At 39.4% G+C, this 72,089-nt stretch overlaps 1 protein-coding gene and 1 non-coding gene across 5 annotated transcripts; both read left to right on the forward strand.

Moving 5' to 3' along the window:
• Positions 1-17,950: 17,950 nt before the first annotated feature.
• TRNAS-AGA (transfer RNA serine (anticodon AGA)) lies at positions 17,951-18,032 on the forward strand. The gene has a single exon. It is a non-coding gene; the product is annotated as a tRNA-Ser (tRNA).
• A 127-nt stretch (positions 18,033-18,159) lies between these two features.
• Positions 18,160-46,824, forward strand: CFAP418 (cilia and flagella associated protein 418). Of its 4 annotated transcripts, XR_005653636.1 has the most exons (7): positions 18,160-18,649; positions 22,959-23,046; positions 25,827-25,891; positions 26,427-26,492; positions 32,677-32,772; positions 44,118-44,367; positions 46,610-46,824. XR_005653636.1 is itself a non-coding variant. In XM_039866354.1 (6 exons), exons 1-6 carry the CDS (start codon positions 18,495-18,497, stop codon positions 44,290-44,292), a joined length of 645 nt encoding a protein of 214 aa, XP_039722288.1. In that variant the 5' UTR covers positions 18,161-18,494; the 3' UTR covers positions 44,293-44,537. The 4 variants fall into 4 exon arrangements, 3 of the variants coding, with proteins under 3 accessions (XP_039722288.1, XP_039722289.1, XP_039722287.1); XM_039866354.1 differs by lacking the exon at positions 46,610-46,824 and having other exon boundaries at positions 18,161-18,649; positions 44,118-44,537; XM_039866355.1 differs by lacking the exon at positions 44,118-44,367 and having other exon boundaries at positions 18,206-18,649; positions 46,610-46,820.
• Positions 46,825-72,089: the final 25,265 nt, after the last annotated feature.

Consider the following 72,089-nt stretch of genomic DNA (forward strand, 5'->3'; position numbering starts at 1 on the left):
CCATTTGGCCACCCACTTATCTGTGAGATCTTGGACAGCGATTTAACTTCCATAAGCCTTGGGTTTTCCTCTATAAATTAGCATCAGATACTTAGAGTAAACCCTGTTGGGTGCTACCAGCATCCATTCCCCTCTTCTTATTTCCTAACAGAGCCCAGACTTTGTTTTTTCATCTACCCGCTCCATGTGACCCAGAGGGACTAGACTAGCTCCATGCCTGGCTCCAGGAGGGGATCTCAATTGGTCTATGCCAATCACAGTAATCACACCCTTCCTTGCTAGTAATTGGTTCAGGAACCCAAGCCAGTCACTGTAAGGTCACCATCCCACCCCTACGGGGTTGATACATTACCTAAAATGACGAATCAGGAGAAGTGAAAGACTTCTCTTCCATGGTTGGAGCTAGATGGGTAGCCCCAATGCTACTGACAGAATTCTTACTACCATGAGGGAATGTAGCCTTGGCTGGAGCTGATGTCCTAAATGAGAGAGTAGAAAGAGAAGGAGAACGACCTGAGTCCTCACTAACCTGCTGGACTAATAACCCCAAGACCAATACACTTCAGGGTTTAGAGTTAAGACAATTATAACTTCCCCTTGTTGTTGAATGCAGTTCGAGCCAGTTTTTCTCTTGCTTGCTGCTGACTAAATGACAACACAGCAAGGCTAAAGTAAGGATTAAATTAGATAATCTCTGTAAAAACATTCTGTAAACTGCAGAAGTTTTATAAAAATTATAGCTTTTTACAAAATCATAAAGTTTAAACTAATTTAGACAGAAGGGGTTTTGAAGAAAAATCTTCAGTTATTATGAAAGCCTCACCTTCTTCCTTTTGGTATATATTTGCCCTCTCCCTTGACCTCTGAACAGGGATTGTATTCTCTACAACACCCATGCATTATCAGCACTTAATAAATGCAAAATAATATTGTGCTAACTACAAATTGTCACCAGATGTTCTTAAGGCTTTAGAACCTTCAGGTAAAACTGATTGCACAAAATACTAGTTTAATTATTACATCATCCATCTCAGTAATGGTGAGTGTCTGTCTGTCTTAGGGCTAAAACCTCAACCTAGGCTGCTGCTGCAGTGTTTAAATTTTAAATGCTCAATATGTAGTCCCTAAAAGCAGATTTTTGGAAGAGCCAACAATCAGCTTCTCTACATCACCATCTTGAATTATTTTGTTCAAAGTTCAGCATTCAAAAGATGTCAAACAAGAGGATGTCAAAAAAGAAGTTTCTGGCTGAAATGAAGTTTGGGAAGACAAGTACTCCCAGCAGTTGCAGACAAGCAACCAGAAACGTTATTCATAAGTGGTTAATTAGAAGATAAGATGATAAGCCTATTTGAAAGGGCTAGAAGGAATTGTCCTTTCCTCTGAAGGTCACCAGAAAAGGAAATGGACTCCTGTATCCTCAGACAATGTTCCTCCCATCCAGATGAGAGTGTAGGAATATAAAAATTAAGTTAGATTCTGCAAAACATGGCGGAGTGAGAGACGTCCTCAGATCTCTCCCCCTGAAATAACAATAAGCCAAACATCTAAAAGTTAACAAAAAACACCCAAACTGCACACCAGCACGTCTGAGCATGGGATCTGCACATAAGAGCCCCAGGTGTCGAGTGGTCCACTGGGAGAAATAAAGAAGCTGCCTCTCGCAGCGCAGCCGCAGGAGCTCCCTGTAGGAGGAGGGGAAGGAGAGAAGGAGTGGAGAGTTCACTGAACAGCCCTGCCTGGGAAAGCCATGAGCTCCCCGCAGTCAGCCGACTGCAAGGCCCACTCATCAGGACAGAAGGCAAAGAAGCAGGATGGCAGAAAAACAACAGTTGACTTTTACCAGCCACGGTTGCAAAACCGAGGCTGAACCCCAGGCCCCAACCCCGAACCCAGAGGGCCCCTCCCCCTATACCCTCCAAGACTGAACACTACGGAGCCCCAAGGGAATCTGAGCAAACACTGCTGAGACTGAAGCTACCTCTCACAGCCTCTGGAGCTCCCTGCAGGAGGGGTGAGAGGGGAGAAGCTACAGCAAATTCCCTGAACAGCCCTACCTTGAAGGGCTGTGAGTTCCACACAGTCAACAGCAGGGCCCAGTCATCAGGGCAGAAAGCGGAGAAGTGAGATGGGACTGCAGAGCAGCAACAGCTGATTTTTACTGGCCCCGGTTGCAAAACCAAGGCTGAGGCACAGCCTCCAACCCTAACCCAGAGGGCTTCTCACCCCATACCCTCCGAGACTGATCACCACAGAACCCCAGGTGCCGAGACTGTCGCTGACACTGACAGGGACTGAAACTGAGTGTAGCAAGCATGATTAAATATCTACAAGAAAATTAAAAAGGCAATATTTAAGCTTTATATAAAGCAGGGATCTAAGAGGCTTGGACACCACCTACTGGAAACCACGGGAAACAGGCACAACCACTGGGCTGGCCTCTACAGGCGACTCGAGTGGGACGGCTTCTTCAGCACGACTGTCAGGCGACTCGAGTGAGACGGCTTCTTCAGCACGACTGTCACCAACCATGAGCCCATGGGCAAGCAGGGTCTTGTGCTCCACCCCAAACAGCACCACATTGTGAGCGTTCGTGAGTGCGTCTGCTCCCAGGGCTTCCCAGACACCTACAGGCTGTTTGGCAACATCCTGGACAAGATCCAGCAGGTGGGCAACGCTGTGCCGCCCCAGCTAGCCAAAGCCATTGGCTTGGAGATCAAGCACTGTATGCTGGCCAAAGCCCGAGAGAGTGCCTCAGTTAAAATCAAGGAGGATAAAGCTACCAAGGATTAGTTTCGCTCTCTCGTCGCCCTTGTTTCTAGCACCAGGGATCCCCAATGTGCACTGATGTTGTATTTTTAACATGTCAAAATCTGTCAGTTCAGTTGTGTTGTACACGGTGTCTGTGGCCTTGGCTGACATGAAGCGGTTTCGTGAGGTTTGCTTATCAACTAATGACTTAGTGATCAAATTGTGCAGTACTTTGTGCATTCTGGATTTTAAAAGTTTTTATTATGCATTATATCAAATCTACCACTGTATGAGTGGAAATTAAGACTTTATGTAGTTTTTATATGTTGTAATATTTCTTCAAATAAATCTCTCCTAAAAATCAAAAAAAAAAGTGTCTTCTTTGCAACAGGCTAAAGATACCTTTATATAATAAATCCTCTTTCTGGAAAAACAGCAGAATACACTTCCATTAATGCCCAAGCAGAGAAATAGTCCATTAAACACCATGAACAACCAAGATGACAAGGCAGCTCGGAAAGAAAAATCTCCAGAAAATAAGCTTACAGACATAGAAATCTGTGACTTAAACGACAGAGAATTCAGGATGGTACTTCTGAAAAAACTCAGTGAGTTCCAAAACAAGTCATATCAACAATTTCAGGAATTGAAAAAACAACTAGATAAGCAGAGCAAGGAGACTGAAACCCTCAAAAAGAACTGAATAGAGCTTCTGGAGACACACACACACACACACACACTGCAAGAGTTGAAAAATGAAATAGCAAGCTTGGGAAATAGAATTGACCAAATGGAGGAAAGGATCAGTGATATTGAAGACAGAAATCTAGAAATAACTCAGAAGGAAGGAGAGAGACCAAAGAATGAAAAATAATGAAGGAGAAATACAAGAACTAGCTGATATCATGAGAGGAAACATAACAATAGTGGGCATTATCAAAGGTGAGGAAAAGGAGCAGGGACTAGAAAGAATTTTCAGACAAATAGTGGACGAGAATTTCTCAAATCTAAGGAATGAGTTGGAGCTTGGAATTCAAGAAGTCAATAGAATACCCAATTATCTCAATCCAAAAAGGCCTTCACCAAGAAACATTGTATTAAAGTTGTCAAAAATCAATGACAAAGATAGAATTCTCAGGGCGGCCATGGAGACAAAAACGGTAACTTATAAAGGAAAACCCAACAGATTATCATCAGACTTCTCAGCACAAACCTTACAAGCCAGAAAGGAATGGAATCAAATATTTAACTATTAAGTGAAAGGAATTACCAGCCAAGAATAATGTTTCCAGCTAAGCTCTCCTTTAGATATGAAGGAGAAATTAAGACCTTTCCAGACATACAAAAATTGAGGGAATTCTGCACTACAAGGCCTGCATTACAGGAAATAATGAAAGGAGTCAGCTCATCTAAAACAAAATGGCAAAAAAAAAAAAAAAACATAATTAGGAGTAAAGTGACTATCAGGCAAATAGAAGCAGAGGAGTGCGATACTTACTAAGAACAAGGCATTATAAATTTAAATAATAAGAAGAGAATTGCTATAGCAAGATAGTAATGAACGTTCAGCATACATAGGGACAAATTGAGATAACAGTGACTGAAAAGGGGAAGATTCAAAGATCCAAACTTGCAAAGGGGAATGGAGATAAGGCACGTGCAGAAGAAAATAGACAACTCGTGTATGTGTGTGTGTGTGTGTGTGTGTGTGTGTGTGTGTGTGTGTGTAACTATCCTTTTCATATTCCTAATGGTAACCACACACTGAAGATTCAGAACTGAAGTATAAACATAAAACAAGAACCAGAGGGAAAACCCACAAAACCCAACCAAAATAAAGAAAACAGAAACACATAGACAAGGAAGCAATGAAAATACCGAGCTACCAGAAAGCAAAAGATAAAATGGCTATAAGAAGACCTCATATTTCAATAATCACCCTAATGTAAATGGACTAAACTCACCAATAAAAAGGCACAGAGTTGCAGATTGGATCGCAAAACAAAACCCAACTATATGCTACTTCCAGGAAACACATCTCAGCTCTAAAGACAAATATAGACTCAAAGTTAAAGAGTGGAAAATGATATTTCAAGCATAAGACATTCTGAGAAAATCTGGAATAGTGATACTAATATCAGATGAAATAGACTTCAAAATAAAAATGGTAAAGAAAGATACTGAGGGACTTCATAATGATAAAGGGAATCATACACCAAGAAGACATAACACTTATTAATATCTATGCTCCCTATCAGGGAGCCCCAAAATATGTAAAGCAATTACTAACAGAACTAAAGGGAGAAACAGACCAAAACATTATCGTAGTAGGAGACCTAAATATCCCACTGTCGGATATGGACAGATTATTCAAACAGAAATTCAATAAGGAAATAACATCCTTAAAACACATTATAACAACTGGACATAACTGACATTTACAGAGTGTTGCATCCCAAAACAGCTGCTCATATATATTCTTCTCTAGTACACATGGAACATTCTCAAGAATTGACCACATACTGGGACACAGAGATAGCCTCAACAGATATAAGAGGGTTGAAATCATACTAACCACATTCTCTGATCACAATGCTTTGAAACTAAAGATCAACTGTAAAAAGAAAGCAGGAAGAACCACAAATAAATGGAGATTAAACAACATGCTACTTAAGAATAACTGGGTCAGAGAAGAAATAAAAAGAGAGATCAAGGAATACATAGAAACAAATGATAATACAACATATCAAAACTTTTGGGACATGGCAAAAGTGGTCATAAGAGGAAAGTTCATATTCAAAAACAAGACCGAGCCCAAATAAGCAACCTAATGTTCATCTTAAAAAACTAGAAAAGGAAGAACAAATAAGGCCTAACACCATCAAAATTAAAACAGAAATAAATGAAATTGAAAATAAAAAAAAAAACAGAAAAAATAAATACAACAAAAAGCTGGTTCCTTGAGAAGATTAATAAAACTGACAAACCCCTGGCTAGACTCACTAAAGAAAAAAGTGAAAGGACAAAACAAACAAAATCAGGGATGAAAGAGGGGAAATTACGACTGACATCACAGAAATACAAAGGATCATGCAAGAATACTATGAAAAAGTATATAATACCAAATTTAATAACCTAGAAGAAATGGACCAGTACTTAGAAAAATACAACCTTCCTAGACTGAATCAAGAAGATCTGGAAAATCTAAATAGACCAATCACCAGTATGGAAATTGAAACAATTATCAAAAACCTACCAAAACGTAAAAGTCCAGGATCAGATGGCTTCACCAGTGAATTCTACCAAACATTCAAGGAAGATTTAATACCTATTCTCTTCAAACTCTTCTAAAAACTTGAAGTGGAGGCAATACTTTCCAACTCATTTTATGAAGCCTATATTACTCTGACACCATAACCTGGTACAGATAACACAAAAAAAGAAAACTACAGACCAATATCTTTCAGGAACACAAATGAGAAAATCCTAAATAAGATACTAGCGAACCGAATATAGCAACATATTAAAAAGATTATACACCATGATCAAGTGGGCTTCATCCCAGGGGCATAGGATGGTTCAACATATGCAAATCAATTAATGTGATACACCACATAAACAAATTAAAAAATAAGAATCATATGATCATATTGATAGATGCAGGAAAAGCCTTTGACAAGATACATCGTCCATTTATGATCAAAACACTTAACAAAATCAGTATAGAAGGAAAGTACCTTAACATAATAAAGACCGTCTATGACAAACCCTCAGTCGATATTACGCTTAATGGTGAAAAAGTAAAAACCTTCCCTCTAAGATCAGGAACAAGGCAAGGCTGTCTACTATCACCACTTTTATTCAATATAACATTGGAGGTCCTAGCAAGTGCAATAAGACAAGAGAAAGATATCAAAGGCATCCAAATAGGAAATGAAGAAGTCATACTGTCACTGTTTGTGGATGACATGATTCTCTATATAGAAAACCCTAAAGGCTCCACAAGAACACTACCAGAAACAATAAGCAAATGTAGTAAAGTTTCTGGATACAAAATCGATGTTCAAAAATCCATAGCGTACCTATACTCTAATAACGAAGTATCAGAAAAAGAAATGGAAAAAAATTATTCCTTTTGCAATTGCAACAAAAAGAATAAAATACCTAGGAATAAACCTAACGAAACATGTGGAGGACCGATACAATGAAAACTACAAGACCTATTAAAAGAAATCAAAGAAGATAAAGAGAAATGGAAAGATATTCTGTGTTCTTGGATTGGAAGAATCAACATAGTTAAAATGACCATATTACCTAAAGCATTATACAGATTTAATGCAATCCCCATCAAAATCTCATTGGCATTTTTTAAAGAAATTGAACAGAAAATAAGCAGATTTGTATGGAAGCACAAAAGACTCCAAATTGCCAAAGCCATCCTGAGAAATAAGAACAGGGCTGGTGGCATCACTCTGCCCAACTTCAACTTATACTACAAAGCAACAGTAATCAAATGGCATGGTATTGGCAGCAAAACAGACATACGGACCAGTGAAACAGAATTGAGAGTCCAGAAGTAAGCCTATATTTACATGAGCAAATAATTTTCAACAAAAAAGCCAAAAACATACAGTGGGGAAAGGAAAGCCTCTTCAATAAATGGTGCTGGGAAAACTGGAAGGCCATCTGCAGAAGAATGAAACTAGACTGTTGTCTATTACCACACACCAAAATTAATTCAAAATGGACTAAGGACCTAAATATAACACCTGAAACAATAAAATGCATAGAAGAAAACATAGGAACTAAACTCATGGACCTTGGACTTAAAGAGGATTTTATGAATGACATCAAAAGCAAGGGAAGTAAAAGCTAAAATAAATGAATGGGACTACATCAAACTAAAAAGCTTCTGCTCAGCAAAAGAAACCATCAACAAGGTAAAGAGACAACCATCCAAATAGGAAAATATATTTGCAAGCAATGCATCCGATAAGGTTCTAATATCCAAAATATACAAAGAATTCTAACGACTCAATAACAACAACAAAAAACAAACGATCCAATCAAAAAATGTGCAGAGGACCTAAACAGACATTTCTCCCTAGAGAACATACAAATGGCCAACAAATATATGAAAAGATGCTCAACATCCCTAGCTAGTAGGGAAATGCAAATCGAAACCACAATGAGATATCATCTCACACCTGTTAGAATAGCTATAATCAACAGGACAAGTAATAACAAATTTTGGAGAGGATACAGAGAAAAAGGAACCCTTATACATTGCTGGTGGAACTGGAAATTGGTACAGCTACTATGGAAAACAGTATAGATTTCCTCAAAAAACTAAGAATTGATCTACCATATGATCCAGCAATCCCTCTACTGGGTATTTACCTCAAAGACTTGAAAACCCATATCCGAAAAGATATTTGCACGCCGATGTTCCTAGCAGCATTATTCACAGTGGCCAGGACATGGATGCAACCAAAGTGTCCTATGATGGATGACTGGCTTAAGAATCTGTGGTACATATATACAATGGAATATTACTCAGCCATAAGAAGAGATGAAATACTGCCATTTGTGACAACACAGATGGACCTTGAGATAATCATGCTAAGTGAAATAAGCCAGACAGAAAAAGTTGAAAATCACATGATATCATTTATACATGGGATATAAACATAAAAGCAACAAATGAACAGGACAAACAGAGACTCATGGACATGGACAATGGGCTAGTGGTTACCAGAGAGTAGGGGGTGGGGGAGGAAGGTAGAGGTAGACAGGGTAAAGAGGGTCAAATATATGGGGTAGGGGGAGAGTGAAGTGGGTAAAGGGGATCAAATATATGGTATCTGAAGGAAACTGGACTTTGGGTGGTAAACACACAATATACAGATGCCAAATTATAATGTACACCTGAAAATTATATAATTGTATTAACCAATGTTACCCCAAAAAACTTAATTAAAAAAAAAATTAAGTTAGCTTTTCCAAGGCCATAACACGGGTAAGTGTCATAGACCAGCCCTCAGTTCTTGCCCCTCTAACTCCAAAGCCCCCACTACAGTCTGCTGCCTCCTGCCAGGGGTAATGGGAAAATGATCTGAGAGGGAATGAGGAGTCATCTGGCTAAGGAATTGGAACTTCATGTGGAACGCAATGTAAGGTCATCATAGATTTAGTAAGAAACTAAGGACATAATCAGATCAATGCTCTAAGAACAGTATACTTCAAACTATAGGTCACTTCTTCACCTACTCCTCCTGGAATCTATTGAAGTAAGTTTGACCAGAACTTTTTTCAAATAAAAGGATAGAATAGAATAAAATAGAAAATATCAGAATGCATCTCACATAGATTAAATTCAATTTATAAATTTTTGTCTCACTTTAGATAACATACAGGTAAGTAGATAGATGATAGATAGATAGATAGATAGATAGATAGATAGATAGATAGATAGATAGATAGATAGATAGATAGATAGACAGACAGACTAGAGAGACATATGTGTATACTGTCCTGTCTTCTAAAATGTATTTCTCACTGTGAGTCATGTTGAAAGCGTGAAAGCTTGAGCTCTAAGATTTCCAGGAGCGTATGTATACAGGAAGTATCTGGGGGCAGGGAAACCAGTTAGAAGATATTTGCAGATTTCCATAATAGACAAGAGTGTGAACTGGGGTGGTGGCAAGATTCAGCAGAAATGTTTGTGTGCAACAGATATGTTACCTCTGACTCAATCTACACTGGAACATCATTCACCTGTTCTCTCTCCCTCAAGAGGGATCACTTGAAGGCCCCTTCTAACTTGCTTACCTACTTTCTCACTACTAGGAGGCTTAACTTCCATCTTGCACCCATCCACAGGGCTCAAACAAAGTAGTTTTTGATGTGTAGGTTTGTTTTAAAGTAATGAAACAAACTGCTCTCTGCTTGGGCCACTAATCTGTCTGTTACAAAGCAGTGTCTTGTCTTTGGAGAGAAAACATTAGGCAAGCCCAATGAGGAGCGTGGCAGCGAGGACGGTCTTTTTCCTCTTGGGGTCATCGATAGAGGCCAGCCTGGCTCTCTCAGTAGCTCCATACTTCTATTGCCTCTAGCTGGGGCTCCCATTCAGCTCTCACAACATTCCTGTAAGGTAAGTACCGTATTACTCACCCCAGTTTTTAACAGATAAAGAGACTTGCGGTCAGAAAAGACAATGCCTTCTAGTACCCTCCCCCCCACCCTCAGCTAGTAAATGGGGGACGTGAGACTGAAACCTTGGCTCATGTGATTCTAAAGCCACTTGTTCGCCACCATTAGCGCACTGCCTTTCATAAATTGTTTCTTTTAGATTGAGAAACCTAACTTTTTAAAAATTTATTTTAGTTTGTTAAACCATAGAAAGCATAAGTATTAGTAGCCATGATTACACATAAAGAGACTGAAGAATGAGAAGGGTAAATGTCTCATCCAAGATCATAATATAGTAACAGAGCTAGAACTAAAACCAAAGTTAGCAAGGCCAAGAGACAGATAGCTGTTGGTTCTAAGAATTTTAGTCTAACTATACTTAGAAGCATGGATATGGGTTTATTTCAGTCAGAGGCCGATGTGTAAATTCATTGCACAACTTCTTTCTTGGAATATGGACTTTTAAACTTTTTCTGGCTGATTGAACTTAGCATTTCCCTTCACATGCGCATCTCATCTTTGTGATGCAGGATGGTTGCTGGAGAATGTTAAGAGAATACAGACAGATTCTACACACAGTGGGGAATTGCAATAACTGTAGAATAATATGAACTGGCAAGAGTAGTATAAACATATGTGCACTCAAAGACCCTAAGCTAGAAAGGTCCCCCACAGACAAGAATTTAAGAATTAAGTTATCTGGTTGAGTACATTTGTCTGCCAAGTCCTTATAAATAATTAGAAAATCAAATTAAAGCAAATTCCTACCCTCACCTGTTTTTTGTTTTTGTTTTTATTTTTGCTTATCTTTTTTTTTTTTAATAAGGAGGAGGAAAAGAGAAGATAGCCTTAAGACAAATAATGAAGCCATGTAAAATATAGTATGGCATGGTAAAATGAACATGAGTTTTATAGTTAGACCCAATTTCAAAACCCACATATAGGTCCTTACGCAAGTAACTTTACCTCTTTGCCCCTATTTCTTCAGCCATGACATTAAATAAGTTATATAAAGAGCTCAGAATATGGTAGATATCTAATAAATTATATTATAGACATGAGAACGCTATACTTGTCAACACAATCATTGCCATGAGGCTCACTGAGACCTCAATGCCAGGCTGACAAGAGGATGAAAACCATTCCAGTATGGCTCAGGCTAAGAGAATTGATCCAACTTTGGGTGGGAAAGGAGTCCATCAAGAAAAATCACTGTATTTAAAGGCAAGCTTGGAACTGATTCAGCCTGACACCTATACTCAAGTGGCTGGAACTGGAGGCCTGGAATGGCAGTAAGAATGTGTGAGCTATGAAGATACTCAGAGTCAAGTGGGTGACAGAATTTGATTACAGACAGACTCATCATGTTGAGACATATCCTTAGCTAGAACCAAGAGAGACAAGGGGCTGATCTCCCAGGAAGAGGGGCCAGTACAGGCCAGGAGTTTGTCAAGGCCTTTGTGATAAGCTAAGAAATCACCCCCAAGAAATGATATCCATGTCAAATCTCTGGACTATTACATCATTTGGGAAAAGGGCCTTTGCAGATGTGATTAAGTTAAGGATCTTGAAAGAAGAAGCTTATCTTGGATAATCTAGGTGGGTTCTAAAAGCAATTACCTGTATCCTTATAAAATAAACACACAAAGGAGAAGATATGCAAAGGAAAAGGCAATATGAAGACGGAGGCAGAGATTGGAGTGATGAGGCTACAAGCCAAGGAATGCTAATAGTCAACAGAAGCTGAAAGAAGCAAGGAATAGATTGTTCCTTGGAACCTTCAGAAGGAATGTGGTCTGCCTACATCTTCATTTTATACTTCAGAAGAGAGCAGTGTGGCACTTTGCTCACTGGATACCAGGCTTAGGCCATCTAGACCAATCCAGATCTAACCATGATAGAGAAGAACGAGGAAATCTTAGGTTGGCTCAGGGTCTGGAGGGGTTCATCCTGCAGGGAGGATATTTCATACCCACAGTCAAGAAGGGCAAATAGGAACTGATACAGCAATCCATGATGTTTGCCAATAAATGATAATGTCTTATAGAATTGCCACATATAGTCTGAAATGATGTTGATTTCAGAAGAAAAAAATAAAATGCTAGAAAATATTCTGCTTCTGCTGTGGAAAGAATCTGTCCCTTCATTCACAGACCAGGCACATGCCAGCACTGAGGGTACAGAGGTGAGCCCAGACCTTCCCCTCACAGAGCTCACGGTCAGCTCTAACCCTCCTCTATAGCCCCCAATCTCTCCTAGGACTTAGACCTCCCTGAATGCTCAAGGAGACTCATTCTCCTTCAGCCAAAAGCTTTGTTTGCTTGAACAGCCCATTCCGCACCCACATTTGTTAGAACTTACCATTTCTACAGGCTTCCAACTCACAAGTCATAGAATCAGCCTCCCTATTAGAACACAGTGGAGTTCCCTGGCCTCCAAAAGCAGTATCCTAATAGAATTTCAATGTAGATGTTCTCAAAAGATACACTTCTCCCTACCTTCCTAGGCACTGTAGGAGAAACAAAGATGCATCAAGTTATAGTTCCTATTCTCATATGTAATATGACTTGTGTCCTGTGTAATATGAGGTCTAGACATAACCACTAAACTATAAGAGCAATGGATATATTAGAGTGATATAGACAATCAGAGATTTTTACAAAACTTGAGGGGATAAGCTATCTTTTTATTGATATGTCAGTCCAGGCATGAAAGGATTCCAAAATCTGATATTAAATTTATATCACCAATTTATGGCCACTAGAAATAGTCTTATCCAGAATAACCAGCATGATAACAAAATAAGACAATGTAATGAATGGTTGCAATGAAAGTCTCTTAATAATCAAAGAATTTCTAAATTGTTTCACTTCTCTAGCCATGATTGCTTCACCTGTAAAATGAAAGAGATTTATATGTAATCACTAAAGTCCTTTCCAGCCTCCAGATATTCCTCGGGAAGTTCACTGTAAAGGAGATACCTCTCTTGGCTTTACCCTTTGGAACTTCCATCAGCTTTTTGTGTAGGTAGAGAATCTTTAGATTTCAAAAACCTACAGGTATCTTTTGTAAGACCATAAAGATTGGTTGATGTGTAGAAATATGCCTGAGGCAATACAGCGAACTTGTCTGCTTAAAACCCTGGATTCTTCTCTAAGAGGCAATATGGCCAGTCAGGGGAAATGGGAGACCAAGAGGCGCTACTAAGACCAAGCCCAGAGCTGTGAGACGTTTCCGATTGACTCCACCGATTTGGTCCTCACTTTGCTCTCATTATAACACCTAGCTAAATTCTTACAATCCCCTCTGTAGTCATCCAGCTGGTCCCTTATTTTTCATTGAATCAGGTTTAACTTTCTGAAGGTTGAAAATCATAAAGCAAAAAATAATATGAGACAAGGAGAAAGGAAGAGGGAGCTGTACTCATTGAACTGTAGAATTGAAAAGGACTTTTTAATGGTAAAGCCTCAAAAAAGGGCTGTATTACTGACTACTCAGAGGGTTGACTAGTTTGAGTGACATTCATTAGCACTTGCCTCCTCAAACTGATCTGTTTGTTGGTTGCTATGTGGATGGCGACAAAATATCCATTTGGGTGGGGTCAAAAATTATATTACACTCTTATAGCACATCTGTAAATACTATCCTTTTGAACAAATGACTGTAGTTCACTAGGCCGCTGCGCTGTCAGAGGCTGCTTCCCAAATACCAACTGAGAACCTAGCCCTAACATATGGACACATGGGGTCAATGAAAAATCATGTCCCCAAAGCACAAGAAGTTCTGACAAAAGTGACAAGTTTTATCCAGGCTGCTGAAGAGAAATGTACTGAGGCTACAAAGACTAAGGAGGTGCACGCCTTTGGAACGTGTTTGTGGATCAAAATACACCCTAACGGATTCTTGAGAGAGCCCCTGGTGGCCATGTTAACCTTGGCATTGCTATCATTAAAAGGCTATGCTCACTTCTGGCACCTAACGTTGGACACATTGACAGCAACGGGGTTGATGAAAGAGGAAAGAATCTGTTTTGCAGTTTAAAAAAAAAGAAAAAAAAAAACCAGTTCTCAGATTTCTCAGGCCACTTGAAACCGCACCAGAGAAATACTTGATTTCAGCATTCTTAAGCTCTCTGAGATGATGCCGCAAGTGGTGTCCCCCACGTGTGATGATGTATTTCAGGGCCAGAGTTTTCTCAAGATGTTCCAAGCCTGCAGGCTCCTGATCCTTTTTCAAATTACGAAGATGATAGTATCCCAGTGAGAGTTGTGATTAGTCTAAACTTTCCACAGCTGTGAGAGATGGATGTACAAATTCCAATAAAGATTCTGTGAGTTCTGGACTGAATTTACCTACATGACATCGGGGCCTAACTCAGGGACCACTTAAAAGAACTGGAGCTGCCTCAGTGCTATTCCTTTTCTTCCATAGCATCAGCTGCTGGGAGGTTGGCAACTGTTCTGGGAGGATGCCTCCCCTCACGCCGCTGTCACTGCTCAGGTGTGGGTGTTTATTTAGAAGGTCTGCGATGTGTGGGGAGAAAAGCAGGGCTGGGGAAATTTAACCCAAGTACATGAGAATTCAAAGAGGCCTTGCAGTTCATTATATGAAGAGCCAAGAGGATTATAAAACACCTAACAACTGAAGGAGTTGGCCTGGAGCTGTGTGGGACAACAGAACCAGCTGTATCGCCACTTCTAACTCATTTAGAATGGTACTAGCAAGGCGTGCTCAGAGCATTTTCCAGTTTCTTGGAAGAGCCAACAGGACTTTGTTTTCTTATTTTGAACAACTTTACCCCAAAAACACTTTCTTGGAATACTAAGTAAATGTAATAATACATGGCATGCCCCTTTTACCATGTTTAATAATTGTATCATCTGAAGACACCTGGCTAAAACTCTTTTATGAAACATTTGACACTCAGCATGCTTTCCAAAATGAGTAAAGACTGAGGACAAAGATTCACATCACGGTTTACACATATTAACAATTATAGAGGTAATAAATAAGATTCCTCACTTTGGAAAACAAAAAGAAAATATCAAGGGATTATATACAATAGTTTCCCCTTACCCAAGGTTTCACTTTCCATAGTTTCAATTACCTATGGTCAACAGTGGTCCAAAAATATTAAATGGAAAATTCCAGAAATAAGCAATTCATAAGGTTTAAATTGCATACCTTTCTGAGTAGTGTGATGAAATCTGCTCCATCCCATCCAGGCCGTGAATCATATCTTTATCCAGCATCTCCATGCTGTGCACACTACCTACCTGTCAGTCATTTAGTAGCCATCTCGGTTATCAGATGACTGTTGTGGTATTGCAGTGCTTGTGTTCAGGCAACCCTTATTGTGAGTAGTGGTGCTGGCAATTCTGATATACCAAAGAGAAGTGGTAAAGTGCTTCTTTTAAGCGAAAATGTGAAAGTTCTCAACTTAAGGCATTTTATTATCTCACAAAATCACAAGAAGGTTGAGTACAATAAGATATTTTGAGAGAGACCACATTCATATAACTTTTATTACAGTATATTGTTATAATTATTATTATAACTAATTTATTATTAGTTGCTATTGTTAATCTCTTGCTGTGCCTAATTTATAAATTAAACTTTATCATAGGTATGTATACATAGGAAAACACATAGTATAAATAGGGTTCAGTACTATCCGCGGTTTTGGGCACCAAATGGGGGTCTTGGAATGTATCCCCACAGACAAGAGGGGATTACTGTAATATGGTTTTTTAAGAATTATCTTATAATATGATTTTCATGAATGCAGAATCTTCCAAAGTCATGTATACATATCATGTACATACACTTCCACTGTTTAATAAGAGTCCACCAAAACACATCCGGTATCACTCCTGACATCTGGAGATTTTTTCATAGTTCACTATCTTTTTACAGTGCACCTATGTGATATATGGCATCTCTCCTTGTAGATGCAGATTTTTCTCTTTCTAAGGCACAGCAGAAAGACAACACTGCTAAAGTCAGGAGACCCGATGGAGAGCTGAATGAGCTATAAATGAAATTCTAAAAACACCAACCTCTGGATGGTCTATCTAAGCTTTTTATTAAAATGAAGGAAACAAGCTCCCATTTTTTTCTAATATTCTTACAAACAAAACACACAACTAGAAACTTTTCCTCTTTCATCTTTTCACAGTCCTTTATGCAAATCTACATGCTAATAGATTCTTTCAACTACAGTTGACCCTTGAACAACATGGGTTTGAACTCAACAGGCCCACTTAAGCAGGGATGCAGAGGGCCGACTGTTTGCATTAACCTACCTACACCATTTTATATTGGGAGACTTGAGTATGCATTGATTTGGGTATCTGTGGGTGGTTCTGGAACCAATCCCCTGCAGCTACCAAAAGACAACTAAGTTTTGGAAGAGTGAAAGATAGAGAATTTTCAACTGCACAGAGGGTCCGTACCCTTAAACTCCCATGTTGTTCAGCAGTCAACTATACTGGTATATACCACCGTATCTTTTCTAGAGAAAAATCAAATCATTAATTTAAGCCTGTTAAACTGGATGGCAACTATGCATTACTCCCCCTGGAACCATGTTGCAAAGGCAACTTCAGTATCAAGTGGCTTATTCCTGTCTTTCCGCTGGAGGAAAATTCCAAATACAATTACGCTGCAAGGCAACTTGACAAAAACTCCTCTCTCGCCCCTCCCTCCAAAAAACCTTCAAAAAATTGAGTGGGAAATTATACAATATGCCAGGATTCTAATCGCTAAAACAAAGCTGCAGGGAGAAAAACCAAAGCAGCCCTACAGATAAGGAGAGTGTTGCCTTGCTGGGAATATTCAAGGTTGATCTGATGGTAGGTAATATTAAGTGGTGTGCTGGTAAATGTTTCATAAGCAGCTCTTACAGAGAAAAAGCCATTATTTTGCAGCATTTGCAAATTCCCAGTTGAAGCTTTCCCCCGCCAAAGGCTGATTTTAAACTACCCAAGTGACATCACTAAATGAGAAATTAAGAAGAGATTCACAATAGCAACCCATTGTATAGTATTTCAGATACAATAGATGTAAATAATCTCGGCAGCATAAATTATAGTAAAATGTAGTGAAATAACTAGACCATGATGGTTATTGAGTGTTAGTTTGTTCTATATAGTTAATTTTTAATAATCGTTGCATTTACAACTGGCTCCCAAAATTCGTGAAAATTTAAAGGTAGGCACTAATGAGCAGGTACCATTCGCTCCAGCACGCCACTGTAGTGTGCTCTTCAAGGACATTAAAGATATTTTGAACAAAAACAAACCAAATAAATGAATTTACTAAGTCATCTGGATTGAACTATCTCCAGTTTCCTAGGGTGCCTACATCTTTGCTACCCCACTTTAAAAACACTCAAAGTTCAGGTTACATCGTGCATAGTATTTATAGGACTATCATTAAATGACAATTTCTTACATTTGTATCACGCATTACACATTTCGAAGTAGTGCTTTTATGGAACATTGGGACAGTCTGACTTTGCACAGTGAATTTTAATCTGTGGGTACTAGCATTCTAGTGCCTAGCAGGTAAAAGAGCCCTGTGAGCTGTTCTTTTAAGAGCTAAGCCAGGGAATGGAGCTGGGAGAAACACAAGGACGCCCAAAGTCTGCTCAGCAACCCCACGGTTCCAGATTCCCTCCTGAAAATAGCCCCATTACTGCCGCAAGCACGTGTACAGTAGTTCTGAGTTTTCCTCCCTCTCTCCTGTTTCTGACTCTAACTTTAGAGATTTGATTAGAACTCAGTTTTTTCTGATGGAAAAAGAAAAATAGGTTGGACACTATATGCTCTAAAACTATTTTGCATAATAATTTATGCAAAGAGCTAAAATTATTAGCGCCATAATATTCAAAAATTCTCTTATCTGACAAAATAGCTTTACAATGTTTTTCTCCCCATCTAAACATGTTACTATAGACACTTTTGCATAGACTATAGAGATTTCACTGCCAAAATTTACATCAACAGTAGTCGTGGCCGAGTGGTTAAGGCGATGGACTAGAAATCCATTGGGGTCTCCCCGCGCAGGTTCGAATCCTGCCGACTACGGGACGGTACTGTTTTGCTAATGTTTTCGTTTCCAAGAGTTCTCTATTTTCTTACACATTATTCGAGGAATTTTAAACAGCTGAACTACAAAAGGACCCTCAATGAAGCCAGAAAAGGAGTGGCTGAGGGAAGTAGGAAGTCGTGTGATTGTAATTACAATCTGGCCCCAGGAGGGGGAGATGGGACTGAAACGTGCCAAACCTGGAAGGAAAGGAGAGCGTCGCGATATGGCGCAAGAAGGGACATCTCCGATCTTCGGCCCTGCGAGGAGCGCTGCGCCGCCAGCGCTCGCGGACTCATAGCGTCCTTTTGCGCGAACGCATGAGAACCCAGGCCTCGCGGACACCACGGTCGCCTCGGGATAGCGCGCGCCTGCGCAGGGTTAGGCGCGGCTCCGGGCGCGCGCGGCGGGTCCTCGCGTTGCCCTTGGAAACCGGGGAGAGAAAAACGTAACGATTCAAGATGGCGGAGGACCTGGACGAGCTCTTGGATGAGGTCGAGTCCAAGTTTTGCAGACCAGACCCACTGAGCCTGAGCATGATCGAGCGGCCCAGAGGCTGCGGCGGCGGCATCCTCAGCAACGACCGGAACCGAGCGAAGGCGAAAGATAATCTCAGGTTAACGGGCGGGAGGGGTGGGCTGTCTGGTAAAGCCTGCTCCAAGCCCTAAAACCGCCCCTCCGCCCGCGACCTCCAGCTCTTCTCGCTGGTTGGACCCAGATCCTCAATTCCCCATACCCCGGCCTTGGCCGTGCACACCTCAACTCCGGGTCCACAAGGATTGTGGCCTCTTACTCAGGCCCGACTCCGCCTCCGGGCAAGTCCCAGAGAGCTGGCCCCGCCTTTGAGAGCCCACGGCCTCTACCAGACAGAGCCCAGGGGGTCCTGAAGGAGGTAAGGAGAGAGGGTGCCGCGTAGGCGCCCTCTTCTGAGCCATGAGAGCGGTTCTAGTACCCCTGTAAGGTGTCGGCACAGAGAACCTCAACCTCTGACCCCATTCTCGAATTAGAGTTATAGTTGGACCAATTGTTGGAGAAAACGATTCCGTTCTAGTTGTCATTAGCTGATTTTTGTTTATCTTTAGCTCAGAGAATTTGGGGAAATTTCTTAAGTCTTTTGGGTTTTGATCCGAAAAATTACCTTTCGAATTTGTCTGTTTTTTCTTCTGTGTAATCATTAAATAGTAGAATTTACTTCTTCGACTTGTTTACCCCCTCAATCCCAAAAACAAACAAAATTTTTCTGTCAGAATAAGAATTGTCCTTCAAAGTGACCTGCAATAATTGTTGCTACTATCAGTTGGAGACGCTTGTGGAATTACACAGAGGCAGCTTTGGAACAACCCAAGAAAGGCATTCTTGTTAATTTATGACTGCATCTGTGGTTTTTGTTTTGATGTGCATATGTGATTTCCCAGAAGTATTACTCAACTTCGTTTGTTACTCAATTTAGGAGACTTGCCTCTAATGACATATATTTGTTTACAAAAATTCACCCTCGGAAGATAAATACATTGAAAGGATTCTGAAGTTCAGAAACAGAAGTTCTAAAAGTTAATTGAGTGCTGGGCAGCATTCTAAAAAATAAATGTAGAGCCAACTGACTACTTTGAGTGGGCTGACGCTCCTTTGATTGGATGTGTATGCAAATATCACTCATTAATTTGTATATTATCTTACATGCTGGCTGGCCTTAGGTACTCATTCCCAGCACATCTATCATCCCTATCCCACAGCAATGTTACTTTGTAGTTTCTTTTATTGTTTTTATTCTTTACTTTACGGAATAGGGACAGATTATCAAAGAGTCTTCCAGACCTTGTTCATTTTAGGAGAACTAGCATACAGAGGGTAGGATCAGGCAGCTTAAAATAGAAAGGGCTGCTAATGTGGATCCTCTCCAAGCACAGATCCTTTTATGCCTCTTTCACGGGCCTGTTATTGTACTACTAAAATCCATCCATAATGCTTCTAGCACCCCATCCTACCTTACTACATCAGATTTTTCAGTAATACATTTATATAAGCTGTAGCAAACCAAGATTGTTGTCATGTGTTAAAACTTTTCATTTAGCAGTGTAGTTGCAAAGGTAAATTAATGCAAAAAAAAAAAAATCCAGCAACAAAGGCCCTAAACCTAGTACTAAATACAGTTCCTATCTGGTATATAATGTCAAACATTAAAATTTTGTCCTGAAGCAAAATTGATATTTAAAAGCTAGGAACCAATTTATGTTATGAATTCATTAGCAGGAGACTACCTGCCAATTGTATAGCGATGTAGTCTGTGTCTTTTCCTTATAAGACTTAAAATACCAAAATTGTCTCTTAAAATGATAGCTCTGCAATGATAAAATAAATGGCCATGCTACATCTGGATACCAGGAACAACCACTAATGTAAGTGGTCAAAACGTGCAAATTTTTGAAGTGTTCAAAATGATAAAGAGAAATATATGATTGGTTTTAAAAAAGAGGTTGAACTGCGATAGTAATAAAGTGGTTCAGGATGATACAGATAGTTCTATTTACAGGTAGTTTCATAACCTCCTAGATAATAGCTATGAAAATAGCCAACGTTTATCAAGTCCTTTCTATATGCTAATGCTTTATGTATATTACATTTAATTTCCACAACCCAATGAGGTGAATACTGTTATCCCCATTTTCATTAACCAAACCAAGACTAAGAAATAAGAGTTACTTTCCCAAAGTCCTATTTCCAGTTCTATCAGGACATTGTAGATCTAGATTTAAGTTTTCCTATGTACCTTTCACTTTTAATTGTGGGTTTCAGTTATACCTTTTGAATTATAAAATATACCTTTTATTTTTCACAGAAATTATATCTTAAATCAAAATTTGATTTAAGAAGAAAAAAGGCAAAGGTATAGAGAGAATAAATAAATGTTTATTAACCTTTGATTAAGATTATTATAGCATCAGAAGACAAAAAAATACAAAAAAATGTATTACACTGTTCTTTAAAATTTGTATGAGTTCTCAATGAAATGATGTCTTTTTTTTTTTTCCATTTCTGTAGCAAAGCATAGGCAAGTGTATTTGTGTGATCTTACAGCAGACCAGAATCTTATGTAAACGGACAGTTTGGATCCCTAATAGTACTGATTAGGTTGGTAAAGTTTGAATGCATCTGATTCTTGAAATTGTGAAATTGCATGAGAGAGCAGAACGCAAAGAGTATATCATAAACACCAAAGAAGGAGAGAATTTCAAGAGGACATCCTACAACCTGTTGTCATGAAAGAAATTGAAGGAATTGGTACCCAACAATGTCAGATGCTTCTGAAAGATTAAAAAGGATTGGTTGGGACTGAGAAAGGCCATTGAGTGTACTGATTTGGGCAGTAGTGACCTCTAAGAGAAGAGCTTCTCTTTAGTTGAGGGATGTAAAGGCCAGAGATAGAATATTGCACCTGGAAGTTTTAAATGGTTGTCTAGATCTGTTTTTTTACAGATAACATGTTTTAGGTTCAGAGAGATTAGAACATTTAAAGTAGGTCAGTAGTTCTCAGCCAATGATACTTTTACCACTCGAGGCATTTGGCAATGTCTTGACATTTTTGATTGCCACAACTGGGGAAGGGTCTGATACTGGCATCTAATAGGTGGATGTCAGGGACACTGTAAAACATCCTACAATGCACAACAGCCACCACTATCTCCCCTCCTCCCCCCACACACACCCCAAAGAATCATCTGACCCTAAATGTCAGTAGTTCCAAGGTTGAGAAACCCTCATCCAGGTCACCAGCTGATGCTAAATCCAGATATTTGTAAAGAAATAGAAACAGTGAATACAGACTGCTCTTCATTCGTAAGAGAAGGTGGCAGCTTCAGGAGGGTTTTTTTGAGGGTTTCTTTGAAGAGCAGAGTCTTAAGCATACTTAAAGGCAAGTGAAGAGGCCAGTACAGAGCAGAAAACATTAAGGATAAAAGTTAGGGAACAACTAAAGAGGCAAAGCAGGGAAGCAGATGGAATCAGGCATTCACTAGATTTCACTAGGAGTCTAGATTTTCTTGCATCGGAGTAATTGTCTTACTTCAAGTAATAACAAAGGGCTACAGTTCTGATGTTAAGAGTTTTTCAGATTAATACATTTCTAAATTTGGAGTTTGACTAAAACACCTGTCTTAAAATAATATAATGGTCCAGTGAAGTTATAAAATTGATGTACAGCATCTATAAACATATAAATTCTAAAGAGAGTTAATCTTGTTTAGTGCTAAGTATACGGACTTCCCTAGATTGAATTCCAAGCCTCTCCCATTATTTATTACGACCTTGAGTGAGTTTCTGAATCTCTCAGTTTCTGTTTCTTCATCTATATAGAAGTATTCAGTAAATGTTAGCTATTAAATAGAAGTTCCATGCAATAACAGTTTGTATCTATAATTCTGCTTTACCCGCAGAAGGGAGAAATGTAGTTGAAATATTCTATCAAACGAATATTGCTTTTTTTGTATTGATCATTTGATTATATAACCTTTGGCTTCTCTAGTAAGATTTGGTTATTTTATTTACAAAGAAACCCTTAGGAAAAAAATAAGAAAGACTGATTAAAATTATCTTTAAAATTCTCAGGTTCTGCTAAAATTGTACATATTTTGTATTCTTTAAATAAATGGTTGATGTTAGAAAAGTACATGCCCAGCTTTCTCTTGAATAGAACATATAGCTTTAAATGTCTTATGTTACGTATAAGATAGTAAAGTACATATGTGAATTCATAACTGATAAAAACTACATTTTTGTTTCAACAAGCTTAGGCTATGTCTATAGAAGGAAAAAATTAATTAACATCACATTTATCCTTCTGTTATCAACTCTAATAATGGACTTTATTTAGACAATACTCTTCGGATACTGGCTATCTCCTCTTAAGCTTCAGCTGTTTTGTTTTTCAGATCAGCAGAAACATTTAAAAAAGAAGATGATCTTGACAGTCTTATTAATGAAATATTTGAAGAGCCCAACTTTGATAAAAAACCCTTTGTAAGTCAAGTATTATAAATATGCAGTAATATTTCATTATTTCAAGACATGTTTAGAATAGTATGAAAATTTATAGACTCTACAAGCATCTGTAGTCCTTTGCATTCTGAGAAATACAGTCATCTTAGTAAATTATTCCACTTAGAGTTGTAGAAAAACTGTTAGAAATTCTTAGTGTGTGTTTTGCTGTTCATTTCTCAGCAGGAATGCAAAATTAGAAAGGCTGTTAGAAGTTAACTCATAGTTGAAGTTCATTACCTATATTTATTTGTAGGCTCTATGAATACTTTCCTAAAAGATTAAAAACAGCTTTTATTATGGGAGTGTCCTTAGCATCTCAGATACAGTACCATTGCTATTATCCTATGAACCATGAGTAAATTGTTAATATTTTAATTTTTTAAATACTTATGTATCTACATCAACTCTATGAAAAGCTCATATAATAGCCACCTATATATTTAGCATTCATACTGAACATATAAATGTTTTGCCATATTTGCTTCTCTGGATTTTTTTTAAAGAAATAAAATTTATAGTTTAAGAACTCTCCAAATCCTACTCTACTGCCTTTCTTCCTGGAGGTAACTACTATTCTTTCTATCCATACTTTTATACTTTTGTTACATATATATGTAACCATAAACAATTTTCATTAATATATAATAGCCCATTATGGCACTCTACCACAATTTATTTATCTTCTCCCCTGGCAATGGACATTTAGATTATGTCCAGTTGACGAAGTATTGTTGCTCTTACCAGTAATACTTCATCAGCTATCTTTACATGTCTTCTTTTACTCACGTGCAAGTTTCTCTAGGATGTATAAACCTTGAAGAGGAATTGCTGTGTTATAAAGTGTTCTCATTTTCAGCTTTTCTACCCATTGCCAGTGTTTTCCAAAGTGCTGTATCATTTATATTCTTCACTAGTAGTGTATGAGAATTTTTATTCTTTAATTTTTACCATTTGGGTGGCTGCAAAATATATTTGTTAGACTTAAAAGAGACCAAATGGAAGGCTAAATTACAAGGACCACAAAGAAAAAAAAAATCTAAGAAATAAATAAAATACTTTTTAAAAGGTAGAGAAAGTTAAAGCAAGACAGTAGACTGAAAATCCCTGGGCAGTGGTGGTGTTAAGGAAATGGATATGGACCACTTATATTTTTTGTCATACAGATAAAAAATAAAATGACTAGTATAGATCTTAAGATCTTTATCTGTCTGAATTTAACATTTTCAATTCACTGAGGTAAATTAATAAGCCGATGGCTCAGGTTATTAACATGTCAACACAATAGCAATGGTGTTGGATACTCTGCAAACAAGGATGCATCATGAATGCTGAACAGCAATGCTAATTTAATTAATAGTAGGGGGGGAACTACATGATATTCTTGTGATTCATTGATCATCTGAGCAATTCATTTATTAAGTCCTATAAGGTGGGTATCTGTATATGAGGCACTATCTCTTTAATTCAAGGCTTTCCAAAGGATATAATTCTCAAGCTTGGCTTTAAGATATGCAAATTTGAAATAGAAATAACTTAAAATCATGAAGAAATAAAATTTTATTTACTTTTATGTGCTCCCTTTTTAAGTTATACCCAGTTTTCAGGCCTTCAGGGGAGAAAGCAACTCTATAAATAAACTTCTGAAGGAGAGCAGGACTATGTAAAACATGGATTGGATGAGGAAAAGAGGTGTCTGTGAATGGCCGGTCCATACCCACCTTGTCCTCAGAGGCCAGATCATGCTCCTGAGAGTACTGCTCCTTCTCCTATTGCTTGCCCACTCTGTTGAGTTTCTGAACTGCTCTCAGACCCACACAAGAAAGCTCAGAAACAATAATAAATGTTACAGTATGCCAGCCTCAAGTCATAAGTGTGAGCCTGGATGGTACATGAAACATGTTCTGAAAAATAGAAAGAGACTCATGCACATAATTATTTTACAGACATGTACCCAAAATCTTTCCAGTTCTGCTTAACATCAAATGAAAGAGTTAAGGGAAATGGTAAAATGAAATATCTTTGCCTCCATTAAATTTCTTCACCTACTAGGTAAAATGAAAGCATGTCCCTGCATAGTTTAAATTGCCTTTTCTCCATCTCACTTCCTCTCCTTGGCGGTGGTCCTAGTATGTCGGTTGGTTTATGTTGTTTGGTACCATATACCAGTTAACACTTAATAAATGCCTACTAATGATGATGATGTTATGTAACCATATAGGAACTACTGTATGGTTGTGACTAGGTAGCTCTACATTTTCCTTGAATGCCTATTGGTTGATACTGTTCCATCTGATCAAAATTAATATTCCTGAAATTACCCAGGAGTTTGGTTAGTTTATTTTTAGTTCAGGTGAGTACCATTCACAGACTTTAAAAATGAGTCTGAGGTTTTTTCCTCCTCATTTGAATTTTTCCAGGATGAAGTTTTAAATAGAAGGTCCTTCCTTTTAAATCATTGGAAGTCTAGTATTAACTGAAGAGTTATAAAGTGACTCTAAATCTTAGCATGCTAATAATAGCAGTATATCAATTTCCTAGACTAAAAGTTAGCAGAGTAATTTGTAAATTCCTCAGAGAGGTCTACTTCCCTTTTGCCTTTAAAAGGTTTTGATCGTTGTTTTTATTTCAGAAACTTTAAAATGATACAGAATTTTTAGGTCATTTAAAAAATATTCTTGTTATAAAATAAAGAATATTAGTTTTCATGTTACGATTATCAGAGTTACTCTTAGTCTTTTATTGTTTTGTTTTCTTAACAGAAATTAAAATCTAAATCTTCAGGTAACACATCTGTCAGAGCTTCCATTCAAGGCCTTGGTAAAAGGTAAGTTGAGATTGCTTTGGTAAATTATACACACTAGTGAGCAAACACTATAAGCATAGTCTAGTAGATTTTATTACCATTTAAACAACAGTGACATTGAACAACAAAGCACTGGTTGGCTTTCAGGAGAAAGACCAATAGCAATATCTTCAATTTTCTTATGGTCTGTGACCTCTTAATGTAAAAGAACTTGAGTGGGAGATTATTGCTATTGTAAATAATTTTCTGCCATGTGGGGAAAAAAAATTGTGAACAGTTTCTCAAATTAATGTTCTGTTACATTCTTTAGTATATACTTTGTCCCTTACATTATTTGGCAAACATTTTCTGTGACTCATTTTAACTCCTCGAGTATTCCTAAATGTACAGGTTATATCCAATAAAGCAGTGATCCCTGAATAAATACCTCTTTAAAGTAGTGGCTTACTCAGGAAAATTTGATTACAAGACTATAGAGTCAATGAAGCCAAATTAACTTCCCATATTTCTTGTTGTAATTATATTTTTCTCCCATCTGTTTGTTGCACGTGTCTAGTTGCAGCCCAGTGTACCTCGGTGGCAGCACTGCTCCATGTGGGATTGGAACAACTACTTCACAGAGGTAGGATGTCTTCTTAGGTTCTTCCAAATTGATACTCTGTTGTTAAAACATAATTCTTATCATTTTGGCATTAATCTGTTTCATATGAGAGGAATATTTTATTAGCGAATCCAAGAACACTTTACAGAGATGTTTGTTATTCTTGGGCGATAGCTATTGAAAGCTGTGATGTTGGCTTTGTCATTCATTGTGTTGATGTCCTTTTCTAAGCCCCACATGAAGTGCCTGGATTACTCCAGCCCCAGCTTGATTTCCACAGGACATCAGGAGAGTAAGCTTCTGCTTTGCCTTGTTTTCCTTCCAAGCAGGGGAAACCAGTGTCTAACACAGGTAAAGCAATGTGGCCATACAGCTACATGATGTGTTACACACTGACTGGCTGAACAGTCAGCATGATAAGCTGCAGGTCTGCTGTACCCAAAAAGTTCTCAAGCATAGTCGCTTGATTTTATTCCCTATCCTCCCTTCTTTATCTCTTCTCCACTCCTTCTTATACTCACTGTCTTACTCAGTTCCTCTTTCAGGGCAGTCTTTATGGTCCTGATGCCGCATACCCCAAGCCCATATTGGCCTCATACTCCTAGCATATTACATTATCATTGTCATAATATGGGGAGACAGGTTGGTTTTAAGCAAACCTATTATCCTGATACTTTTTTGTTCTATCTTTATAGAGGCTTGCTTACTAAGGTTATTATATTTTTGTCATTATTTCTAAAACACTTCATTTTCTGTTAATTTTTTAAGAAAGAAAAGACATATATATGACTGCATGTTAGCAGTTAGTCTACATTCAGGAAGGATAGCTGTTATATTGAATAATAGAAGTAGGATCTAAAATGACTTTGTTGGAGAATTGTGATGGTGCTGGCCTAGATCCTAGGAAGCCTGGAAAGGACTGTAGGATCAAAGGGAAATTGGGGAGTGTAGGAAGCCTGTACCAAGAACATCAAGCAGCAGGCAGGCTAATAATGGCAGTCTACTTGAGTGCTACCTGCTGTGTGGGTTGTAAAAACTGATAGTGCTTGAATCATCATGCACTGAGGACTGTCTATACAAAAAATTAGAGGTACAAAGTGCTTTTAGAGAAGAATATAGTCTCGTTGCTATCCTGACTTATCTGAGTCAACTTAGTGGGACGGTATTAATCATTTTCATTTCTAAGCAAATGATTGTATTTCAGCAACAGAAATCCTATATTCTACTACTACTTTTCCATTTTATCATGTATCAGTGTTTACTTACAGGTGTCTTCTGACTTTAAAAATGGTCTTTAAGACAATACATTTTGTTTTATTTCCAAATAGTAAATATTTCATTAAGATTTTCTTTTATATAGTATTTTTTACATGTACTTTGATTTAGTTCTAGCATAGAAAGGGCCTGTTCCACATGGAATTCCAGTAGACAAAAAAATGGCCTGTTTTTTAGGATGAGGATCCTATCACATAATATTGATCCATGAGAATACCAAAATCCTTCAGACCCCATTTCTACCTCTGCACAGATCTTTTTTTCTCACCCATTATGAAGATACCGGTCATCAACCACCCGTTTTGTGGTCGTCATTTGCCCATGGAAAGATAAGCACATACCTGTTCATGTGCATGTGAAAGATTTTATATATGAAGTACTTTATACTGTCCAGAGAACTTTTTTACCTGCTACATGGGGGTAGCAGATAGAGCAAGAATTTTTAACCCTATTTTATAAATGAGGAAATTGAAGCAGTAGTGTTCAATTCATCAAACACATATTAATTAACCACCTGCTTGAAAGGCTGTAGGTTTTGAGTGAACACATTGTTGTGAACAATTAAATGGACATTTCTCTGCCCTCCACGAGCTTTCAGTCTAGATGAGGAGAGAGACTTTAAACAGATAATTCCACAAATAAATATTTAATTTCCACAAAATATGTAATGTAGAGCACAAATAATTGGCACCTCAGCCAATATGAAGCATTAGAGAATGCTTCCCCTAAGCAAATAACGTTTAATAAGACTACAATATGAAAAATGAGTAGGAGTTAAGCCAGAAGAGGGGACTGTTGGAGTCAGAAGGCATGCCGTATTAGATGATCCCAGAACTAGGAAGGAGTGTGGGAGGAACGGAGAACAGCTGGGTGAACTGGAGCATAGTGAGTGGGGGAAAGAATGGCTCTGGATGGGTCCAGAAAGGTGGTGGAGGGACATTTGGTTTGGGGTCCTGTAGTCCTCTGGAGGATCTTAGATGTATGTCATATATTGAGGAGGAGCCATTGGTGGTTTGTTTGTTTGTTTTTAGCAGATGGGAATGAGCTAATCATATTTGTTTCTAAAGAAAGTCATTTTGACTGCTGAATGGAAAGTGGATTAGAAGGTGGGGTAGCAAGACAAGAGAGGACCCAGGGAGTCCAGTTAGCAGGCAGTAGTTACAGTGGTCCAGGAAAGAGATAACGATGGTAGCCGTGATCTGAATGTCAGTGGCATAGGGAAAAGATGTCACATTTGAGCTGTTTACAGTCTAGAATTGATGAAATTCAGTGAATTAAATGGCTGTGGGAAGTAAGAGAGGACGGCGTCAAAAATGACTCCCAAGTAATGTGCCTTGCCCAAGGTCACATATATTATTATTACAAAGCAAGGACTCAAATGTGAAACTTGGTTCCTGTTCCATTATGCTTTCTAATATACCCATTTGCAGAAGGCCATGTAACGTATGCAAGAGGGGAGAACCTTCGTTGGTTTTACTAATGTAGCTGCTGTAATTTTCCAGCTGTCCAGACATCAAGACTCACTAGTCTACTGTGTAGATCTGATAGGATTTAACTGAGAACAATAGGGTCTGGGCTGGATTGTGGGCATTCTACCATAAACATCTTTAAAATAGTAAAGATTCTACTTAAAAGCTGGACAAAAAGACAGAGCTGTTGGTGACACCTTTACATTCTATTCCTTTCACATTTTAGAGAAAAAAAAGTGACAATTTATGTTTCATTGGAATCATGACTTTTAGATATGCTGTATACATATGTAGTTTTGGAAGAGAGAGGTTTTTAAGCCCTGAAAATAAGCACTGATTTAGGGCATAAAGGAAATTGAGTCTGTTCCGCCTATTCTCCATGTGCTTTATTTGTTTGATTTCTGAGTGGATTTCTGATTTGGGAGTAATGCTGAATGATTTTAGAGTATAAAGATTCAAGCCTTTTACCCAACTGGTGGAAAGGAGAAAGAGTAGCAGGAAGCATGGTGGCATTTATAAGGTATAGATAAAACCAAGGTGTTATTTTCAAGCCAAATCGAATTTTACTCTCCTAATTATTTTTTAAACTACTTGTAAGACTGGATTATTCCATAGACTGGTACTCATTATGATCTAACAGTGAATCGTAGCAGAAGAATGATTTCTTAGCTGCAAGTTAGTTTTATTTTTCTCAAAGGACAGTATTTGTAGGAAAATGTGGTAGTGTGAATAGATTTGAATAAACTACTAAATTTTAAATTAAATTAAAAAGCTGTATTTAACATTATGGTTGAGATTTTACACATACAAAATGTCAGGAAATTCAAAATTATAGTTCCCACAACAGCAATAATTCAGCCAAATTGCACATATGTATTAAGGCATTAAAGTTAACACTCTGTGCAATCATGTAATAAACTACATATGCATAAGAAAGCAAGTTATGGCAGCTTTGGGAACCATCATTTTGCATTTCCTGACTTGTACATTCAAAATCCAAATTCAAATGTATATGAATATAATTGTGTTGAATTTCCATATGTACAAATAAAATCATAAATTGCTAACAGTTTGAAAGAAAATATGGAATTGCTTATGAGTTTTTAAATGTTTAATTATTGTTATAATTAATAATAATTTTAGAAATAGAAAGCATTCTCAAAGAAACCTCTAGGCAAAAAAAAAAAAAAAATTATAATTTTTAAGTTACCATATCTGAATTTTAAAGGACATAAGTGGAAAAAATTTAATGACAGGTTTTATTTTATTGTTTTTAATTAGAGAAGGATTATATCCGTATCGAAAAAAAATAAAAACAAACTTGAAAAATGTATAAAAGGAAAAATAATCTTCCTTCCCTTCTATTTCCACCATTCCTGAGACAACCACTATGGGCTGCATAGTATATAACCTTGCACAGTTTTCTTCTTGTTACTACCTCATAAACATCTATATAGGAATTGGGGGGGAGGGTTACAAAAATAGAATCATACTACATATACTACTGTGCACCTTGCTTTGGACATCCCTTTAGGTCAGTGGATAAATTAATTCTTGTTATCAGCTGCCTAATATTCCATGGTGTAAATATACTGCATGTTATTCAGTCTTCCCTTTTGGTAGATATCCAAGTAGTATCTTGTTTTTTGCTGCTTCAGCAGTACTGCAGTAGAAATTCTTGAAATACATGCTTATATTAGTGCTTTATTGATATGCAATAGCTCCCCCAAAATGAGATTGCTAGTGTAACAGCTAGGGATAATTTTAACTTTAAAATAATGCCAAGATTTTTCCCCAAAGGTTATAGCAATTCACATACTCACCAGAAAAGTCTGAATGTGCTAATTTTTGCTAACTTAAATGGTTAAAAATTTTGTTTTGTGGTTGCTTTAATTTTTAATTATTTATGTTATCTTTTATGTTTTAACAAACACTGTGTGTCAGGCACTGTTAAAAGCACCAATATTAACTCATTAGGTCCTCAAAATTATTCTGTGAGATGTGTATTGTTAGTATCCCTATTTTACGTATAGGGAAACTGAGTTGTGAGTTGCAGAGAAGTTGAGTTACTTGACCACAGTTACACAGATAGTAAATAGTGGAATCGGTAGTTGAACCTAGGCAATCTGTATTCAGAGTCTCTACTCTTTAATTATTTTTCTATAATACTTGTATTAGTGAGATTGAATATATTTTTGAGTTTTTCTTTATTTGTTATTAGTAAGCAGTCTTTATATAATTGTTTGACCAAGTGTTGAAGATGTTTTCTTCTACTCTATTATTAGACTTTTCACTTTGTTTTTTCATCTTAAAAACTCTTATTTCCTTTTAATTTTTAGATGATCAAATGTATCTATATTGATTTTGGTTTTTAAATACTTTCAAGAAACATGGAGGTTTCTATAAAATAATCACAATTATTAAATTGTTTGCAGCAGCAATTCATAATTATCGCCATATATTATTATTTTATTCCTAAAGTTACTTTATAGTAAATGAGTTTTGAGAATTCCTTGGCATTTCAAGTTCTCGGATATTTATTAAGTACCTATTATGTGGTAAGCATAATTCTAACAGTTCTGCCCTCTTTCCTGTATCATCAGCATTTTGCTGTTCACTATTTTGCTGTCAACATACAAGCATGCTTTTTTCCCCTCCCTTTTTAAACAAAACCTTCTCTTAACCCTACTTCTTTTACCTACTACCACTCCCATTTAAACAACTCAGATATACCTTCTCAGAGAGGCCTGTGCAGACTGCTCTATATAGAATTGCATACCACTCACTCCTAGTATTCCTGATTTTACTCTGCTCATTATTTCATTTGAAGCACTTTTCACCTTCTGACATTGTGATGAGTATTGTTTATTTTTTTTCTCATTCGAATCTAAGCTACATGAGGACAGAATCTCACTAGCACATAGTAGGCTTTCAGTAAATATATTTTAAGTGAGTAAATGAATGCATTAATGCCAAATAGTGGGGAAGCAAAAAACAAATAAGATATTATCCCAGCACTTAAGTAGCTTATGGGAGAGACAGATTCATTTCAATATAATGTGGCAAATTCTGTGGTAGAGACATCCTTGAAAATTTCAATAGGAAGGGAAGCAACTTAAAGAAGTTAGCTTAAGTGACGTTCTCCCTCAGGCACAATTTGAAAACCATTGAACTGCACATCCATTTTTGTTGCTGTTATATCTGTATAATATACATGTGTGCACATATGTATCAGTATGTAAAATCTTAGTAAAATAGGTTTCTGCAGAAATTTAACCTGATATATAACCTGATATATAATCAGTCCTTTAGTATAAAAATTTATAATCAGATTAATCTTTACTTTTCTCTTGTTTACACAGTAATCTGTAATATGTGGTATATCCTATGAATAAATCACCATATTTTTATATTTAAACATACCAATAATCTTTAATGTACTGTTCTTTTTCTCTGAACAGAGCATGTGACCATCTGCGTTGTACAGCATGTGATTTCTGGGTAGTAAGCTACGATGACTACATGTGGGACAAAACATGCGATTATCTGTTTTTCAGGTATGTTTCTAGACAATTTCACTCTAAGAAATGTATCAAGTACAACTTTATAGTTCTTATTTTGCTATGGTGTATCTTGGTGAACTTGGCCAGATTTTGTGGCCTCTACCTCTTCAATACTTTTCTCATCCATCTCTTTTCTATCTGTCTGCTGTCAGCCTAGATAAGGACATGTTACTTCTGGGAAGCAGTACAGAAACAGCCTCCTCACTGATTTTTTTGCTTACTGTCTGTTCTTTCAGACCACCCTTTCCTTGATGAGAATTAAAGCATAACTATGAGGATGCTATTCTCCTGCCCAAAACCTTTCTGCTTACAGATTCATGTCCAAATTCCTTAGTATGGCATTCAAGACCCTCTGCAATCCAGCTCCTATCTATCTGTCATCCAGCTTTGTCATTCCACAATACACTTTTCACCTTCACAAGATTTTACCTACATCAGATTACTCAATAGTCCCATTCCCTGTGACTTTGTACGGCTCTCTACCTCCTGGGACACCTTCCCATCATTTTATCTACCTAAACCCTACCTATCCTTCAGGGTACAATACATTACACATCTTCCATGATTCCTTCACCATTCTCAACTTAGAAGTAAATTCATTCTTTTCTATTTGTCCACAACACTTCATACTTATTACAGCACTCAGTGTAGTATAAGATTGAAAATTGGTATATATGTCTGCCTCCTTCCTTGTGGTCAGGATATTTTTGCAGTTTGTACATTCTTATACACTTATTGAATACCTAATGTTTTTAAGATGTTGTAAGTTATAAAAATATACTTATAAACTATGCACTCACATTTTTAAATAAAAATTTAGAGCTAACTATTAATTACACATATCTCATACATTTTTGGCTCCCCAAACCTGTGCCTAGACAAAGACTATATTTTCAGATACAAGCAATCAGAATATATTATAGCACTCTCAGTAGTATAAAAAAAAAGGGTGAGTCTTTATACCCCTTCTGGGAGCCATTCTTGTGTAAATCCCTAGAAGTCTCCTCTATTTAATAGTTTTTAAACTTTTTCACATCAAGAACCACTTTGAAAATCTTATTGAAAACTCTGAATCTTCTTCACACACATGTTCCAAAATTGAAAGTACAAATACATGGAAAAATTACAATTTAAGAGGTTTCACAGTCCCCAATTCAAATGAAGCATAATGTTGTCCCAAAATCCCAGGTCAGGTTAGCTTACTTTGATCCTATAGTTGGAAAAGTTAACTTTTAATTTCAGGTCTCTTTTGCCTTTTCAGGCTTTTCTAAATCCTCTGCTAGATACTGTCTGAAGGTTAATCTAATGAGTGATTAATAATTTCCATATGTCACCAAGGTAAACCATCAATTTAATATAAAACTAGTATAGGATAATAGAATGCATGTAATATCAAAATAGGCAAGCCACAGGCACTAAGTAAATGTATTGGTGATTTAGTTAGTATTTGAGGAACTTGCAGTATCTCAGAGTTATTAAGAATATTGATTGGTTTACTCTAGATCTGTGATATCCTGATTTAAAAAAATACATACTTTTAGGCACTCAATTTTTATCAAGCTGCCCACTTGGACTTTCTACCAAGGATACTTTACTCTGCCACTTTACTTAAAAAAATCACTTCTGTTAGTTCGCTAAAAATATTTGTAAAAAATACATACTTTTAGATTAAATAGTGAGAACTAGAAAATGTATTATACTATTAAAAATAAATAACAATATGTTATTTTTCTACAATATAATAAATAATATTTTTTAAAAGGAAATAATAAGTAGTTATTTTTATCAGTAGAAAATATATTGTCTTAGCCTTTAAGATACTTAGGAATATTTGAGATTTGAACTAATGAAAGAAAATGCTGTCACCATCATCAGGAAATAAATCATTGATATATTTTTTATTTTATAGAGTTTATTAGCATTTCTTTATCAAACAGACATTATCAGCACCTAGTCTGTGTCATTCCTAGTTAACTGGGCTCACAAAATGAATAGGACCCAGTTTCAACTCTCAAGTAATGCAGTTTTGAGAAGATGTGATATCAGGTAATAGATGTGACAGAGGAGATAGGTTAAAAGAGGAATGTCACAGGACCTTGAAGTATCAGAGAAAGCCTCAGAGTCTTAAAGAATAATTAGGGGTTTGCCTAGCAAACAATATGGACACTGGTATTCTTTTAGGAGGTATTTTTAAAAACACAGGTGAAATCCATGGCATGTTTGGGGACTTACAACTAGTCTGGACTATGGAAAATGTTGGATAGGGCAAGAGATGGCAAGAGGTGAGTGAAGTAGAAGAGAGAGATCAAAAAGAGCAGAGCTAGGAAAGCAATACTGAGGAATTTCGGCTTAATTTTTTCTGCAGTGTGGATAACCACTACAGGCTTTTAATCAAGAGAGAGATCCAAATAGAGACGAATTTTTTAAAGAAAACTAACTACTGTATGAGAACCAGGCCAGTGTAGAATCATGGGGATTATTGAAGGATGTTATGATAATCCACTGGGAAAGAATAAAGATCTGAATTATGGCAGTAGATGAAGAGTAGGTGTATTTGAGTGATATTTTAGAGGTAGTCCTAGCTGTGAAAGGTGAGAGACAAACATCATCTAGGATGAGTCCTAGGTTTCTGTCTTGGTTTATGTAGATGGGCAATGATACTGTCCATTGATAAAGGTAATTTATGAACAGATTTGAAAGAAGAGGCTATAAGTTCATTTATGGGAGCTATTGAAACTGCGGCTCTGAAGTTCTGGAAGGAAATGTAATCTGTAACGTAGTTGTTGAAACCATGAGATTGGATGGTATGACCCAGGAAGGCAACGTGGAAGCATGTCAGTGAATGCAGAAATAAGGGTCATTTAGTTAAGATAGGTGCTTTGATGTTTACATTGTCAGGAGTAGTAGAGACATATGAAGGGTGAGGGGGGATGTGAATAACAAGGTCCTGGAGGCTCTGGGGCCTGGAGTGCTGATGGAAAGTGAGCTTCAGCTAAGAAGAGGAGGTTCACCCTCTGTGATGGAGTGGAAGGAGGTAAGATACTGATGTGTTCATGGGAAAAGCTAGGAGATGGAAGCCTTTTCACATCTGATGCCCTGGCTTTATGTTTGAGGATGTGGTCTGCTGAAAGTAAAGAAGTGGAAGGTAAATGAAACAAACACTTGAGGAGGATAGGGAAAAATCACTGAGGGAAACCAGAAATAGGTGGTGACTGAAAGAAAGTTAAAAGGTTTACAGAGTGCCATCGAATGCCCGGCGGAACATGGGGAGTCATTTATTTTTAATTGTTATCAATCTGCTCATTAGTTACCGTGAAACAGCATGCTATTGTTTGTTTTATTGTCCTTATTTTATAAATGAGGGAAATAAGTGTATCCTAGTTTTGAGAAGTTCTAGGACTTTCTAAAGAAGCATAATCTATACTTGACCATCCTGCTATAATATAGCTAAATTAAATGTTTTATTAAATCATTTTCTTTATGAGAAGTAATGAAATTATTTTTCTTTCTAAGCTTTTAAGATATGTGCTTCTTTAGAAGCATTTGAAATGTATTAATTAGTTCCCTGGCTGTTCATAATTCCTACTCCTGAAATCTCTAATTAAAGATTCAATTAGCTATCAGATGTTAAACTTGTCGAAATATATTGCAGATTGAATAAAGACTGTTTTTACTTCATTTAAACATTTAGTTTTCATTAAACACATTTAGTTTTGTGGAGTTTTTGTCTATCTGATAAAATTTCGATGATTTCTTTCCCAAGCTCACCGTAACCTTAACTAAGTCACTTAGGTGGTTAATGTCTTGTTTTCTTGAAATCAGACAGTAGGCCTAGAAAATCTCTCAGGTTTTGTTAGGTACTAAACCTAAATTGTGCCTGGATTTCGTACAGTACAGTACTGAATCTGGTGCCCATTGTCCACCAGAGGGCACTTTGTAGCCTGCCTTCTATTGCAGTGACATAAAAAGCAAAGATAAGACTATATCTCTCTGTAAAATGTTTATACTGTACTTCATTGTTTTCCTTTGCTTTTCTTCATAATTTCATTTTGAATTTTTTCATTTTTCTTCTGCCACAGAATAGTCATATAAATTCAGCACAGAGATTATGAAAATCATAACTGACTTTCAATTACTTAAACTTTAACTTCTTTAGTCTTTTTTTATAACTGCATCGAGTTAGATGGTTATCATATTTTATGACAGTCCTGCCCATTGATTCAATTATTTTAACATTATTGTCATTTAATGTAGGATAGGCATTTATTTTCTTGCTGATACTATAAGTAAATAAACATATTGAAACAAATGAAAAATACATCAATTCAATACATAAAAATAACAGGCACCTTTTCTCTATTCATGAAAAATTTCTATAGTTAACCCATTAGAAACCCGTTATTTTTATACCTCTTGTATGCCCTGCATTGGCCATAGTGCAGACTTTTAGAGTATGGAATAGTGAGTATCTGAGGTAAGAGATGAACCACCAGTTTTTCCACTCTATTCTCATATCATGCCATCTCTGATAAGACAAATCAATAATTCTTCAGCCTTTTAGGTCATTATGTTCTGAACAGGCCTAGACAATTGCTCTTAAAAAGTACTGGATACTGAGGAAATCTCATCAGAAAGAATACAGAAGCATATCTTCTACTGTTTGTATGAGGGGACCAAACGTTTGTTTAGTGTTTAAGTGTTAAAAAGATAGGAAAATAAAGCAATTAGAACTTTTTCCAAGTCATTAAGCTCTAAACAAAGCCACTATTCTAAAACATTCATATTTTACTAATAGGAACAACATGCCAGAATTCCACAAATTAAAAACAAAGTTGGTGAAGAAGAAAGGAACACGAGCATATGCCTGCCAGTGTAGCTGGAGAACTATTGAAGAACTGACTGACCTTCAGACTGATCATCAACTACGTTGGGTTTGCGGCAAACATTAAGAATGCAGACTTTTCACATTCAGACAGATGCATCCATGAGAGTAGTCTCCATTAATCATAATATTTAGGAAAAGGTACATAGCAGTATCATGACCTTTGGAAAAAGACAGCAAATTTCATTTCATGACTATACCAATTTTTGAAGACCAAATGGACCTGAGAAGATAACGCGCTTTAACATTTTGGAATTATTCCTTTTTGATATATAGACATTTCCCTTTGTAAGGTAACAAGTTATCCAGATTCATCTTTACCAGCGCATCTCCTGTTGATTAGAAGTTTGAGTATGATGTTTCATAGAAACATATAGCCATTCGTTAGCAACTGCAGTATTACTGACTGCTAATATACTTTACATAAGCATTCTTCATTTATAGCTTTTAAAGGGGATAAACCTGGCCAGTCAAAGAGGTCTTTGAGGGGTGTATACATCACCTCCTCCAGTCAGAGCTGTTGTTGCCAAATATCATAATTTAAACATGGTAGAAACCATATAAGCAGTGACTAACTGAAGAGTTTTCAGGAGTATAGGTATATTGCAAATGACAACACTGCCTGTATCTGGTCTTACCTCACCACCTTAAAGCGATATTATGTACAATAATGATAAATACATATTGCAAGTTTTAGCTTATTTCTGCTTTTGTTCATTTAGATATCAAAAGTTACCCAGTTTGCAATTTTAGCAAATATTCATTTATATATAAAAAATTTTTGATGCACCTAAAATCACAAGGAATAATCCTAATACAGATAGGTAATTATTAGATGTTCCAGTACTTTCTGGCCTTTTAAGACCTAAAACTCCAGTCAAGTATCATGAACAACAAGTAAGATATTTTCTCAGGCAGCCTATTGATTTTTCTGGTAGGATCAGATCAATATATTATATGAGTGCATGAAAAAAGAAATAAAGCAAAGCTGAGCCAACCTGTTGAGCTCCTTGACATCACTGAGACTTGAGAAGCCCTATAATAACAGCACATTCAGGAAATCAGTTACTTCAACATTACCAGCTCACAGCCACCATCGAGAGATTCTGGGTTCTTTTCCAACTGCCAAAAGCTCTTCACCGTATGTGTCTAGTATGTAGTTCAGATGTATGACATAAGGCATGCTGAAAAGGAGTAATCGAAGCAAAGTTAAGATCTGCTTAGTCTCTTGCTGAATTCATTGCATCCACCCTACTTAAGCAGAGAAAAAAAACCTGGTCATTAAAATCCTTTTCCTAGCCATGACACATTTGCACATATGTAAAACTGACTTTGGTAAGTCTGGCATTGCAACAGAACAAATCTCCTAGTGGCAGATGCTCACATTTTTTGTATTAAGAATATGTTTACAGATTTTATCTTTCAATAAAAATGTTTTAGCCCCTAAAATTTTATCTCAGTGTAGTTGTATCCAGAAACATAGGTGGATTTGGATTAAAGTCACCTATTACAAAAAGTAGTACAGCAACAAGATCCACACATTCAGAACGCCGTGGAACTTGGCACATTAGTCATAATGGTGATGTTTTCTTTTTATTCTAGTAAATTTACTAAATCATTAACTTGAAAAAATTTTTTTTTTCATTCATCATAGCTACCTAAAACTTGGATACATTGCCAATGTTTGGCATTCCATAACAGTAATTATAATAATTCCCCAATGTCAGAATGTTTGTATGAGTTCACATTTTTGTTGGCAATTTACTTTATAAGCTTTCTAATATTGTACAATTTTTAATCTAAAATATAGAATAAATATCATGTTTATATCCAAATGGATTATTATCAGTTATAATTTAAGCCAAAATGCAACTATTTTAGTATTAGTGCAGAAGAAAAGCTGTTTCTAATAAACTATAATTTTAAAGTATAAAATCTAAAATTTTCAAGATGTTTTATCTATTTGTTTTTAACATTTATAATAATTTTCTGCTTTTAGCACTACCTGTTTTTTGCCAAGCTAGATAACTGCTTTATTTGAACTGTATTATACTTTCCAACCCTTATCCTACTTAGAAATGAATAACTAATAGCTTTACTCTGTATTTAGTTACTTTTATTGTATAGTAAAATATTCATATTGGGATTAATTTGAAATATTTTTTATAATTTATTTTAAAATATCAACAGAAGTTTCCAACCATCTAGTTGAATAGAGAATTTACTTATTTACATTGGGGTGGAGAAGCATGTCATAAGTTTGCGTGTGTGTGCACGCAGTGTGTGTGTACATGCATGTGTAGCACAATGTGGGTATTTAAAGGAGCAGGTCCGAGTGCCAGCAGAACAAGCTATGCTGATCTTGTATGTTGATGTCAGTAAACTTAGCCAAAGTTCTTCTTGGGCCAAAGAAAATGGCATCAGACTATGATTTTAAATTGTTTTCCCTCTTCTTACTGATCCGATATTTAAAAATGTGAACCGAAGAGGTCTTTGTATTCAATAAGTACAGTGCTGCTTAGCAGTAACTTTCAAATGCTGCTTTTTCTCAATTGTTCTGTTTTAACAAAATCTCTATCAGCTAACATACCACCCCTAGTAACCAGCCTTGCATATTATTTAAAATAGTTCTTGAATGGAAGAAAAAATTCAAAATATACAGTCTCTTTAGAGATTTAATATCTTATATGTATTTGGGGTTTTGATGCCATTTTGTGCCCTATTTTAAAAGATTACATGGGATATATAGATATACATGTGGTTAATAAATAAATTTGTTTTCAGACTTTCCCCAAATGCCTTGAGATAATGGGAGACAATATGAAGTGTTACAAAATCAGAGTTGACAGTCACATCCCTTAGGAAGTTACTTAACTTTTTCGGCTTCATTTGCCTCATCTATATGAATAATGGTGACATCTCTTTTTGAGCTTGTTGTAAGATTAAATTATATAACATGAAAAGTGACTAGCATAGTGTTCAGAATATGTGCTTATATATGTTCTTATTTTTCCTTCTGAAAGTAGTGCTGTCTAAAGTAAAATTGTACCATGTTTCTTATAGCAAAGCATTTCGCCACATTTATTTTTTTCGTTCCCTAAACTTCCTTATGAGAAAAGCAGCTATGCTATTGTTTTTATTTTATAACTAGTAAATGTAAACATGGCCAGCTTTATCTTTATATTAAAGTTGAAACTACAACTTTCAAAAACAACAAAACAAAAACTGGTTCACGCTAGCCTTTTCCTGACTGATTTAAACCTAATCAATCATCATCAAGGCATTCTGGGCCTTTTACAGTATCTTTTCAGCTTCTGCCTATGCATCTCTCCTCTTCTAAGCAAACCTAAATGTGTTGGAATGTAGTCATTGTCTTCAGAAGGCATTTACAGGTACTCCAAATACTAGCAAGTGAGGCCTAAGGACTGACTCCTTCTTATCAAGTATCTATTCATCAGAACAATTTTTTATCAGGGAAGTGAAAAGAGACAGATAAGGAAGACTAGAATAGACTGTGGGTCCAGACATCAGTTTTGCTAGAGGTCAATACCAGAAGAGAGACAAGAAAGGTGGACCCATAAAATAGTTTCATTATTATTTATGGATGAGGAAACTGAGGCATGAGGAATTTGCCTAAAGTCACCAGGGTTGTAAATAGCAGAATGGGATTCAAACCTAAATCAACTCAACTCTGCAAGGGAAAGGAGAAGTTGCTTTCTGCAAGATGAGCTAGAGCTGCTCAGTTGAGTAACCCAGGGCTTTCACCCCGTATTCCCCAGTAGAACCCTGGCGGACTAATAAATACACCAGACCGAGAGAATATACAACCCCAGTTTTACCAAAATAATACTTTCAGATATTTTCAATGCCTTTTTTAGAAGAAGCACGATACAGTGCACAGGTGTAGCTAGGTTTCAGATTGCCTCTCAATGCTGATGGACAGGTGGTAGCTTCCAGGAAAAATATGAGAGGGAGACCAGGTTAGGCACAGCAGGAAGGAGTTCCATAATCTGTTAGTCAAGTCTGCCATGGGGTCGGGGATGAGAAATGAAAAACGACTGTGAATTTGATGACCCTGGAACAAGGTTAGGACCTGGGTTCCTGTCTAGATCAGTGGTTTTCAACTCCAGCTTCAGATTGAGATACCTGGGAAGCTTTAAAAAGTGCCAGTGTTCAGGCCCAGGGGCCCAGAAATTCTGATTAATTTGTCTGCATTGAGGCCCAAGAATCAGTATTTTAAAAAAATTCTCCCAGTTATTCCACTGTGAAGCCATATGACCTTGGGCATGTCACATTCTTCCTTGGACTTTAGTATTCTCACCTGTTAAAAAAAAAATTTTGCCAAGAGCTTTCACTGCCAGTATAAAAATATGAAGTTTAATACTAAGTGATTTCTAATGTCCCTTTTAGGATTAAACTTGCATGAATCTCTTTTCATGACATAATCATTATAGAATAATTATATCATTTAGGGTTCAGAGTGTACTGTCATCAGTGTTTCTCTTAGTCCCTAGAAACAGCAAGGCATCAATATCAAGTTCAAGATTTGAGTTCCATAATAGCCTTTCACCTTACATGGAAAAGAATAACAACCTCCCAAATGTGGATAGTGCAAATTCTCCACTAGAACAAGCATTTCAGAGCATGTGGCCTTCAGAAAGTGAGTCACTGGCACCATCTTTAATTGCAAAGAGCAACACTTATATCAAGTAGAAAGCAGTATTCTAAAAAGTAGATAGAAAAATTTTTCAGTTAATAGAGAAACTTTTCATAACTTAGAAACCAATGTAAGTTCTTCTATTCAGGATTTTTAAAAATATCCAGAAGATGTATAAGAAAAATTACAAAAGATTTACTCTCAAAGAATATAATGCTTTATTTTTACATTTTTCTTGAGGGATGGAAGATTAAGAGATTTTCCAGTGGATTGAGGCATATCTCAGAAAATGCCTTCCAAGTCTCTTCTCTCTGGCTTTGATTTTCCTCTGCAGCTGACTATGCACTAAAGACCACTTAGGCTTTTTTCCACTCACTTTTTATGGAAGACCTTTAGGTATTTCATTACCAGCACAAATTTATTCTGAGCTATTCCAGGTCCAGTGATAAACCCAAGGAATGAGAAGGAAAAGATGTGTACAGCCCGACTTGTAAAGGCATAGGTGATGTGCGTACTCACAAAGCTCAACAAAGGAGCTCCGTGCTCCTTCTCACCTTTGCCCTGTTAATGAGCTGTCTGTCATGGGTGAGCTTAGGAGCACAGGCTGGTGTTAGGCTGCCTGGATTTGAATCCTGACTCTACAACTTAAAAAAGGTGACGTTCTATAGGTCACGTCCTCCCAGAGCCTCTTCTTCCCCACCAGTGGAACAGAGATTATAAGAATGCTTACCTCACAGAATTGCTGGAGGAAGTGAATAGAATAATCCATGTAAAGCATTTAGCATGGTGCCTGGCAAGTGTGAATTCTTTTTGCTATGATCTCTGTCAATATAAAAATGCATACATTAAAGACAACTTTCTCGATAGGTTTCCTCTTCAGCATTCTTTCTATTTTGTCTTCAACATGTGTTAGTGCCGCCAAGCTTCCTCTTATAGCAGATGACCCAAAGTGATCCATTTAAAGGAAGCTTCAAAGCACAGGTGCTGGGTTGGGTTTGTGTCAGTAGGGCCCAAGGGCACTAGTCATCATCCAGGAGGATTGACTATTTCCTAAGGAGTTGTAATTATGGGTCTTTTATGTTAAGCATCTTTGATTCTGTTCAGTACCAAACATCAAAATACAAACATCTACAAGCAGAGCTGGTACATTTAGGTTATTTCACAACCTAGTGAAATTCAGCACTGAACAGACATCCCCTTTCCTCATCATTGATTATAATGTGGCTAAAATGGAAACTGCTAGCCTGTGTGTCAATACTTTTGCTAGAAACATACACTGCTTCCAGAAGGATGAAAGGAAAGCTTAAACTTCCCCTTTTATCATCTAAAATTATTATACTTTCAGGTCCGCTGTTGAATCATCAAGTCACATTCTGAGCCCAACTCTGGCCATCGCTGAGGCCTGAGGGACCCAGCAAAGGAAGGAGGTCCTGAAAAAGCCTTTACTTCCCCAATGTAGCTAGTTACATTGGGAAAAGAAGGGACATATTTGGCTCCAAGGGACTTGGGGATTTTAAGACCCATCATTCTGAGCCCTACAGACTTGGTGAAACTAATAAATTAAGAAGCTAGCCCATAGGGGGCAGGCGTGCACTGAGGACCCGATTTTGTTTATTTTTTTTCAATGGGCTTTTTGGTCTATTGGAAAAGCACCCAGAATGCTTCTCTAAAATATTATCCATTTTGTTTTTCATCAAAATCTGCCTGCTGTTGTTAACTATACCCCGCAGTAGTGGCATTAAATGTTTTTCTCTGGCTGAAAATAGAAATCCTCCCTAAACCACCTGTCTTTATTTTTAGGAGAAAAGGACAGTCCCCAAACATGATCAGTCTTAACCCCAGAAGTTTATGCAGAAGCACTTGTCATTTCGAGCTTGTGGACCTACCCCAGGAAGGAAATTGGAAAATTTTAACTGATACACAAAAATTGACTCCTTACGTACTTCAGGGGTCTAAAGTGAAAGAGGAGCAATGAAATGATTCCTACAGCAAAAGATGGAAAATCAAAGTGACAGGCTTGCAGAGGTGACTGAGGAAATAAATCGTAAGGGTAAGCAAGTTTATGCTGACAGGCTTTCTGAGACCAGGAAACCATATCTTCAGGACCTTTGAGCATGATAGTTCAGCACAAATATTCCCTGAATGCAGTGATTTGGTTTTGTTTTTAAGGTGGTTTATTTTTAACGTACAGAAAAGAAAATCAAAAACGTTATACTCTCATTGTTTTGTTCATTGAAATACAATATATAAAAAGGCAAAAATCCTTCCACTATCCCAAGAAGTAAACAGTGTTCATTTGGTGCTATTCCTTTTGGACTTCTGGATGGATGGATGGATGGATGGATAGATGGATGGATGGTAGAGATATTTACTGAAAATTTTTTCTTAATTAAGGTAAAAATCTGGTATATATTATTATACCATTTGCTTTTTTTTACCAAATAGTATATCATAGACATCTTTCCAAACCAGTATACATAGATTTATCTTATATGTAATGGCTTGTGGTATTCCATGATATGGATGTTCCATAATTTATGTAACTATTCTTCTGTTTATGGAAATTTCTGTTTCAGTATTTTTCTGTTATGGGATTGCTGACCAGATTATGCATTTCTTTACTGCTGGTCTATTTTGAGCAGCCAGACCATGTATGTAATCCATCATGTAACAATTCCAACTTATCTCAGATGGATCCACGTGCCAAAGGCTGCACATAGGCACTCTGGTGCCAGTGGAGCCCAGCCTTTCCAGCTCAGTGAAGCCGTCTTGGACCCTCCGGATCAGCCCATCCACTATCCAACTGAGTGACTTCAGTTGGCGTGGAGCAGAATTGCTCCAGACGAGCCCTATCTGAATTTCTGGTCCATAAAATTGTGAGATGTAATTAAATGGTAGTTATTTTAAACCAAAAAAGTAATAATAACATTATTACTTGTAAAAATATTATAAAACTATTATAAAAGTAATAATAATATTATGCTTTACCTTAGAATATGTACATTTTTAATTTAGATGATATTGCAAAATTATCCTTTTACAAGATTGTATCAATTTATATTAGTACCAACTATGGATGAAAGTGACTAGCTTTTTCTCTAAAGCAATGGAATAAGTATACTTTTTGAGCATTATTTGCTTTCTAAACTATATATTATTAGGAAATATTTCAAACATACAGGAAAGTACAGAGAATAGGATAAAATACTGTTTCATACATATTTTTATCGCTTCTTGAGTCAAATTTAAGAGTTATTTTTCTCCAGAAAATTATCCATTCAGCTAATTTTTAAACTGAGATTTCAACCCAAATTCAAAGTCCAAACTCATTTCATTCACCAATTTCCCTTCTCATATAATGTAACTCAAATTGTAGATAAATAGTAGTGGAAGTCTAAGGTCATATTGCCTGAGTAGCTTCTGAAGATCACAAAACTAAAAAAGGAAAATAAAAAGAAAATCAAACATCCTGCTGGTCCTCTGGCTCTCTCCACATCTGTCCCTGTCCTGGCTTAAAACGTTTAAGCCCCATTCCCTTTCTTTTGGCACCACGAGGCTGCTGACAAGCTTGGAAGCCATAACCTGTAAATCAGTAAATACTTCTGCCAAAGGCTTCATGGAAGAAGGGGGATGGGACATGGGATAGGGAAGGAGTGAGAACGTGAGTTTGTTGAGAGGTTCCTATTGGGGATTGAGAATGGGAAGAGGTCAGGAGAAATATGGAAAAGAAGAATCTTTGAGAAATGTAAAGAGGAGCCAAAGTCATATTCCAAAGAAAGATAGGTGTGAATTATTATGACCCCTAGGAAGAGAGTCCCAAACACCTGATTATTGGGCCATGGAGCTCCCAGTACAGAAGCTCCAGCACATGGAAGGCACCTGACTACAGTGGTTCTTTCCTCACCTGGGGCAGGTGATAGAGGTAAAGTGGATGCCAAAGCCCTGTGCTCAGAATGCCAGAAAACACCTGAGTCAGCTCTTCTGCTATTCCGACTCCCTGTTGACAGCCTGGGCAACCTCCAGCCCATCACCCTCAGAGGAGGGCCCTCTGGGGCCGGCCATCTCCCCAGAGCTTCCCAAGGAAGAACCTGATCTGCCTGCATGTACTGTGACTCCCAGTTATAAAATGAAGGCTCAAAACACAATCACAAAAGTTCTGACATCATTTAACGTACAGATGGTACCCAACTTACAATGGTTTGACTTACGATTTTTCAACTTTACAATAGTTCAAAAGTGATATATATTCAATAAAAACTGTACTTCAAATTTTGAATTTGATCTTTCCTCAGGCTACCAACATGCAGTAGAATACTCGCATGATGCTGGGCAGTGGCAGAGAGCCTCAGCGCATAGTCAGGCTCATGATCACGAAAGTAAACAACCAATACTCTACAACAGCGGTCCCCAACCTTTTTGGCACTAGGGACCAGTGTTCCTATGAGAATCTAAGGCCTGATGATCTGAGGTGGAGCTGAGGCAGTGATGCTAACACTGGGGAGTACCTGCAAATACAGATGAAGCTTCACTCACTCACCACCTGCCGCTCACCTCCTGCTGTGCGACCCAGTTCCTAACAGGCCACAGACCAGTACCGGTCTGCAGCCCGGGGATGGGACCCCTGCTCTACAGTGTATCCATTGTGTTAGATGATTTTGCCCAACTGTAGGCGAATGTAAGTGTTCTGAGTACGTATAAGGTAGGCTAGGCTAAGCTATGATGTTCAGTAGGTTGTGTTAAATGCATTTTCAACTTATGATATTTTCAACTTATAATGAGTTTATTGGGACATAACTCCATCATAAGTCGAGGAGCATCTGTATTATACTGAGCAAATTACTATATTAACACAAAAGTACAAGTCATATAATAAGATAATTACCAAAAAAAGATAATTACAGAATTTAATTCCATATATCATGTAATATATAAACTGTATGTCTAATTTTTTTTCTTTATGGTACATTATAAGGAGTGGTTTTACAGGGCTTGAGTGGTACCTTGACCCCTACTCTTTTCTCCACCTCTGTGCAACTGCTGCTGTTCTTGCCCTACTGTGAGAGCTAGATGCCAGGAGCTGAGAGTTTTGGATGATATGATGAATACCTTTCATACCTATCACTGTATCTCTGTCTTGTTTGCTGTAATATCAAAATCTAAGCCTGAGCCCTTGAATGTTACCACGGGGCCTCTTGTCTTCCCGCCCCCTTAGCAGACCCTGTGCCAGAGGCTCCACACTCATCCTCCAGCCCCACTGTCCAGCCCGGGTGCCCCACTGTCACCCTGCACCAGGCCTGTGTTCTAGTCATCCCCAGATCCTGACTGACAACATCAGCAATTGCCACCACTGCTTTCCCAGGGTAAGAGCCTTCCCTGTTCTCTCAGGTGGTCTCTCAGAGGTGAGGGGCAGCAGCCTTTACGGTCAGAGTCATGGCACAGGTTTTCAGCTCTGAAGAAGTTTATTGGCCAGTGAGGGAATGTGCTGCATCAGGAAGGCATGAGAGGTTCTACAAGGGAGCCCCAGCGGGTCCAGGGTGAGCGAGGATAGTCAGTCAATTCATCACCTGCTCTTCCACTCAACCTCAATGAGCAACATTTAAACACAGGAAGGAACTTTAAACACCCTTGATGGATGCTCTGACTCTAAAACTCTCTTCGGTGTTTAAGATTGGCCTACCGTGAAGATACATGTGTTTTTCCCTGGTTACCACTTATATCTTTTCTGGACAGGAACAGGCTTTAGGACAGGGGGTTACAGGAGGGAGGACCGCATCTTAAAATGAGAGCATCAGAACAGGAAAAGACTTTGGACTAGATCGTTAATCCAGACCCTTTGTTTTACAGATGAATTAACGGGCTCAGAATGTCCATATCTACAGACACACAGATATTTGGTGTCAGAACTCTTTTAGATAAGCAGAGTCTTGGAAATTATCAAGTCCAGCCAGGGACAGGTGGGTCCCCGGGAAAGAGTATCTTTGATGCCCTGCTCTTCCTTTTGGCCTAATTCTTCTCCCTCTCAACTTGTCAAGTGTGTTACCTGCCCAGGACAGACCTCTCCAGATAGTCCTCTGGATTCTTCATCCCTCTTTTCACTCTTCCTCCTTCAACCAAGGCAAACTATTCCTGTTCAGTCTATCAGGGCCTCCCCCACTGAAACCAGCTCCCTCAGCTGAGAAACAACGGATAAATGCCCACCCCCACCCCATGACAGCTGTCAAGAGCTGATAATGGCTCCTAGTGGTTCTGCACTCTCATGGATATTTTTTTAACTTAATTTTTTTAAAACTCAATACATTCATACTGCTCAAAATTGAAACAATCTATAAATAGTCATTCCTACATCTGTATGCTTTCCTTTGAGCCAATTCCCATCCCAGCTCTCTGCAAGTAACCATTTTTATTAGTTTCTTGTGTATATTTCCAGAGTTTCTTTATACTCATCTAAGCAGACACAGATATATATTTATAGAGAATTCTTAAGAGTTGTCAGAACCGTAAGCCAAAGGAATCCTACTAACAGTAGAACTTCAGAGACTCTGAAAATCTCATTGAGCAACATATCTTTCCCAGGGCCCCTTTGTCACAATTTGTAAGTGTCTGCCCTCTTTTAGTTGAGTTCCCTGCTCTATAGAAAATTGGTTCCAGTGGGACTCTAACGAGATCATCACCCAGAAAGAACCACAACTCGCTGCCTCATTTCCTCAAAAGAAGTCATGGGTTTGGATAAGTTCTGAGACCCCTCTTGTCATTGGTTGATTCATTTGCTGAACATTCCTATGGGACAGGCACTAAGCCAGACCCTGAGAACAGATATAGTCCCTGCTTTCACAGCAAAAGGAAGCCAGCATAGGCCAAGGCTATCATTTAGACTATTTCAATTGAAGCTGACAGCAAATCCAACCAAAATAGGTCTCTGTTTTAAAAGGGCTCTCTCTTGTAACTGAAATGTGCAAGGATAGGGTTGACTTTACATAAAGCGTGATTCAGAACGTAAATGATGTCACTAGGAGCCATCTCTTGGCTCTGCTCCCACTGGGTTTGCTCAATTCTCAACAAAATTCTCAACAAAATTCAAACAAGTAAATGCGAAGATCTAATTGACTTTATTCAATGATTCATGAATCGGGTAGGGTCCCATCTAACAATGAGGAGGGTGTACTGAGGGGTTGTACAAAATGGAAGGCTTTTATAGGAAGAAGGTGGGGCAAGGGAGCTATTAGCAAAAGAAAAGAAAGGATTCTTTTTAGGCCAGGACAGCTGCTTTTGTGGGGGAAGTCAGAGGTTTTGTCATGCAGATTATCTCTTCTTTCTCTAGGGGGTGGGGTGGGTAGAGATGGAGAGGGCCCACCTGACAGATTGAATACCTCACTGGTGTTGACCAGAAAATTCCAGACTGGTTGGTTAAGGTCACATTTCTAGTGAAGGTCAAAACTGCAGTTAGGTCATGGGCTTTAGCACAACTGATGCCATACTGGGCCTGTGGTTTTCCCTTTATCAGTTCTCCTCTTTTGATCAAACTCTCAGCTTAACTAAGAGATGTGATCAGAAATTAAGGCATTAGCATCACTCTCAGCTACCACTCTGAAGCTCTTGCTCCTTGGTGTGGCATGACATTTTTGATTAATCTCTGTGACAGTCACAGGTCACGGTTCTAGATTTATAAGCCTTAAGTGGGTCATTCTCTTCATTCCCTTTTGATGTTCCAGTCTTAGGGAAATTATTTGCTTGGCAGTTAGTAGCTACAACCATGCATTTAAAGCCTTGAGAGAATATAATGCTAGGGAGATTCTTACAACTATAAGCATAATAATTCCCAATGTTTTGAGTGCACTTCAGAGCCACAATCCCCAAAACCCAAACCAATCAAAGAAAGACCCCATTGAAGGAGTCACCCTTTTAAGCCAAATGGTTTGCTCAGTAATCTTACGTAACTGAGTTTCAACTTCCCTGAAGATGTTGATGCAGGTACAGCAGATGATGTTGGCCACTGCACAGATACCTTCTTATTCAGCTAAAAGATAATCAAGAGCTATTTTGTTATCAAGAACAACTTTGACCAGAGAATCTAAGGATCTTTTCTAGGCAGCTAATGCCTCAGCAACAGAATTTGAAATGTCTCCAAGAGCTAAGGAGAGATTTTTTATCATATTCCCATTTGAATCTATTCCTAACCAGTAAAATGTGGCCCTGCCAAAGAAAGTGATTCCCGAATCATGAACGCCTCCTGGTAAGTTCTTTCTTGAACAGTTAGGGGCAGTTAGATAATCTAAAAGGTATTGTCTAGCTTGGTACCAGCCATCTAGGCATTCATAGGCCCAAGGAGAATGATAACCACCACAAAGATAAATTCTATCAGGGCATTTTCAAGCCAGGAGTCAGTTAGGTTTTCTCCTAGCCTGAAATAAAAAAGTTAAGTTCCAAGGGTTACCTCACCTCACCCCTTAGCAATGGTCTGGAAGATATGAATGATGGCATTATCTTTCCAGGCCAATGCCAGAGGAAAGGAAAGAAAGAAAAGAAGAAAGGGTTTCATATATAGCTAAAATAGGAAGTCTTGATTCTGCATCTTGAGTGGACGTGGTCTTCATCAGTTAGCTACTACTCTTACTAGTCAATTTGAGTTGAATGTCTCTAGCATTTGTACAGTGTCACATGTCAGAGGGAGCCTGCTTTAGCTGTGAGACATGATTTCAAGGCTCATGCCTTCTAGTTTTGCAGCAGTGTCAGTGGTCAGGAGTATTTTGTGAAGTCCCTTTCAACAGAGCTTATGGGCTGTCCTCTGATGACACTTCCAGAATAGCCAGTCACAATGCTCTAGACTATAACCAATAGGATCCCTTGAATTGGAGTCTGAGAAAGTGTCCTTAACCTGTTAATGATAGGCTTGAGCATAAGACATTAAAGACTTACAGTAGCTGGTCATATGAGGCTGACACAACAAGGGATCAGTAGAAGGTTATATACCGATAGACACTGGCCTACCAGTGACTATCTCATGTGGAGTGAAAATACATTTTCTGACAGTTTATTTGCCACTGTGAGGGCACCAGCCTTGTGGAAGAAGGCTTCAACCCATCCAGAAAACATACACACAAGAATATATTGATAACCCATACTAAGTGGCATTTGAGTGAAGTCCAACACCTTAATTGCAGGTGTTCAAAGGAAGAAGATCTGAGGCCTCAGGGGATTTAAGTTTTTCTTAAATGCACTATGATGGGTGAACAATTGCAAAAACCTGAAAAATGGGTTTTGCCAGAGAGCCTTGAAGAACCACGCAGCAATCTTGGGTTTCTCATAGCCTCAACTATTTGTTTAATTTATAGCCACTCTTTACCCCTCTTAATTTCTCTGATTTAGGAGCTAACTATTGCCATGTTACAAAGACAACAGGATGGCAAAAAATCTTGCAATAAAGAGGCATATTTTTCCAGAAGCAGAACACACTTCATCCACATGTGCTACAATCTTGATAGATTTTGTTTTTGCTATCTTGGCATGTGAGGGCATTTTCCTGATCCTCAGGTTCAGTCCTGATGACAGACAATATCTCAGACCAAGACATATCAGACTTCCAGGAATTAAACATAATTTATGGAACACATAACATACCTTGACAAACAAGAAATTTTAATATTTGGACATTTGCAAATATGTCCAAAGGATCACAGATTATTATGAAATAATACTTAATTATCTATTTGGTCAAAGTGACAATAAAATATTTCAAAGACAAATACAGAAAATATTTCAAATACAAATAAAATATTTCAAAGACAAATACAATCTTACTATTGAGAGGATTCAGTTTTCTTAAGTAATTAAAGACCTGATTAAAACAACATAAAATGAAAAACTTTGATAAAACACAATCTACTTTCTTGGCAGTTTACTCAGAAAGAAAAACCTTTCAGAAAATTAAGTTTTGGTTTTACATAAGTACACCATTGATTTTACAATAAGCTTAATTTTTAAAACCCTTATAGTAACAATTCAATTTTTAGCCAGCTTAATTACACAAGGTAAAATTCTTTCCCTCTCTTCAACTTTTTTTAATATATTTAATTTGTCCTTCATAACCAGAAGTTCTAGCTTAGACAAAATTACTCTCATTTCCCTTAACAAAATGCATATTTATTCCTCATACCAGAAACACATGCTACTTTTCTTGCATTCAGTTGCCCCTTTATTATTTCCAGTAGTTTCAATTACATGTATTAGAATTTTTAACCTTTAAAAACCTTAATCTCTAGCAAAACTATTAAATAAATCATTAGAACTGTCTTTTAATGTTAGTGTTCTGTGGCTCGGAAAATGTATAAATACTTTTCATAATTTTTGAAACATCCTTTCTTATAGTAAATTTCTCAGACATGAGACATGTTTACTAATATAGGCCCAAATTTATCTTTAGCTTTTCTTCAATAGGAAGCCAAAGTAAATAAACTTATGTTCGATAATTAATGTTTCAGTATTTTTTTCTTATTTAGAAACAATCAAGATATTTAATAAATTATCATCATTTAACTTAAGTTAGCAAGACTTTAAGGATTCAGGTTACCAAAAAGATTTTGGAAACTTATTTGAAAAATACACCAAAAAACTTTGTATCCTACTTACATCTATTTAATTTACATGCTCTTAACAATTACATTTAGATTACTTACGAAAATGTCATCATACTGTTGCCAGAAAGCTAGGGACTCTTGGTCTTATTCCACGAGAAAGAATTCAAAGGCAAGACAAACAGCAAACAGAAATGCACAAGATTTATTAAAAGTACACACTCAAGGTTGGGGAGTGAGGGTGAACTCGAGAGAGAGTGCATGCGAGAGAGAATTGCCCAAGATGGCTGGTTATGAATTTTTTGTTATACCTAGAGGCAGAGCTCTGGAAAATGTGGTGCTGACGTAGCCTTGTTGTCTCCTCAGAATAGACAAGGAGCTTTTTCTTTCCTCACATGGTGTTTCTGGAACTGTCATGGTGTCAGGTGCATGATGGGAGTCATAGTATTTCCAATCTGGATGAGATTATAATGACATTATAATTAGCCAAGGCTCGTGCCTTAGCCAAAGATGGCGTCTAAGCTGGAAAAGACCAGTTTTTGGCTTATCCCCGCTGCTGGGGCTAAGACAGGGACTTCTGAAGAAATGAAAATTTTTGGTAGCCATATCCTAGAAGGAGAGGGGTGTGTCCCTGCACTAGCTGTCCTGCCTCAGTACCAAGTTATTTTCTTACCAACAAAGTTTGTAACATCTCGAGATAATACGAACTCATTTGACTAGAAAACCCAGGCAGAATAAAGTTGTTTATCTGCATTATATTCAATGTTTATAACTCTAAAGATATATCTATTTTAATTAATCTGACAAATTTAAACTAGCTTTTATTCACTAAAGATTATCTTAGATCATGTGAACTTGAAAAAAATATTTTGGTTAGTTTTTATATTTCTGAAATTTAGAATACCCAGTCCTCACAGCATTTGACACTCAACTCAATTAAACAGAGCTCTTTTGGCAATACCATCCGGAAGTAGAAACATTATACATTTACAAGTACCCGTATAGGACACATACAGACAGACTCAGAGACCTTATAGTTACTAATATTTGTAGAAAAGACCCTTAAGATTTTTCATTTGCCCAATTTCTCAATATTTCCTTTTTTTTTCTTCCCTTCCTGTGATAAACATTTGTATTTCAAAGAATAGCTCTTAGGTCCTAGAGAAGATGAAGTAAAAAATTTGTATCACAGAGGCACAGAGAAGGTATCCAAAGTTTCTCCAGGTTGAAGTTTGGAGGGCATATTTGCAGGACAATTTTGTTTTACTGTTTCAATATCTACAAGTATTTTGAGATGAATAGGTGGGTTTGGGGGAATGACAAAAAGGACTGACATACCCCACTCACTCATTGTGGAATGTTTCTTTCCCTCTGGGCACATTTAGCTTAGAGGAGAAGGCCTAAAAAAATTCTGATCAGTCTCTACATATCAGCTCACAATTTGGCCAAATTTCTGATCATAAAGTTATTAAAGCCTTTCAAATATCCTGTCGGGGTTCAGTCAGAACAAATAGTAAATATTTCTGGCACTATTGAATAGCCCCATTAATATTACTTTCTCCTGACTATTTAAGGAAATAACATAGCAGTTTACCAGGAAATCCCTCAGAGTTCCGTCACTTTTGGGAGAGGCTCATATTGGGGTGGGGGGGGTGGCATTTAACTTGAAGTTGAATAATTAACAAGGGCTTCTGAGGATACATTTTTTTCTTTCCATTGTCCCAGTTGATTGCAGTTGAGATATCAATTTCTGGGCCAATGTTTTGATGATGACCCCCTAGAAGGGCGCATTGGGGAAGGCCCAGCTTTGTGTCTCGGGTCCTGAAGCTGTTGTAGCTGTAAAGCTATTAGTTTGGCATATTTTGTTTGTAATCTTGCTCCAGGGCCCTTCAAAATGCTCGGCAGTAGTCAGGAGTTCAGTCAGGCCTGTGGCCTCCCAGCCTCTGACTTATAAAAGATCAATTGTTAATTTGTGAGTCCTTTCTAATTGAGGATCTCAAATCTCATCCTCAGGGTTTTGCCATGAAATTTTCTGCATCTATTTTTGGGCTTCCCCAAGTCCTACCAAAATGTACACAAGCTGTTAAAGATCTGGCAGCCCGGGGGCCTTAGGCCCCAATAATAACTCTGAATTCTTTAAAAACAAAAGCAAAAATCTTTGGGGGTTCCTCACTAGGTTTAGGCAATTCCTTAACTGTGATCCTTGGTAATCTCAGGTAGTTTTAAGTGCTAATTAATAGTCTCTTCAGAGTGGACAAGCAGTTCACACAGAGGATTACTAGAATGAGTGCTTAAAGGATAGAAGAAAGCAATAGGAGTCACATCAGTCAGGCTTTTGTTTTAGGTACCTTTTATCTCTAATTTTTCATTAGCCTTTTGTCAATGAATCTTTCAATGAAGCTACTTTGGAATTTTAAAAGCTTTTGTAAGCATCTGCATGCCAATTAAAATAAGTATCTCATTCTGTTGCTCAATTTGGGAACCCTTACTTTCAAGTGCACTTTTTAAATGATTTTGTCTAACTGGAACACTCTTCACAATGACCATTGCAACTCTAGGCTGTCTCCAGCAAAATTTTGCCTCCTTTGCAAATACCTATAGCTTCAAATATCTACAGTTCTTCAACATATAATAAGCAGATCTGCCAGAAGGTGGCATGCTCAATTCTTTGAATATAAAGGATCTCATTTCTTAATATTCACCTGAGGCCTCCCACTGAACCCAATCCAGTCCTGGCCAGTAACCACAAACAATTCCCATGGAAATTTGGATTGAGGAAAGGATGGAGCCAGCAAACCCAAGGAATGAGGACGGCTCACTGACAGTCCAAACAAAATGGAGAACTATAGCTGCCACCAGCAGGTCCTAATGTGGAATCTGGGAGCTGATTCAACACAAGTGGGGAATTGTAGACAACTTTCCTCTCTTAATGTAGAATGCAGGGACAGAGTTAAGGGCTGGAGTTTTTCACGGGGGGTGAGGGGGAAGTGTGGGGAATTGCAGTCTTAAAGGCTAGAGGCTTGGCTCTGGGTATAACCATCTGCCAGCTCAAATGGACTTGTCCTGTAATGGAAAGCCATTTAGATCAGCAGCTTGAACTCAAAGAGAGCAGAATTGAAACAGGGAGAGGGATTTACCAACAGCTCTTAGAAATAATGCAGAAGACAGTGAGCTCAAAATGAAGTTTGTGGGAGCCACACCTGTGTTTCTCATTGTCTCTGAATACCATCAGAAGTTTGCTTGGGTCCCGACACTATCGTGAAATCTGTTAAAAAAAAAAAATCAGCCAAGTAAATGTGAAGATCTAATGGCTTTATGAAGTGATTCATGAATTGAGCAGCATCCCATCTAACAACCAGAAGGGTGCTACGAGGGGTTCTACAAAATGGAATGTTTTTATAGGAAGAAGGTTAGAGCCATGGAGTTATTAGCAAAAGAAAAGAAAGGATTATTTTTAGGCCAGGACAGCTTCTTTGTGGGGATAGAGAATGCAAGGGTTTTATCCTGCAGACTGCCTCTCTTCCTTTGGCGGGAATGGCAAAGGCTCATGCGACAGATTGAAACACCTCATTGGCGTTGACCAGAAAACTCCAAACTGGTTGGTTAACATCACATTTCTGGAGAAGTTCAAAACTGCAATTAGGACATGAACTTTAGCACAAATGACTCCATATTGGGCTTGTGGTTTTCTCTTTAACACTACAAATGGTGGCTCAGGCAAATCTCAGGTTCATATCATCATCACCACCTTAGGTCAATGAAAGTGAGTGAGTCAGTGATCTCAAAAACTCAAACATATTCCTAGGGATTGAGTGTCTTTGGCCCTAATCAGCTTGTTTAGGTCACCTGCCTATTCCTAAACCAATCACTGAAGCTGTTACTGGAGAGTGGGGTCCTCTCCCGGTGCATTGTCCAGATTCTTGATGTCTCGAACAAAGAATTGAGCAAGACACCAAAATACAGCAGAAAAGAAAAGCTTTATTGGAAGGGAAAATACACCTCCAGACGTGGAAGCGGGCCCGAGCGAGAGAAGTGTGGCTCAAAAGGTCTGGTAACAAAGACTTCAGGGTTTTTATCCCTTTTTTGCTATGGGTGGTTACTTTTCTTAGAGGAGTGGGCTTCCTTGATTGACAACTAAGATTGACAGGACTCAGTGATTCATCGTTTTGCTCTCTGTGCATGTTTGTTCCCAGAATTCAGTCTGTTATAATGATATTAATGAACTTTCGGGCATATGCATCATATTATAATGGTGGTATAATGAGACTCAGGTGAGCTGAAGGTCATTGGGTCTTCATTGCTCAGGTGCAAGTGACTGGCTTAAATTGGTACATAAATCTCTGCCTACTGGTTTCTTTGTGTGAATTAAAATAATGCCTTCAGGCTTGCTTAATTGTGGGTGGATTAGGGCTGACCCCTTCTAAAATTGGATGGCCTCAGTGTCTTCGCAGGAAGACCCAAAACTCCCTAACTAACTTTCCTGCCTATCTCTTTTCTAAGAGCCATGAACCCTCTTATTATTAGTATGGATGTTGAGGGAGGTCTCTTCCTCCGTATCTGCTTCCTGCTAAGAATGGCCATAGTCCCTGACTATAGGGGTTTCATGGGTTTCTTTTCCCTTTCCACCTCAGTCAGGGCGGGGTCTTGGGTTTCCTGCTGAAGCGCCACCTCAGTCCCTAGACAAGGAAAAGAAAATACAAACTCATTATTTAAATCATACAGCTATTAATTTCTATTTTTGATTTGCCTATTAAGTGAGTAAAGGGAAACAGGCTTGGTTAATACATTTCTTAAAGAGTAAAAAGAAAGACCTTTGGCTTATAGTCCCCTCCCCAGACTCTAAGCGCTCTGCCTGGCTTAACATCATTTCTGCTTAACAATGGGCTGATGACCCTTATCAATAGCCAGAGGATCTGAGTCGCCAGGGCAATTATCAAGATTTGAGGGAGTGAGCCTTTTTCCAAAGAAAGGAGGGAAGAAAACTAGGTTTACTAAAAAGATAAACTCTGCAAGAGATGTCCCATTTCTTTTCCTGCTAAAAGATTAAGAATTTTACAAGTGATGTCCCGTCTCAAAGCCAAAGGGGATGGACCATACTGATTGGTCTAGCCTAGGTCATATGCTTCGTTCTTGGAGCCCAGGGGTGGGGTCAACTTTACCTAAGGTTGAGAGTGAAGGAAAGATGGTACCCAAATATAAAACAAGGGTACTGTAGCCATACACACAAAATATGTTACTAGGCCCCCAAAATAGGGAATATCCACCCCACCCATTTAATTACAAGAGAGGTGAATATTTCAAAGGGGAACTGCAAGGTGCCAAAGGGGGCCTGACTTGGGGTGAGGTGTCAGGGACATGTTCTCTAAGGAAGGAGCAGACATCAGCCAAGTGAAGGTTGTGGATTTATATTCACAAGAGGAGAAATTGTCATGGAAAGGCCCAGAGGTGAGAGAGAACAAAGCCTTTTTGAAGAACTTAAAGATCTACAATATGATTGGAGCTCAGAGAACAGATGTGGGGATGAGACAGGTGAGGCAGGCAGCACAAATGGGGCAGGAGGACCTGTCGCCTTTAACCTGAGCTATAGTCCACTGCTGAGCTCCACACATAATGGTTCTCTACTGGGCTAAGTGTTTAGGCTTGTCATTCAGCATGATAGCTGGAGGCCCAGTGTCGCCTGAACGTGAAAATCAAATTTGACCAGGTCACATCCCTACTCTAAACATGAACGGAGTCCCACATTCAACATGGCCTGTAAGGCCCTGCCATTCTCCAGTCTCCTGTTTCTCCCCATCTTTGGCTTCTCCCTGGCTGTTGGTCACACATCCCTAATTCAGAGGAGAATGAGGACAGGTGTGGGCACGAGTTGCCAGCCTATCCTCAGGACCTGTTCTCAGGTGCAGTACCTGGCCTCACTAGGCTCACTGAGGCTACTTCTCTGCTAGACACCCACTGTGGGAAATGTGATAGCAGCTTTCGCAGGGCTTGGGGTCAAGACCAAACAGGAGGAGTAAACAGTGACCTTCCGGGGGAAAAGAAGGCAGGAGAGCAGGGGCCGGCAGACCAAAAACGATGGTTCTGAGCGCTATAACTCTGGCCTCTGAATGTTACCAAACTCTGATCCAGACTCCAGTTTTGAATTCCTGGTGAAATTTCTTATAATACTTTTTGGGGTGTCAGTGCTGAGCTGATCAAGAAGGGACAGTTTTAGTGGTGAGACGCCCAGTTGGAAGAATACACGAGGAGCAGACATGGGAATGAAAGCAGGCACCAACTTTATCGTGGAGAGCGCGGTTCTGTTGCAGGGAGGGCAGTCTATTGCAGGGAGAAGGCTTTGGCTTCTGCTCTTCTTCTGCTCCCCTTTTCTATGCTCCCCTTCTGCTCTCCAGGTAACCGCATGGCTCCACACACATCGGAGTACAACAGTGGCATTCAGCCACACATGCATGATACAATAAGCTGAATATGTTTACATATTTTAGATGCAGGCGCCCTACTACACTAATGTAACATTCTAAATCTGGGGTCCTATTTCTAGCCACAAGCCTGGATCACAGCCAGACTTGGGAACAGCCAGGCCTGGCACCCACAGGAGCCATGGGAAATCTGACTTTTTCAGAATCATATATATAGGAAGGTAGAGAAAGCAAGAAATGAAAGGGTGAGAACTACATTTAATGCCTAGTACTTCTTACCATTGGTTCTAGGCAGAATTTTCTTTCCACTTCCTCTCTGGTTTCTGATCTTATAGTTAAGCTGCCCAGTTTACCTATGTATTTTTAATTATAAGCTGCTGCCATTACTTTCGGGAAGTAGGCTAATAAATGAAAGAATATTATAAAAGTGAGTTTTTTTTTTAATTCTATAGAACCACTATAGGTATAAAATAATTTGCTGTAGATCAACTCCAGGTCCTCCTACGCTGTACAGCATTTCCTTATCTTACATCTATGCTGTAAGTGGAAACACAGCCACCACTGGTGAACAGTCAGCTTCCTCTGTTTAATTAGTTGCTCATTAATGCACAGTATACAATTTCCTCCTGCCAGCCCAACAAGTATAACTACAGCTGCAAGTGCACATTTATGTTTAGCTCACAGACCAGCCAATCATCTCTTTTATGCAAAAAAGACCAAAAAAGTGCATACAGCCCAATAGGGACCCCAGTGTCCTCTTGAATGTAGTTTATGTGTAGGAATTTCCATCTGCATTTTTCTCATCTGTCAGCTAGAAAATTAAGTTCTTCAGGATCTACTCTTATAATCTGAACTTAGAGATTGACCCCTCCAACCCCCGGAGGCAGATTCTCCGGACTCCAGACTCTCCGGGTGTACTGCTCTTCATTCAGCTTTGCACAGTTTAGTAAATCTCAATTTGATATTTCTTGGCATTAGAACTATAGGAAGTCAGCATAGAGCTTCTCACTGGGTGGAATGACCATTGCCAGAATGCTTTGGACAAGCCCTCCCAGCTGAGGGGACCTCCTGCTGGATCCAGACCCTGGCAGTGCCAGGGGCACTCAACTGGGACATCGACACCCATCTTCCTCTTTTCTCTTCAACACCCATCTGCCTCTTTTCTCCAGAGGATCTCCAGACACATTATAGAGATTGCTTTGAGCTCTTTAAAGCAGGACTTAAAATGTCTGAATACAGATATGACCACTGTTTCTACAAGGCTGAGGGACTAAACCAACCCTCCCTCCTCCTCCTCCAACTTGAGCTGAGAGACGAGCCAACAGCATGGTCAGGTCTTTCACCTGGCCTCCTTCCCAGAGCAGCTGCTTCTTACTGCTGATCGGCCAGGGCTTCCAGTACCTGCTCACCCTTTTCCCAACAGGCAAGCAGTGCCAGCAAGGAGCCTACCAGAGACCATTCTCCACATGGAGAGAGGTCGTGTCTGAGTTAGCTACCTTTCTTGATAAGCCTCACACCACTTAAGGTCTCTTTAAAAATAAGCCCAGATAACTGGCCTCCCACACAGCAGGCCACCTCCGAGGTGTTTGCTAGATAAAAGACAGCTCTGCCCTCCCTCGCCTCCCCCAGCAAGAGCAGCCACTCCTGTAGTTCTTCATGGCTGTACACCAGGAATTGTCTCCTCTACTTCAGAAGATTCATCTGGTGACAGTGAGCAGGGAGTTGCGGAAGGCTGGAGGCAGCCAGACCAGTTAGGAGAACAGGGATGAGGATGAGGAGCCTGCATAGTGGAGCAGGGGCAGAGAGAGGGGAGCATCGACAGCCTGCTGCTCACGTGTGTGGCCGGCCGGGCAGCTGGGCACCATCTGAATGCGTGTGAAATATGCAGGTTCGCAGCTCCCACCCCAGGCCTGCTGGTTCAGAATCTGCATTTTACAGACACCTAGGTAGTGTGAAAGTTTGAGAAGTATTGAATCCTATTGGCCTTCATGACAGATTAGAGCAGAGGTGAATCTCTAGGTGGTTTCTATAACCTTCCCATACAGCTACTGTGAACAATAAATGCCAGGTACGAAGATCTTCACTGTGCAAAGTAAGAAAACACCTTTTCTTATTTAAATCTGGTGACAAAAATGGGAGACGGATACATTTTATCCCATTTTACAGGTGAAAAAACTAGCTGAAGATTAGACCAAGGCTACAAACTTCAAGAGGTAGGATTTCACCCAGGGGTTGCTCGACCTTACAACCTGCCAGCGAGGCAGGAATTCTCTGCTTTGGGGCTGTGCCTGGACGAAGCCCCAAGCAAAAAACCTGCGTACTCTAAATTCTAACTGGAACTCATTTTAGGAATCTGGGCTGAGGCTCCACAGGAGGGGCTGGGCTGGGCAGGGCTCCCAGCTGCTCCCGTGAAACAGCCGGGCTCAAGTCTCAGCACCCAGGCCCTGTCCAGGCCTGTCCTTCAGCCACAAGCTCCTTCGGAACCAAAACAAAGCCCTCTGGGCCTTGGCCAGCAGACTCAGCAGCTTCTGCAGCGGGCGGGGGACATATTACCAGGTCTCATGGTTGTTCCCAACAGCTCACTGCTGCTCCTCTGAGAGTTGCCTTCCCACAGCTTCACCAAGATCCAGCCCCAGCTTTGAGACCTCTCTCCAGAAACACAGTTTACAGCTGCTCTCTCTAGATCTAAGACCACTCCTCTAAGCCCAGTTGCCCTAGGCAAAAGCAAAGGCTCGAGGCTCTTCTAAGTTGTAGCATAGACAACTTTGCAAACATTCGTTGGTCTTAATATTATGTGCCCAGTAACTGTGGGACTCTTTTACATACTATCTCATTTTGTATTTACCCTATTGAGATAGGTACCGTTATTTCATTTCACAGCTGTGAAAATGAAGGCTGGTTGGTTATGGAGCTAGGATTTAAACCTGACTCCTAACTCCAGATCCAGCATTTCTTAACCACACAAGAACTACGTCCTTCGCAGCTTTAGTGTAGGACATCATATTACTTGATAATTATTTAATTACAAATGTGTGTGCCTTTTCCACCAAACCATTCACCTCCAGGGGTCCACATCTTATTCACTCCTGTATCCCAATGCTTACTTAGCACACAGGGCCTAGAACATGGTATATGCTGGATAGACCATGTCGAACTGAATTATTCGTCAACTTTACCAAGCAAAATACTGTGTGCCAGACTTTGTGCTAGGAACAAGGGCTACAAAAATGAAAAGGAAGAAAAAGACCTGCATTAGACATTGCAATAGAATTTTGTACTTGGCAAGCATGGAAGAACCCACCAAGTGTGGTGGAAGCACAGGGAAGGAGCACTGGAATGAGGGAGGAGGGGCAGGGGTGACCACCACTGATGCAAACCCTGAGTGAGAGTGTACACAGGGAAATTGGCCACAAGAAGGACAGGATATTTCGGGGACAGAAGAGCAGACGGTTTGAGAGAGCCTGGTTTGGCTGGCGTTTTAGGGGAATAATAAATAGCACCCTGGAGGGAATGGGCTTTCCAAAGGGTCCCCATAAATTGAACTCCTCCCTCCCAAAAGTACAGGCCTCCCCTTCCCAAAGCGAAGCCCCAGTCAACGAGCATTGGAAAACAGACCTGAATGCATCTTTGTGCATGATAGGAAGTGAAAGACACCCAGCTGAGGGTACTCAGTTTCTTCTCCCAAATCACCAAATAGCTCATCTCAATCATAGGGGAACTGAGAGGGGGCTGTTTCTTCTATACTATTTCCTCTGGGGAGTCTGAAAGTCCCTGCAGTCTACAGACACAGAAGACATTAGAAATAGTGCCCCCCACCCCACCCCTGCAGCATTTGAGAAAGTGCTGCGGTCAGGGGTGGGGGGCGGAGGCAGTGAAGGCTGAACAGGCAGCCTGACCATGCCGAAAAAGGCCTTGTATGCTGTGCAAGGGGGTGAGCCTTACTTCTGAGGGTGATAAGGAGCCACCTAAGAATGATGAACAGGATGGTGATTGCACCAGGAAGGCCCGCTGTGGGAGTATAGTGGTTGGAGAGGAGGGCATGACTCCTGAGGAGGGGTCACCTCAGAAATCTGGCCAGAGCAGCGAGGATGGAAAAAAGGCACAGGAATCAAGAGAGGTCGAGGAGGTGGCACGTAGGTCAGATGATTAATTGAATGTGACAGACAAAAGGAAAGATGTAATCAAGTTGCACACCAGGGCTCTGGCCAGGCAGTGGCTGGGGCTAGTGTCACGCTGGAGGCTGGGAGAACAGCAGGGAGAGCATTGAAAGGGGAAGAAGAGCTCACTCTGGGACATGTTGGGCTTGAGGTCTTGGATATCGGAAGTCAAGGTGCCCAGGAGGTGTGGATACCAGGAGAAAACTCCAGCCTGAAGGGAGAGGGAGAGCGGGAGTCAGCGACTGGGAGAAGGCACATTTCCCAGGTAACAGGAGCTTGGGATGAGGAACAGCGTGACAGTGAGTAACCCAGAACAATCTTTCTCCTCCTCAGCCTCCTCCCACTCCTAGGGAACTCCAGCCCCTCTCAAACATCCCGGGGAATTGTGAGGTCCCCTCATGCATGTGTGGGGGTTATTATATATGAACTTACTTCTTGAACTAGACCTCTGCTGCCAGGGTTTATCCCTTCCTCCTCTTGCTCACTGTGGACCACCCAGGACTCAGAGCCATGCCTAGGTCCCAGTGACAACTCCCAGAGCCATGACTTTGGCTCTGACCCACTACCGCCAGTGCCCACTATCAAGGGCATTGATGTCTGCATTGAAAAGGAATAAATGTGCAACAAGTAGGTGAAATATGACCTCTACTAAAAGTGGCTTCTCGGAAAACCAACAGAACCCAACAGTACCCTAGTCCTTCAACAGGCAAGGCCCTGTCTAGGTCAAGGCTTACTCAGCCCCTTCCCCCTAATACCACCACCAGGAATGTCCCCAGCATCTCCACATCTGGGGATCCAAGCCCCACTGACAACCTGGCCCCAGTCCATGCCTTCCTCCTTTCCTGCTGCGGGATCAGCATCTTTCCACAATAATTGACACTGGGAATATCAACTGGCTTCAGGGAAAAAAAAATTTCTGTGGCCTAGCAATTCCACTTCTGGGTATTTATCTGAAGGAAAGAAAACACTAATTCGAAAAGATATCTGCACTCCCATGTTCATTGCAGCATTATTTACAATTGGCAATATATGGAAGCAACTTTAGTGATCAATGATGAATGAATAAAGAAGATGTAGCATACACATACACATAAACACACCCAGGAATATTATTCATCCATAAAAAAGAATATCTTGCCATTTGTGACAACACAGATGAATCTTGAGGGCATTAAGCTAAGTGAAATAAATCAGAGAAAGAAATACCATATGATCTCACTTATACGTAGAACCTAAAATTTTAAAAATCCCTAACCTTCCCCAACTAACACACACACACACACTGTGCAATCTGAATAGACAATAATCAGTCTGGATCATTTGGTCTTAAATAGCATCATCTATGCTCCACCATTAGCAAATTCTCTAGGTGTTGCCCTTAAAACCCATGCAGGTCCTAACCACCCCTCATCACCTCCACTGTTCCCAGCCAGACCCAGCCACTATTAGCTCTTGCCTGAATTATTGCAACAGCCTCCTAACTGGTCTTTCTGTTTTACCCTTCAGCCCATTCTTAACACAGTAGCCTGAGTAAACATTTTAAAACATCAATTATATCACACTCCTTTGCTCGAAATATTCCTCTGTCTTCCCACCTCAGAGTAAAACCCAAGTCCTTACAAAGCCCTCTGCTATCGGCCTTAACTCTCCTCTCTCACACACACTCCATGATGCTCCGACATTATGTCTGGGTCACTCCTCCTTCCTCGCCAAGCTCCCTTCACTCCTCAAAGGCCCTTTGCTATCCCCTTAGGGCTTTTGCACTCACTGTTTCCTCAACCTGGAATACTCTCCCCACACATGGCTACATATTACCCTGCAGTCTTTACTCACCATCTCAGTGATTATTCTATCTCAAATGTCAACACCCTTACACATGCACGCGCATGTGCACAGACGCGTGCACACACACACACACACACACAACTTCCTATCCCTTTGCCCTGCTTAATTTTCCCCTTAGCACTTCTCACAGCTTACTCATTCAACTTGTTTATGTCTGTCCCAGTAAAGACCAGGATTTTGTTTGTTTTGTTCCCTGCTAACCGCCCCCACCCCCAGTGCCTAGAAGAGCACTCATTAACAGGTGTTTAATTAGGTCTGTTGATTGTGATTGAGGGAGTGAAACAATAGCCAGGTGCTTCCCCAGGAGACATCTAGTCCCCTCACAAATAGAGCCAAGTGAGTCCAGTCCACCCAGCTCCCAGACATGCCCAAACATGCCTGAAGACTGGGTGAATTTAGCTCCTGTTTACACCACAGAGCCCTGCTAGGATGTAAGAAGCAGTCGAAACCCTGGGTATATGGACCCAGGGAATATGGGAATAGGGAATATGGACCCCGAAACGAGCAATGAGCCTAAAAGGAATGCTGGGAGAACCAACAAACATTCCCAAGACACTATAAATTAAAAAAAAATTTTTAGTAAGATGTTTGATGTTCTTTATTCAAGGGAAAACAACCCATGCATTGTGGAAGCATAGTGCCTCACAAGCAGTGGAACACTTCCTGAGGGCTGTTTGGGCAAGGAAGAGTTTTAGAGAGCATTCGAAGTGGCAACTGGAAACAGGCTAGAAGGTCAGGGGTTTCCTTATAAGGCTAGCAGATCCTATTTTCTAGGATAAAGTAAACCAAAGCTGAGTTGGAGGATTGGGATTGGCATGTTATGTTTCCTTGACAGTCAGGCATGTCCCGAAAGTATGGGCTGACTTAGATGTGTGATGTGGGCCAGGCCCCTGGGGCGGACTCTATTTGGTGGGAATACAAATCACTTTTACCAACACTTGAGGAAAACAAGCTGGCGCAGGAAACAGAGCTGACAAAGCCCATTTAAGAGGCTTTGCAAGCAGTGTGTGGGGACAGCTGTCATTAGATACCATGAATCTGAAGCTGCATGGTCTCTGCAGAGTAGGCCTTGCAAGTGGAGGCAGGGAGCTGCATTAGTCAGGTGTGGGAGGGAGCTGAGAGTATGGGTAAGAGAAAGGCAGGACGCCTTGCGGCTGTGAGGAGTAAATAGGCTGGTAAATGGGGAGGAGGCGAGGAACTCAAGATCCTAATGAGATCCCAGAATAGATTTGGTGAGAGGGAGAAGAGAGCTGGTAGGATAAGAAATTGTGGTTGGATAAGACTTCAGAGGTAGAATGAGAAGCTCCATGCTATGGCCATGAGGAGGGGAAGCTGAATGGAGGTAATAACTGTTGGCATGGAGAGGTCAAAGAGGGGGTCATTGACAGGGATGCTGAGGTCTCCTGAGATGATGGTAAAGTTAGAGGGAAATAAGAACCCATGTCCTCACAACCTGTGAGGAACAACAGAGCTGTAGGTGGAGGTCAGTAGTAAAAATGGTGGAGAAGGGCATAGGGGAGAGTGAGAATTGTTGCCCCTTCTTCCTCAGCAATAAGGAGTTCGAATTTAAGCTGGAATCATTGCCACCCAGACTTTTAAAAATCACATCGCCCAGCCTCGATGGCAATTTGGAGTGGCCAAGTGACTGCTCTCTAGACCTTTTGGAAGCCTTCTTGTTTCCTTCCCTCTATGGCTGACCTGAAGTCCAATGTGATGACTGAAGCTTGAGCTGCCATCCTAAGAATGGCAGAGCAGTGAGCAGGAAGAAGCCTGGATCCTTGAGGACTCCATGAAGCCAGCTTGCATGCTCTGAACTACTTCTGGAACATCTTTAACTTAAAAATAAAATCTCATATGTTTGAGACACTGTTATTTTAGGTTTTCTGACAGCAAAAGAACTAATCCTAAATGTTGCAGATGGTGTAGAAGGACGGCACAGATCTCAGAGGAGGATGGACACATATTTGTCTATAAACAACAACAAGAAGCAACAGGAATGCCAACACTGACTTCCAAGCCTAAGGTAATCTGGCGGTGTGAGAACAAACCACCTCCACTCACAAGGGCTCCAGGCAGTTGTGTTCCTTAGCTCAAGTGAGAAAGAAGAAGGAGGTTCTGCAAAGTGCTTGTGGCCATGAGGAACGGTATTGTCAATGGAACAGGGTTTCTAAAAGGCAAAACTGAAAGACTTGAGAAGGAACTCAGCAATGAAATGTGTTGGGAGCTGTCAGATCAGAGCATTATGTGGCCACCACAAGAGGGGTTCATATTTAGCACAGAGGTCAACAATGAGAGCCATGGTCTAACTAGGCTCACATTTTTCAGTAGAGCTTAGCTGATTTCCTCTCTGAGCTTGTCAAATCTGGGGAGACTTTGGTTTCTTTCTGCAGCTGCCTCCTGTCGGTAGAGGTGGGCAGGAAGCCAGCCCAGGGTTGGGAGAGCAGAGAGGAAGCCTGCTCCAGAGTGCCATGGAAGAGGAGCAGCCCCGCACTGAGCAGTCCTGGGGTGGCGCTTCATATCCTCAGGCTCAGGTTTCTCATGTTCTTTTAACTGTGTGTTTTTAGCCTACTTTCCATATTAACTTCAGAGGACTCAACTATACATCTCTATTTTGAAGGGCCGACCCTTACACAGAGTTGAAAATGTAGATTGTGGTCAAGCGTGTGGGTCTTCAAGAGGACCATTTCATAGGAAGCAGCCTGCTTGGTCTCCAAGGGAAACCAGCGCAAAAGTAGACCAAGGGAGACCTACTCAGGAATGGTGGTGGACAGGAACTGGGGACTGTAATTATAAAAGAGCAGCTACAGGGATCAGAGACTGAAGTGAGCCTCACCCTTCCCTAAGTGAAGTGCAGGGGCCACATGTGAGAAAGCAGCAGCATTCCTGATGACCTGAGTAGAACCTTAACTAGGACCAACTAGGACCACAGTGTAGACCCAGGACAAAGTCCAAAAGCTGGTTATAGCAACTTAGCACAGAGTTGGGTGGATTAACAACCAGGAATTCTTGCTGTTGACACACACTGTTGAGCTACCTTGAGACCCTCTCACCTAGGTGAGACTTGGGCAAAGGGTTCGGGTGGGGTGGAGCTGGATTTGGGGGTGGGACCATGGTTTCATACTGTGGGGAGTGGAGGCTAGCAGAGGCCAAGGATCAAACAGGGCCTGACAAATTATATGGAAGCCTGCAGCCACAGCCACTACCCAAAACTCATATTTCTCTTCTCTCTATTAACCCCAAACAGAGGAATTTCGCCATGCTGACAGCTAGCCAAGTCACAAGCATGGTACCTGCAAGTCACAAGCATGGTACCTAGCCAAGTCACAAGCATGGTACCTGCAAGGAATAAACAGTTTCTTTCAGGCAGACCTTGGACTCTATGGAGTAGTTATTAGAATTATTTGGCGTGCTATAAACAAAACAAAAGCAAAAAGGCTAATGTTCAGGTCACACCCCAAATCAGTAAAATCAGTGTCTCCAGGGGCCGTAACCAGGCACTGGTGCATTGTAAAGCTCTCCATGTGTTTCCAATGTGCAGCCAAGGTGAGAATGTGAGGCTGAACTCTGGCTCAGCCTTTTACCAGCTGAGTAACTTCAGGCAATTTAGTCAAACTATGCACCAGTTTTCTCATGTGTAAAATGCAGATCCTACCAACACTACCTTATAGCAGGGGTCCCCAACCCCTGGGCCGTGGACTACTACTGGTCCATGGCCTGTTAGGAACTGGGTCACACAGCAGGAAGTGAGCAGCAGGCAAGCTAGCAAAGCTTCATCTGTATTTGCAGCCACTCTCCAGTGCTAGCCTCACCTCCACCTCAGATCATCAGGAATTAGATTCTCATAGGAGCACTGGTCCCTGATGCCAAAAAAATTGGGGACTGCTGCCTTTTAGGGTTCTTATGGGTTAAATGTGCTTAGACAGTGCATGGTACATAACTCTTCACTAAGTGCTAGCTACTATTATTAATGGTAGTCAGGATTCAGTTTGCAAACCCAAACCTGGAAAATGATTAACCTCTTCGGTTCTTCAAGGATTTGTCAAATCTCACCTTCCTAAATAGTAGCATGGTTTGTGGGAGTGAGTTGGGTCAGATCCTTTGCTGCTGATGGATGATCACACAATGGTATTTCTAAATAGGATAGCAGTAGGAGAGAAAACCAAGTCCCACACAGGCTGGTCATTATGCCCTAAAATGAGCAACTATCTTTCAGGAAATCATCTACTTTTCGGCATTTAATTCTTATTCTTCATCTTTGGCGGGGGCACGGAAAGGCATGGTAGTGTATCAGTTTTATTGAAATGATTCATATGCCATATAATTCATCCATTTAAAGCGTACAGTGCAATAGTTTTTAATACATTCACAGAGTTGCACATTCTCGTTGTTTTGTTTTCATAAATTATCTTCCAACAGCTTGTTCAACTTCTGCCATATGTGGTGTTCCTGGTCCAGGCTTGGAAGAATGCTGTTAATCCAGCACTGATCCACTCCACACTTCAACGTGCATAGTATGCATGATTCCTCAGAATGTGACTATTTGAGCATGATACTACTAAAAAATGTTTTCAAGACGCTGTTACAGAAGTCCTGTCAGAAAAGCCAAGGCACCAGCAGCATAGAGTTCAGCAAGCAAAGCTATCTACTTGGCAGCCAGCCCCAGGGAAGAGATATAGATAATTTCGAATGGGGACAATGGTCCTTAGAAAGAAATGAGGAAGGGGAGGAGTAAGAATCTTAGCCTCTCCCTGGCTCACATCTCACCAGGCTGGCTAGTTGAGCCTTTCCTTGTCCCAGATAGTAGGACAGTTCCCAGCATTTTCTAGGCTTGAAGCACTTGGGGAAAGGTTAGCCCTCCCAGGGTTCCCAGGAGGAAGTGTTGCCAGAGAGCTCGGAGCTCCAGTGACCAGCTTTTTGTCTTATGCCCTGAGAAAGAGTTCAAGGGCAAGAAAAAGGAACATCAAGCAGGAAAGCTCAAAGTTTATTAAAGTGAACATATACACTCAAGAGGGGAGTGTCGGCAAACTCAGAGAGCAAGAGAGTCTCATGAGAATGTCCCAGTTCCGGGCTTTTGTTCTTGGAGGTAGAGCCCAGAAACTGGTAGTGGCATAGCCTCGTTGTCTCCTTCCGGTAGTTGGGGATCTCAGATTCCCACTCTTTCTTCCTTATATGGTGTTTCCAGAACTGTCATGGCATCAGGAGCATGATGGGAGCCATAGTATTTTCAATGCAGATGAGATTATAATGATATTATAATTAACCAAAAGTTGTACCTTAGCCAAAGATGGCGTCTAAGCTGGAAAAGACCAGTTTAGGCTTATCTCGAAGCTAAAACAGGGAAAAGTCTGAAGAAAAACTTTCTGGAATCATATCCTGGATGGGGAGAGGTGTCCCTGAGCTATCTATCCTGCCTCAGAAGCACTCTGTGAAGGTGCACCATCTTTGAAGGTGACAAAAGTGGGGACTGTTGGATTTCAGCTGCAGAACCCATCACTCAGGACTGAGTTAACCTAAAAATAAAAGGCCAAAGCGAGAGGTAACGTGTGTGTTTGTAATCCAAATGAACAGCTATTGGGGAAGCAGTGATTCAGGTATAAACCCAAAAAGTGTTCCCATTATGAGGTGAAGGCAAGAGTATTTATGAGAAAGGGAAGGGGAACAATTAGGTGAATAAAAGGAAGGAATTTCTATAGGCACAGATAAGCTAACATATTGGTGCTAATTCTAAAGAATGTCTTTAATTTTCAGTCCACAGTTATTTAAAAAAAAAAAAAACTTGTTTGGATTACAGTGCTGCTTTAGGGCCATTCCAAAGGTTATTTTGTCCTGTTTTAATATTCTAAAGGTTTGAGGAGTAAGGCGTGCAAGGCAGTTCCTCTGGGATGGCAGCTCTGACTCCATTTTGAAGTGACTCCATTCATGTTATTTTTTTACAAGTCCCAAATTATCCCCGTCTGTTCCAGGGAATAGCCCCTCTTTTTTTTTTTTTTTTTTTAAATATTAGAGATAATGTTCCTCTGAGCACTGTCTCGGTCCCCAACTTCTAGGCTTTTGTTACCGGAACAAAAAGGGTCTGTCTGCCTATGAGCATCCAAGTCAAAAAAGATAAATGCAAGTTTTGCAGCAAAGAAAGTAAGAATTTCAGAGAGCTGCAAGTCCTGAAGACACAGACAAGCTAGTGCTTTCAACAACCTGCCCCCACCCCATCTCAGGAATACAGATTATATAGGAAAAAATCAGTAGTCATGAAAACTGAGGGAATTGGGGGAGTGTATGCTACTGATTAGACAGGGCTGGGATGATCGATCATTGTGCTGGGTTCTGGAATCAGCCTGGCGCTATCCAGGCTGGTCCAGTGGCTGGTGGGGTTGTTCTACCTCAATGGGCCTGGGACTGAAACACATCTAACGCTAAGATGTTATCCTAGTGTAACCAAAACTTATTGTGCTCATTATTATAGACCTGAGGCTTGATAAATCTTAGGTCCTAAGGCTTAATGACTAAAGGGACAGGTATACAGAGGATTAGGGAGAGAGGATAAAAAAAGCAAGTGAGCCACAGTGCTATTATCTGGGCAAAACCAGCTTGAATCCGAAAAAAACTATATTAAAGACATGAAGTTTGTGTATGGTCATAATTTTAGTCAATTCTTTTTGTCTACCATCATCTTAGGTAGTTTTCAGAAGTATGTGTGAGTGTGTGTGTGTGTTTGTATGAATACCTACACATGCTGACTAAGATCTTAAGCTTTGTAATCTCCAGACACCATGAGCAATATTTCCAGAG

Source organism: Pteropus medius, unplaced genomic scaffold (genome assembly GCF_902729225.1).
Source record: "Pteropus medius unplaced genomic scaffold, Ma_sr-lr_union100, whole genome shotgun sequence".
Taxonomy (NCBI): Eukaryota; Metazoa; Chordata; class Mammalia; order Chiroptera; family Pteropodidae; genus Pteropus; species Pteropus medius.

Coding starts and splice junctions, on each gene's coding strand:
- CFAP418 (XM_039866354.1), top strand. CDS start 18,495: ATGGCGGAGGACCTGGACGAGCTCTTGGATGAGGTCGAGTCCAAGTTT. Junction 23,047..25,826: donor ACTTTGATAAAAAACCCTTT/GTAAGTCAAGTA, acceptor TTTTCTTAACAG/AAATTAAAATCTAAATCTTC. Junction 26,493..32,676: donor GGAACAACTACTTCACAGAG/GTAGGATGTCTT, acceptor TTCTCTGAACAG/AGCATGTGACCATCTGCGTT.